Here is a 72089-nt window from a genome sequence, read left to right on the forward strand (position 1 = left end):
AAGACAGCATCATTAATATTTTGGAACAGGATGTAACAAATAATACATCTTATAAGAAAAACAGCAGGAGCATTTCAGGTAAGCAGAATGTAATTATCCATTTTGGAAGATAGCCAGCACATCAAATACAGAGAATGTGTTATGCAAATGACAATAACCTGTACTTTTCATTCATTTAAGACAGACTTGAACAAGTTTTGCATATCATGAGTCATCTGATCTTCTTTTTTATCCTTTTTTTTCCTAAAAGAACAAGGCATATATTTCTGTAGAAATGTATAGCAATATGAAATCACGATTGTTTAGGGTCTTTCATTCTTTTCAACCTACTGAAATATTTTATTTTGTCATTTTATCACCTTCTATTATATCAAAGGAATATCTGGATTAAAAGGAAAGTGTTATAATCACCAGGTGTTGATATGTTTCCTTTTTTAGATCATTAAAAATATTGCCAGAAGTGTTTTGACATATTCCTGTGATTATTTTTCTAAAAAACAATGTTCCTCTGGAAAACTTCTGATTAATATTTATTCATATGAACCCTATTTACAGCATTTTAGATTGCTCAACAATACCAGTTAATGTAATATCAAGTGATTGAAGTTATCCACCTAGAGTGTCTCTACCCCTAAATTACTAAATCATGTCGATTTAAAGGAAATAAGGTTTTCTGTTGCAACACTAATTTCACTTTTTCATTGAAGAGTCTTCTTCTAATCTGAAACTAGCTAAATTATGAAGTTCCACCTTAAAACGCAGTTACGAGCTACCTGTTACTTTTCATTCAAAGGAAGTAGACACTGTTACTGTTCACCTATATAAAAAGGTCTTTCCCATGACTGTGAAAACTCATTAATGAGCTCAGATGATGCTTTTTTTTCCCCCAGCAACTACTAACATAAACTACTGAAGTCTATGATAACGTTAGGGTGGTCTGAGTGATTAGAAGATTCATTTGTCCACTCTCATTTTGTCTTAGCTGCAGAACCGATGTGATACAGGAAGAAAATACTATAGTATCTTGAGCAGGATATCCACTGAACCTGAACCACAGCTTTTATAGTGTTTTCAAAGACAATTGGGAGTATTGAGATAGATTGATAATTATTTGGGCAAAACATATCACCTTTTTTAAGACATAAATTTTCTTCAGCATGTAGCTAAATGTCAGGTCATAAAAGGAGAGCAGATTGAACATGATTCTGGGTGTTTCAAAACTGCTTCAGAATAATAAAGCCCAAGTTTTGGAAACAGACAAATCTCATGGCAAGACCTGTGATATTCTTGTATCTTTTGCTGTGGCTGAATCTGCTATTGGTAACTCCTTCTTCCACTGATAGATTTGCTCTACATTTCCTTCTGCTATCTAGTCATCTAACTCCCTTTTGAAGAGAAAACAAGCAAGCAAACAAACAATCATAAGAAAAATGTCAACTGGATGAACATCTTCTCAGTTATCATTTCACATAGACAATCTGCTGGAAAGCACTGGATCTGATGGACTATGAAGTTGTTCAATTGCCTTATAGCATGCAGGGCCAATAATGTGTGAGCTTTATTTCCTGTCCTTTCTAGGTTTCCTTTGCTTGTAGCCGATTTTATGAACTATAAAATATTTTGCAAGAATATGTAGCTTTCTGATTCTGGAAAGATCAAAGACAGAAATGACGATAGATTTTATTTGTCTCTGTTCAATATACAAAACTTCCTACTTATGCATATTTTAAATACTAGTTTGTAACTTCTGTGGTCATACATTTAAGTCTTATAAAGTGTTTCCTGTCGAAAAGTCATGCTGGCTAGAAATCAGCAGCAAATAGATGTTGCTGTCCTCACTAATTTGAAACAGTGTGAGTTTTAAACCTTTAGCTGCAGGAGATTTATTAAGATTGCAGTTTCCATCACCATCTTTTCTGTCTATCAAGATAGGTCAAACCTGCATAAACAATATTTTTCAGAATTATTTCAGTTGCTACAGATTCCATTTCTTCAATTCCTGGCTTGTAATATACGCATGAGAGCAAGATCTCTAAACTAGAAATAAATGCAGCAGCTGCCCAGGAAAAGGTTTTAAGCTTTAAGCCAACTAACTGGTTTTTTTTTCTTTGTAAAAAGCTGACAGATTCTGAATAATGGATCTGCTTACCGAATTGAGATACCATTGCATTAGTATGATCAATTTCTTTTAAGCTGCTGAACATTCTTTGAGGTGTATTTTAAAAAGATGTGTGCTTTAGCCGTATACATGAAGATTTTCTGCCTAGAAAATACACTTTTTTGTTACTTCAGAAATTTTAATTACTTCCTATCAACTCTATCTTTCTTCCATGTATTTACAGCTTCTCTAACATGTTCTAGGGCAGTAAAATATAATCTGCGATGGAAGACATAAATTAACAAAATTATTACTTTGTTGCTGGAATTTTTCCGTATTCATCGTTTAACAGATTTATCACTATAACCTTATCTCTGTCGCACACACTTTTTTTCCTGTTGAAGAAGAACCTGCAAAGTGCTGATGTCCCATCAATTTACTCAGGCTGTCTATAGATAGCTTGGTCCTAGGCAAACAAAACACTTTGAGATAAAACTGTAAGTGTTACAAAAGAGAAGGTCAGTGAAAGAGTTCAAAGAACTTCATTGGAACCTTTTGTCACAGGTGGAAGAACACTAGACAGATGTTATGAACCTTTGAAAAGTCATCACACAGTTTTAAAGACTTTTCAAGTGAACATGATGTTTACTCTAAAAGAAGGGAAACAATTTAAAGGACAATATATCTGTGCAACATTCATTGCTTCCTGTCGCCATTATCTGGAGAGGCTCTGACTAAAGCTAGGTTTAGCTGGGTAACTGTAATAAGTGTACCAGGCAACTTTCAACTGTAGAGGGATCTTCTTTCAATGATATCTTGATGAAAAAAGAAGGGTGGGGAGTGTCAGTAACTATATATGAGTTTACATTTACCAGGATAGGACTGCACATTTACTCTCCAAATTCAGCTCTCAAAGACAAAGAAATCAGTTTACAGTTATGAAATTCTGTAAACACAGCTCTGTTTTATTAAGTCATTTATTTTGTGTGACTAATAATTCCAGCTTATCTGCTATGGCATTACCAGTCCAAGACTTTTTTCCATCATCTCATAAATGCAGCAGTCAAGGTCTCCCACTAGTTGTCTCTTTACGTATAGCGTTTCCTTGAGTTGTTATTTAACATTTTATACCATAGGATATAATTGTTGAAAATTGTTGATTCTGCATGATATTATGACAAAAAACAGCTAAGTAATCTCTAGTAAAACTAGGAGTTAAATAGTTTTTTAATATGGAGGCAGGTAACTAAGTCTTCATAATTCTTAGCTGGAGCACGATCAAGTGTCATGTAAAGACATAATTTACTCTCCAGGTCTTTGTTCTGTCTTTCATCTTCAGGATGTAAGAAAATAATTAAAACCTTATGTTAGGTAACACCTAAATCACACTTCTGTCCTATTCGTCGTGATATGTTGCCTCTTAAGAGCCGATTTCAGTAGTTCAGAGGCAGCTTTCCCAAGATACATTTCCTTTTAAGACCCACTGAATGCAAAATAGGATTCAAGGGAGGTTTGTTCATAACATTTCCAACACAGTCTTGCATATATTTTTTCTTCAAACCATGTACTGGTTTGCAATAGAAAACATGCATACTATTTCCCAGGTTTTTATTATATTGCAAATACTCATCATTTATGCATCTAAACAAACTTCTGTAGCATGATATAAAACCATTATATTCAGCTAAAATTAGTTGTACTAGCAGAATATTTTCAAATGTACTCAGACCACATAAGGTTTCAGTTCCAATTCAAAGTCTTACAGTGAAATTACATTGTTTGAGAATGGTCACTAACATCTAGAAGTCATGTGTGATTCTTTTTTTACATCTTCCTCTGAACTACTATATATCAAGAATATTTGAATATTATCCTTTAAATCACAAATCTATTTATGATTATTTATATAATTCTACATATATATATTTATGTGCATTAACAGTTATACATATGTTTATTCCATTCCAGTAACAAGAATTTTTTTTTGTATAAGATATATCAATTGTTAAAACTGAGTAATTACATGTCTTACATATCTAGCCTTTACTATGGGCATGGATATCCAAGTACAGCAGGGAAATAATACGAGAAATAATTGGAAGGGTAATGACAGAAGATCATAGACATATACATGCATTAATTTTGGGAAAATAATGAATTTGAGCCTTTTAATAGAATATTTTATACAAAAATACTCTCTTTTTTATTAATACAAGAAATTAGTCTTTCTTAAACTGAAATGAAATAACCACCAGTATTATCCAAAGTTTAAATTATTGCCTGAAGTCTATTTTAATCAATTAAAATGCTTGAGAACTTCGATGATTTTAGGCTTGATGTCTGCAAGGAAAATCTTTTAAAATGTGAATTTCAGAACTTATACATTTTGTTGGTACATTAAGGAAGAAAATTTATTACACACATTCAGTAAGAGGCCTAGTAGGACATGTGAAGAGAATAACAGTATTAATAGGCCTAAGTGAAATTTTTTCACCAAAGTCAGTTTCATTGAAAAGCCATGCATTGGCTCTACAAAGACAAAGTCTTGACTGAGAATTATTTGTGTCAAGCTTTCCATAAAAAGGGCTGTTATTTGTGAACGAAGACTTTCATGGACATCCCAGCTGGTCTGCAACATGAGGAAATTTGAACTTGAGTGTTCCCATGGAGATTGACATGAACAAAAATGCTTTCCCAATTCAAGACTTAGAAGTGGGATTTCTCCCACTGATGTTTCATCTCTACAGGGTTAGCCATCTACTTCTGACATAGGATTTTGGATTTCCATTTTAGGAAATGAAAGTCAGTACACGTATATATATATATATGCTTTAGAATAAGATGAATTCCTCTCTCAACTCCATCAACTGTATAGACTTGAACTCTTCTGATTAAAATGTGAATGTAGATAGCTACTCAAAGGCAACCTGAACCCTGTAAAGACCAGAGGTTTGGCTTAGCCTCATCTACTTTGGAATGAGCTGAAGAGAGTTCTGTGCATCTGTGGCTGCGTAGACTTGCATCCTATGGACCACAGTGCAAGCTTACATACCTGGTTCACATGCAAACATCTAAATTCACATATCTTAACTTCAAAATTGATTCCTTTTTATGGATTTGAGTCATTGCCACCACATATGTGTGTAATTATATTTGAGGTGCCCCAGAGCATTCAAATCTAAAAATCTGCATATAATTGGAAGACAAACACTCAAGGGGAGCCCTGAATCATTTTGTAACAAACAGCTGGAGGTCACCAGTGGGTATTTCAAATAGTACTACACATCCATATGTGGGCAACTGCATTGAATCCTATATGTCTTAATTTGGAGATTAAGCACATCCTTAACTTAGACAAACAGAATCTCACAGTACATTCAATGTTTCCTAGATTTTAGTATGCTCTAGTAAGGAAACTGCAGAGAACTACGTGAAATGCCACCTCACACTTCTTATTTTTCTTTTTACAAGTGAATGATAGGCACAACATTTGTTTGAATAAAAAATGAAAGTAAATTTTGAAATAGCAAAAGTAGTTTAGAAGTAGATTTTTCTTTTTCTGTTCTGTTTTAGCTAGAAGGAGGGTTTAGGCACAGCAAACGCAGAAGGTGATTTTTGTGTGAAGGAGAACACACGCAAGGTCTTTGAGGCTAGCATTGGGGGGCTGATAGCATTTATTTTAGTGCTGCATGTTTCTATAGAAACTTTTCTGCAAGCATTTATTTTACTCCCTTACTATCCGAAAATTTGTCTTTGTTATTTACTCTGAATTATAGGTACAGAATTTGGATGAAGAAACACATTGCAAAAAATATATGAAAAAAACCTGTGATTTCTGTTCTTAACAAACTCTTCACTCCAGTAACAATTTCAGTCTTTCCTAAAGTGGTATTTCTTCCTGAGTTCAGGTTGCTGAAATAATTCCTTTGGATTTTTAGACAATGTTGTATTACAAACAGTGAATTTCTTCACATTTGCTTAGAAGTTTAACCTTTGCAATCATATTGTAGTGAACCAGAGTATTTGATTTTCTGTAGCTAAAAAAAGGGAAACCAATACCAAACCCAAAGTCCTATAAAGTACCTTAGGTTTATTTTTCACTAACTGAATTATTTAAAATCTAATTAACTAAATCTCTATCTATCCTTTAACTGTTTCCTAAAGGACAGCCTCAGGTGGAGAAAAACCTGGTTTTGTCTGACAGCTATATCATTTATTTATTTATTTCAGGTTTCAGGTGCTATTAATCAGAAGCTTTGACATTGTGACAGCTGCATTCTAACTGCCCCAACACACTCCCCACCCTTAAACAAACAAGCAGCAGTTTGGTACAGGATCCAGAGGAGGTAAAAGCCTGCCCACAGCCAGGCTGAGAACTCCTCCAAGAAACTCACAATGAGAGTGTCAGTGAACACTGCTGAGGATCCTCATATGCAATTTTGACAACTCAAACATTTCTATCCCATAAATATGACAGCCTAAGCAAATTTCCTTTGAGCTGTCCCTGCAAAATAGTGTGGCTGCAGGATGACAGTCTCCCACTGTTCTACTACACCTCTCAAAGGTGCTTCTCAAAGCAATGAGATCTTTTACCAATGACAGATCACTAGTGGAGACCTATTTAGATCCTCCCTGGACAGTAACTGGACTGCACAACCAGGTAACTCTCCTCTTTAGCAGTGATTAGTGGTTTAACCTAAATAAGTAACACTTTAAGTACAGTAAATCACTTAGAGTTATATTATTGTGTGATTTAGTATGCCATTTGCTTGGCTTTCTTAACATGAGTAGCCAGACTTGCTGGAGAACTAGGACACAAGCTGTAAATTTCCACTTAAAATTTTCTGTATTGGTTAGCTGAAACATGGCCTCCAGGGTCAACAAAAAACAGAAAATAAAAGGACTCAAAGGACAGAGACCATGAACAACAGCTGCAATGAAGACAAGAAAACAACCTGTCTGTAAGACAACAAAGGTATCCAATGAGGAGCAACAAGATCCCAAAATACAACTGGCCCACTCCATCGTATGACAGAGATGGGTAAGTAATCTGTAAGGGTATAAATACTGAGCGATTTGTTTGTTCATGTTGCCCTCTCTCCGGAGCCAACCATGCTGCTGTATTTGTCTATTAAATTATTTATTTTAGAAAATATAAATGCCTGAGAGTGTGCTTAGCAGAAACTCAAATGAACTTTGAAGTGAACTCAGGCTGAATACTTAGAGAGGAAGGTAAGTGGATAGGGGTTAACATTATGAAACTGGAAATGTTAACTAAGTGACATGAAGAACTGTGTGTTTACATATAGTTCTTTGGCTAAAAGCACATCTAATTCTTTACCTATAAAACATACATAACCTGATTTTCCCCTATATATTTCCTCCATGCAGTACGTAATAGCATGACCTTATCACCAAATTCTGTTAAGTCACACTTTTATTTAAATACAAGTTTTATCTGAAAAACTCATTTGCAACAGAAATGTGTCTTTGTTTGATACTTCTATTTGAAATTTTGGCCATTTTAAGACAATGTAGATTAGGAATATTCACAAAAAAAGATCTCACTAATGCCTGTCAGTTTTTTGATTATCACACTAGGGAGATGTCTGGACTTCTGAGATTTTTTTTATCTTTTGATGTTTTTTTTCTTATTGGATCTACCTCAGTGATCCAAAAAAAAGAAAAAGATGTAAAAAGTGTTAACAGCAGGCCTGATTTTGATCTGCTTTAGAAAAAATATTTAATAATAAGTAATATTTAAATAATGACATTTAAATTAAAATATTGCAAAAAATGTGAATGAAAATAGAGTATTCTTCTCTATCTGAAAGGAAGTCAGAGCATACAGATTTCCTTCTGAGAATTTTGATTACTGCAGCACAAGCTAAACTTAAATTCCTTTGAAATACTAATACTGTTGATCATTGGAGAGTTATGACTGAGGTTAAATGTGTAAATAAACTCCTCATTCATGGTTGCCATGTATAGATGCAACAGTTTTAAAAACAACAGCAGAACAACAACCAGTTCAGTTTGTATTTGAAGTGAAGATCTGTACTTGCTTTGTAGACAGTTTTAATCAGTTGTTAAAAATACACTTTACACTTGCACTTTTCAAGTCTATATAGGCTAGACAGCAAAGCAGATCTTGAAACTCACACTTCACCTGCTGCTTTTGGTTTTGAATGACAGAATTCTTAGCCAGGCTTATCATCTGATTTCCAGCACAGTGATTTGGGTCTGTTGTTTTATTTTCTAACTAGTCAATCTAAGCCATTTTCATCTCTCTGCAGCTCCCTCTGTTTCTGTCAAGTGTTAATGCTTTGCTTCATTTTCTTTCTTGGTTAGGATTTCTACGTATTTTTACTATCCCTACCACAGTGGCCATCACTGGCAATAGGTCTTCTATTCTTGTACAGTGCTTTAGCTGCTTCATGATCTCAATAATGCCAAAATGCTGAATATGATGCAGGGAATTCCACACTCTTCAGGTATTTCATGTTATGCTTTCACAACTTGAAAATAAAAAATGTCCATTTCCTCTCTGAAGGATATATACTTTCACCTTCCAATGTGGAGAAATCTCCGAGTGCGTCATTTAGCAGCACAGAAAGTGTGATACAAGAACAGAATATCATGCTAGCATTTAATATAGTAATTTGCGAGAGCAACAGATACCATATGAGAAAGGGATAAACCTCCATAATGAGACTTAATGAGACATTTGATATTGTTAGACAAATATCTTCTAGATTCAGTGATCCACTCGGTTTTAGAAAGTTTAAAACTGACGACCTCTGTCATTGTATTTAGAGCAATGACATTGCTGCACATGAACTCAGAGCTGCCTCAGCATGTCTTGTAAAGAAAACTTTAATTACTGTCTCAAATTATATTCTACTGTAATGAATATCGGGACTCAACAGTGTTTAGATATAAGGCTGCTGCCTAAAAATTTCTTAGTTGCAAAGTTTATCTTAACACTTAATCTGAATTCTTACTGCTACAATTAAAGGCTTTTATCCTGTTCTTTAGGGAGATATAAAATGTATTATTTATTTCTTCTTTACACTAGGTTTATACTCATCTGAAGGGCATTACAAAATAGCCCTGATTATTTTTGCTGCCTTTTATATGAGTTAGACACTTAACCTTTTTTGCTTTCTTGATTTCTGATCAGTGTCACTTCATTCTTACAGAATCTCTTCACATGCCACTTTCCAACAGAAAAAGGTTTATTATCCATCAAATTATTTGCAAAAAGGTTTATTATCCATCATATATTTCTTCAGCTGATTACATCTGTTGGATGGAAATCTTCTATACCTCTTCAATGAATGTGCTCTTTTTTTCTTTCCTTTTTTCTTATTTTTTTTTTTTAAATAAATTTGTGAGGATCCTTTACATTTGAGACCTGTCTCCAGTGTGCTTAAATATGTAGTTGCTGCTCTTCAGACAGTGAGTTGTCCCACAGGAAACTCTTTGGGTAACTTATGCTTTGTGACTTATAAAAGTAATGAAGATGGGCTAGAAGAACATAGCACTGACTTCCCTCGTTCAGCAAGATTCACAAGCTCATTAATAGCTGTTTCAGACTGGTGGAACAGTCTCAATAACAAAGGTGAAATATGGCATTAAACAGCTTTCTTACAAACCACACATTTTTCCCTTTTCGTATTTGGTGAATGCTATTAGGAGTTTTTCAATGGAACATTATGTTTTTTGTCCAATTTGAATATTGTATGGGAACAATTTCATTTGTGTTGAATAACATTTCTACCAAAGAAATAAATTGAATGAGAATCAAATTAGCTTCAAAAGGATCAAAACATTTCTTTTTCCTAATTAATTCAATATGTTTTGGGATTTTTCTGTCTTTTGTTTTGGATACTTTTTTTATGATACACTCATCTATGACTACAAATAATGTTTTAGTGAAATCACTTGTTTTGAAGCAAGATATAACATTTATTAACAACCTAATAATAAAATGTGCATTGAAGTATCTGACACACTCGAATGTATGTTTGTCTTCTGAAGAGTGACTCTCTTCACCTGTGTGGGTGTTCAGAAAATATATTGCAGATGCGTTTCATTAGTGTTTTCATCCTTTATTGTTCCATGTAAACAGATTTTTCAGCCTGATCCATTTGTGAGATACCGAATTCCCAAAGTAAATAGTCTTGGGTATTCAGGCAAGCCACAGTATTAGAATTTCAGACTTCAGAACCATGAACTATAGAGTCACAAACAATCAACTGCCTGCCGAAATAACGTAAAGGCGCATTTTTATCTTAAATGCCTCTTCACTATTCTGTTCAATAAAAGCAATTTGTGCTGTCCATGGTGACCTTTATGTGGTATTGCATGGTTTGCAGAGGCAGTGTATCTGATCAATAGTTAGTTCTTAGGGATGAGAGTGCCTGAACTCTTGGATTCTTCTCCTGCTGGAATATAAATATAAAAATAAGAGATACAATAACACTGCACTCTGTGCTGTGGGAATACAGTTTGTTGCATTTTAATTTGTGATTTGTTTAGAATCCTGTCCTTATTGCTCTGAATACACAGTTAATCAGAATAACTTCTAAATTAACAAATTTTAGCCTGCGCTCTGGATGTTTTTACAATAATAGTAGTTATAATTGAATACCAAAACCACGTAACCACTTTCAGAGAATTGTTGCCTACGACAAAACCAAAAGAAAGATGCAGGTGTCCATTCACAAGTATTTCTTCGCTCTTATGTGCATTTCTGTCAGATTTCAAGATTTCAAGTTGTAGAAATCTTGCTGTTTGTAGTTAATTGGTTCATTTTAGTCTACTGGCTCTGATAAGATAAGGAGCACTAGAATGTTGGTGATATAAAGCCTGTTTTGAATTCAACTCATAACCTTTTATAAAAGATGTCTCACTTTTCCAAAAATTCTTTAGTAGAACTTTTTCCCACAATGAGCTTACCAATGGCAGGTCCTAAAAATTGAGCCTTAAAATTGACTTTGAGAAAAGTTCTCTTTTTCCAATACAACAAACATAATCCCAGTCTTCACCTAGCTCATTGAAGAATAAATCCATAATCGCTTAACTCTTCTTTACTATGGCATTTGGCTTTATTGACTGGAATGATTTAAAATGTAAAACAGAGAAATATTTTTTTTAACATAATAAGAAACATTTCAAAGTTTAAAACAAAAATAAAAACACTGTTTTGCATAGTATGCATATAATAGTTCCTCCAATTCCACCATCTGGTGAATTCTGGATTTCTTTGCGTGTGAGGATGTGGGTTTATTTATCTACGCATTCAATGTTACCCTACTGAATAATTTACATATTTAGTCTCTAGGCTAAAGAGAAAATGTTCCGGTTTAGTTTAAATGAGGAATTTCTTTGGAAGAGGAAGCACAACCCAGCTCTATAGTGCAGTTTTTGCTGCTTCCTGTTTGCTTCCAATACCACTGAGACTTGAGCCACATTTTCATCTAACTATGCATTAGAAATCTAGTCATTCCATGTCACCTAATCAGTCTCTAGCCATGTACCTATGATGTTCAGCAATAAAAATAACTCCTTTTTGAATGCAGAAAATGCATAGAATCAGGCAATAAATGATTGGCAGTTGATGGATCCAGCTGTGAATTATATTAATTTAAAATTAAATCAATTTTACTCTCTCTTACAAAACTTTGAGAAAGTTTTCTTGTAGTACTGTATAAATTGTTCATTTACATCTGGCTGTAAGAAGGAAAATTTGGGAACATCTTTGTAAAGAAATTCCTTTTTAGAAATAAAAAAAGACAAATTTTCGTTAAGAAAACTCAAACACTACCACCCACCCTCCACCCCCGAACAATAAAAGCTCCAACATAAAGAACCAAAGAATTAAATTAAAAAAATAAGCTTTGTATGTAATTGTACTGTAATACTTATGGGAGCATTGGTAGGTGGATGGAGAGGGAAAGGGATAGGAAAAAAAAAAAAAGAAATACCAAATAAATACCTGGAAAAGAATTATCAAACATGTGCTTGATCAATTGAGGGAGAACAAAGGTCACTGCCATCATGGTTAAACAGCAAAGATTTGATCTTGGAAATTTCAAAAATCCTCCTTATTAGAAGTATGTTTTTCTGTATTGTATTATTCCTTTGAGGAAATTTTTAATGATAACAGAAAAGAATGAATGGGACCAAGAGAAAGGTAAAATGTATGATGTTCATATTGTCTTCAGCCTTTATACTTTCTTAAGGGAAGGACATGTTTCAAAATGTACTTACCTGTAGCAGCAAACTGAGGAGAAGTGCATCCTTTCCATTCACTGATTCTTTCGGCTAAGCAGATCAGAATCAGTCTTTAAAAATATAGCTGTAGATTTTATATACAGAATTTTCCAAGCATTTAAGCAATCCAGCCAACACTGTACAAGCTTTCAAGATAACTGTCATATTTCAGAAGACTTCACTGAAGCAAAGCAAAACGTCTGATCCTGTTTGATGATGTGGTAACAAGACAATTATTCTGATAAGATGGGAACACCAGGCCCCCAGACAAAATTAGTCATCATACTTTCATCTTGATATCAAATACCAGAGAAATTAATTTCTATATTTTTCTTTCCTTTCAAACACAACTAGATGAGAGCAAAAGCTTGAGAGCAAGCAGGAAGTATAAGCTATTGTTTACCAAAGAACTTCACAAGTTAGTCACTTGTATTTTAAATCCAGAAAGCAAGGGGAGATTTGGTCTCGTGTCTGAAATTGCATACATGTCTTCACTGATTAGTATACACATAAAACATTGAGGTGAAATCTTGACTTTTCACATTCAGCAAAGTATTTGACTTTTCACTTCTCAACATTCCCATCTGAAAAAGAAGAATGTTATATTATTATTAAATAATTTTTTTGTTTTGTTTAGTGATTTGAAATCCACTGAAGAAAACTATCATTCTGAATCCTGCAGAGTAACTTACATTATAAAATGCACAGTAAACAGCAGAAGGTTGGTTGGCTGGAGTGTTTACTTGCTGAAACTTAAGATATATCTGTGTTAAATAATTTCTAGTATTTGAGCACAGTAGTGTGCCTTAGGGAACCTCACTGCTTCACTTCTTAATGTTATTGTTCCTATTACAGTAAAGTTGCTGCCAAATTCACACATATTCTCCAATATATCTTATCTTTTCTTTTATGCAAGTCCTAATCTTCAATTAAGCTGTACATGTAATGTATGTAGTTACTTTGTAATACTTCAGTTAATGAAATACATTGGTAGCTATGTTATTTATGCCTTTACTAAGGGACCTTTCACATCCTTTGCCTTTCAGAACTAGAATCCATAACAGATTTGTAATGGTAAAGACCCTTGAAAGGAGGAGAACAGAATCTCAGCCCTCTCAAAAATCAGCAATATTAAATTTCACTGCTATCATTTGAGAAATTTCTTATTTCCAAACATAAGCATTTGATATATACAGATAGTAATGTACTTGCTTTTAAATGAATCACAAAATATAGAATTTCTGATAATAAAATATAGAATTACAGTTGCTTTGTTCTCAGTAATTGATAAGAAACATGTTTATTCCATGTTTGCTTTTCTTTTAAGGGGAGGTTTAATTTTTTTGACCAAGCCATCTGCAAGGGGCAATGCTAAGATGTTCCCAAGGGCTATGAATTTACTGTAGCTGCAGAAGGGAGAGTTTATTTCTCCTCTGCAGACTCTAGGTGACAACTCAAGCAAATTAATATTTTCTCCTTTCTGTCCTTTCTCATTCCCTTACACAACTGCTTTCTGACCTTTAAGATCATCCAGTCCAACTGTCAACATAGCACTGCTAAGTCCGTCACCAAAAATGGCCGAAGTGCCACATCTTCAGGTTCTTTGAACACCTCCAGGGATGTGCACTTTCCTGCACAGCCTGTTCTGATGCTCTACCACTCTTTCAGAAAATAAATTTTTCCTAATATACAATCTAAACTTCTCCTGGTGCAACTTGAGACCACTTCTCATCCTATCACTTGTTACTTGGGAGAAGAGACCAACACCCAGCACCTCCTTTCAGATAGCTGTAGAGAGTGCTAAGGTCTCCCTTCAGCACTAAACAGCCCAAATTCCCTCAGCTGCTCCTCATAAGACTTGTTCTCCATACCATTTACCAGCTTTGTCTCCCTTCTCTGGACACACTCTAGCACCTCAATGTCTTTCTTGTAGCGAGGGGCTCAAAATTGAACAGAGTAAATGGCCTCACCAGCTTTGAGAACAAGTCTTCAATCACTTCCATACTTCTGCTGGCCTCAAGGTGCACCAGGGTAAGTTTAGATTGTGTATTAGGAAAAAATTATTCATTGAAAGAGTGGTTCATTGAAGCATTAGAACAGGCTGTCTAGGGAAGTGTTGGAGCCACCATCCCTGGAGGTGTTCAAAAAAACATGTAGATGTGGCACTTCAGGATGTGGTTTAGTGGGCATGGTGGTGTTGGGCTAATGGTTGGATTGGATGATCTTAGAGATCTTTTCCAACCTTAATGATTCTGTGTTTCCATTCATGTCTACTTTCCAATTTAATGTAAGTAAACTGAAAGCTGGGACTACTCTTACATTATCCTTTTATTTGCATTATGTTATTTCAAGAGGATCCTTTAATGATTTTTATGGATTAAAATACCATTTCTGATTGGATGAATTATTTTTACTTCCATGACTGCTTTTCTATGGGCCTCATTTACACTTTCACATTGCAATTTTGGCCTTGCCTAGGAAGAAGAAATATAATGTTCCCAATCTCCTGTGTACATATTTATCATAGAGAAGCTATGTGAGAGAAAAAGTGCCAGTCATGATAAAAGACAAATTTCAGCATAGTCCCAGTAAGCCAGTGCTGGCTGTTACTCTTCTTAAGAGGCTACCATGTGCCTATAATGTCTCAACAAGGTGAAGATTTTGTCACCACAGAGAGCCTATGTACACTGTAGTGCAGTTTCCTGATCTCTGAGAGTCACTTTATGTTCCTAGGGTGAAGTGAAATGTGCCATTATATTATATTGCAAGCAAAGATATTGCAAAACTGCTAGTTTTTGTGTCTCTTGTGGAAGCAAAAGATATTTCCTCTACTGGGGCAGATGCTGTGGAATAATCACAGATACCAAAGATTCACTCCTCTATAGGTTTGGGTTGTTTTATAGGTTTTTGGTCCAAGAAAGTTGTCATCAACGGAGATGAAACATCAGCAAGGTACAGCTTTACCGACAAGAAGGCAGTGACATTGAATAACATTCTGAATAACTTGTAAGCATTTGTAAGTGTTAAGCCTGGTTAGAGCAGAATAAAATGAAATGTAGTAGTACATTTAAATGTCATTGCAGCATAGCACTTGACATTTCTTACCCTCTTCTTTTTGCCATAACAATGCCTGCAACCATGTGCAAAAAAATATTTATTAGTATCGGCCAGGACATATTCCCCAGCATAACCAGTAGCATGACTGTGGTTTCCATACAGAGGGAACCTCACATACCTGGACTTTATAAAAGGATGCCAGCATTGTTTCCTATACAGAAAATGGAGGTGTATTTATTCTACTTGGATTGCAGATGCAACCATCTGAAGTGGATTCTACCCGTGTATTACACCATAAGGACTTGGCATTTCAAATCATGCAAACAAAGCCAACAGCATCCATCAGCCCAGTTTCTTAAGATAGTCAGACTTATTCCAGTGTGTAAAATGCTTTTTTTGCCTTAGATACTCACTTGACTTTTAATTCTCACATTCCTCTAAAACTGTATCGTTAAATAAAGTATTTCTATAATCATTTCACTGTGGCTATCTTAAAAGATCAAATTTGAAAAGCCAATGAAAAATCTAACATTTATTTTAAACATGTCAACTGAACCCAAAATTTTCTCATGAAACTATTTCAAGAGCTACAGTCAGTTTATGTATTCCTTACTTAAATACTTAATAGCTGTTTAAGATTTTACATGAACTACTTAGAAAATCAAGGTTGACATTTCTGTCCTATTGAAATCATTGATAAAATTCTACTGTAACATTCAGTTTGTGGGCTTTGATTCAAAGTGCATGTGAGCAACAGGCAGTAGATGGCTATGTCTCGATAATGTATGGATGTAGGAAAAAAAAAGAAGAAATAGAAGTGATATGCAATTTTTAAATATTTTTGGGTTTGTTTCAATACATGTATAGTATTCTGCATTGCTTTCTTTTGCTCTTGTTTGATATTATTTCCTTTCTGTCTATTTATAAACCATATCCTATATAACAAAACATTCACTGGATTATAACTATGGTTGCTACAGGTCTGGTTTGGGAAGAAACCATTAGGTGGAGTTGAAAGGTTCAGTGTTCTACTACTAAATTCTTAGGCACATGACCCATCCATTCTGCATGTGTAATTTGGTACATCTCATAATATTTCTGTTATTGACAGAATTTTCAGTCAAACTAAATATTTAAATCAAAGGAAGGTTCAGCAATTTTTCAGTTTTTTGTTTTTTGGTGAATGATGGGTAGGATGTTTTCATCATACAGTGTGACATCATGTGACATTATTATGAAGATGAAAACAGAAAGAATGAGGAAAGAACGTATCATTTCAAGATACAGATTACATAAACTTGGAAGCATAAAGCCACATGTAAATGAACAGTAAAAGTATATTGACTTAAACTTCATAATATTTCAAAATATCAGTTGCTTTTGCCTGGGAAAACAGGCATGAAAATATGAGAAAGGTTACTTCATCATTTTAACTGAATGTCTGTTGGAACTAATCGTGAAAGGATATTAGGAGCTATAAAGATATAGGCAGTAGGAAAGTTAGATGTCATAAAAGTTCAAATACATAACAATAGATTTTGACTTGCTATGATACTAGAATGGTAAAATTCATTTGGGAAAACTGAAATAGCTCACCCTTTTAATTTCAATAAAGTAGTTGCTGAAATAATTTTTAATTTGTTTGCTTTATGGAAAGAATAAGAAAGAAAAATATCTGCCACAAATGCTCTAAAATAGAGACACAGCCTTTCCAAATGGCAGCTGCAAGGCTATGATGTTACTTGAGACACTTAAATTAACCCAGTCAGATTGTAACCAAGATCAGCCGTCTCATTGACTGTATGAGTAACAGCCTGGAAGATCACCTGAAATTTTCTCATGTCAAACTGTCAGCTGTAACTTCAAAAGACTCATTGAATAATCTTTGACGAAAAATAATTCCACATATGTTTGTGAAGTGATTGAACTTTCAGAAAAGCTGAAAAAGATTTTTTTTTAAAACAGTTACCTATTTTTGTTCCTTTCCACTACCAATAGAGAGCAAAATAGCTTGAAATTTAGATGTCAACAACTTGCTATAAAATATGAACTTGTCTACAATGACAAAAGACCATAAGAAGTAGATAGTAAAAGATATATAAAAATATATAAGTGAATGAGAAGAAAGCATAAGGAAACAAGTTTTGAAGAAACAAGAACAAGATCATAAATATGTTCTGCAAATATAATATACACTAATGTCATATATTTTAGTAATATAATGTTGAATGAGAACACAAAATACAAATATTGCTTTGTTACTGCATGGATGAATCTGATTATCACCTACATTTATATTCTTTCAACCCACAGATAATCTATTGCTTTTCTGGACCAAGTAGCGAATTTTTCACACTAGAGTGAAATGCTTTTCTGTCTCTCAAGTTACCCATGAAGAGATGTTTACTTTCCTGAAGACAAACCTGCTGAATTCAGAATATTAGCCTTTGTGAAAGGAGTTACATGTTCCCAAGACATCCTTCTACCAAGGACTGTGTACTTACTTTACAAACAAATCTTTTTTAGGCTTGTCAAAAGATTTTTTTTTTTTTCCCCAGCTGATAATGCATTTGCTACCATAACCTACCAAACAATCCATCCAGATTCCAACCATATACAGAACAGCCAATAATTTGTACTGGAAGACTAGAAAAGAGAATATTTTTTTTTTCAATACTTCTGTATCTTCTTGACAGAAATAAGAATAAGACAAAAAATACTGAATAAAAATTGAAAAACATTGTGGACTTAGCTTCTTCAATTTCTTTTTTTTCTCAAAAAAGACCAAACTATTTTTCCACTTAAATATAGGAATCAGTGATTTTTTTTCTAACTTTAATTGTCTTTATGCTTAGTAAAGAACAGAAATTAGACCTTTAAAGAGCATTATAGCAGAATTTAAGTGTTTGTTGTGGTGAGCTATTTAAAAGTACTCTAACGCTACATATATTTCTTAAAGACTTAGACACATTGTTAATCAGTAAGAGAACCATATCCTGGAAAAGAAGTAGTTACTTGGATATATTTCTTGCAAGTCTGCAAGGTTTGTCTTGCATCATTATACCTTGCCTTGTGATCATCTTAGGATGAGAGAAATAAATGGAAGTTGGAATTTCATTTAACAGTGAATTTTCTAAATGTGCCTCTACTGCAGAAGCAGCTGCAGCTAAATAACCTTAGTGATAACCTGCTGTGCAAACACTCTTCAGGAGGCCTGATTCTCATTTACACTAAGGTCCTTTTCTCTGGCAGTGGTACTGATTAGGAACCTTTAAGACATGGTAGGTGTAATTTTAATGCCACTTTACACAGTCAGTGAAATTCAAGTGGGCTAAGGATAAGTGAAAATTAAGGTCCAAGTATTCTATGACTCTCCTTATTTCTCACAGCATCAGTGACAGAGTAAGCCATTGCTTCTTAAATAAAAATATATCAAACGTATGTAGGTTATAAAGCTTACTGCAGCAATGAAAATTTAAAAAGGAAAATTAAAATAAAGTCTGTAGAAAAGTTAAAGCAATATTCTTTGGAAGTTGACCCAGCTTAATAACATGTGGAATCTTCTGGCACAAGTACTTCAAGACATCCTTCTCTGACCCAGTTATTAGGCCTTTTTAGCATCTAATAGAAAATACCTTCCTACTCTTTCATAAAAAGCAAATAAAAAACGGATTCAGGAGGGCAAAATGTGGAGTGGTACAACACAACCCTTTCTCAGTCTCTTATTTCTTTCTTTTCATCATGCCTTCTTGTTGATGCATCTTCTTATGCTTTATGCATCTTCCACACCATCAGATATTTTATATTTTTATAAGCAAGTGTACTTTCTTCCCATCTGCATTTTAAAATTCATTCTAATAAAATTCTAATTTTTGTTTGTCTTGCTTTTTTTGGGGGGTGTTCTTTTGTCGTTGTTTTGTAGTTTTGGTTGTTGGGTTTGGGGTTTTTTTGTGTTCTTTTTTGGAGGGGAGTGGGAATAATTTGCATTGAAGACTGTTAACTATTTCTTTTAAGTAAGCACAGACACCTGATTAGATGACAATCAAGATCACATCTGTACTATTTCTACAACTATTAAATTATTTGTAAGTACATCTCCTGTTACTTTTTCATGACAAAATATGACTGCTTTTATTCAAGTTTGTTTTTTTTTTTAAAAAAAGGACTACTTTACCCATTTCTGAAACCAGGTTATTGTAGAAGTATCTTTTCAAAGATTTTAAAGAAAAATTTTCCTGTAAGGTCTGAGAAAATGAGAACAGAACAGTTTGAGAGAATCAATGGTATTTGTCATGAAATAACCTAAAATAGAGAAAAGCAGGAAAGAGCAGAACAGTGGAAAGCAGAATAAGCTAGTAAAAAAGATTGCACTCGTTCATGAAAGAAAATATTTTCTTCACTTCTTTTGAAAACAAGGATTGTGGAATGTAATCAATATAACCGCAATGCTGCTGTTTAACTACCTGAAAAGCACTCGCCTCAAGTTCTTTGTTCAGTTCTGGAGTCCTCAGCCCAGGAAGAACACGGACCTGTTGGACCAAGTTCAGAGGAGGACAAGCCACAAAAGCAATCAGAGAGCTGGAACACCTCTCATATGAAGACAGGTAGAGAGAGTCTGGGCTTGATCAGCCTAGAGAAGAGAAGACTCCAGGGATACTTCCAGTGCTAAGAGGGGGCCTACAGGATAACTGGGGAGGGGCTCTTTATCAGGCAGTGCGGTGACAGGATGAGTGGTAACAGTCTTAAACTGAAACAGGGAAGATGTAGATTAGATATTAGGAAGAAATTCTTTACTGTGACAGTGGTGAGGTACTGGCACAGGCTGCCCAGGGAAGTTGTGGATGCCCCATCCCTGGAGGTGTTCAAAACCAGGCTGGATGAAGCTTTGAGAAAACTGCTCTAGTGGGAGGTGCCCCTGCCCATGGCAGATGGCTTGGAACGAGGTGATCTGTAAGGTCTCTTCCAACTCAAACCATTCTATGATTCTGTATGATAGGATATGGCTTTTACAGTACAGTAATTTATTCATATTATAATGATTTTTCTTAGGTCAATTTGTGTGAAAACATATTGTTAACTTGTACAGTGTTGTCTGAGGCACAAAACTACAGCAAGAAGAATTAACAAAACAAGACCCGGTTGAATATATCCAAAGCTATTTGTAAGTCAAATTGAGGAGAAAAGGAAGTCTAAATATGAAAGATCAAATAAATTTGGAGAAAAAACTTCTGAACTATAGGCTGTCATAATGGGAGAAATAAAACTGATTTATCAGGAATATTAAAAAAAACCCAGGGAATTATTATTAAAATAATGTATTATTTATACCTTCCTTTAATGCAACTCATGCAAACATGCTATGATGTTAATAGAAGATCTTTGAAAATGAAATACAACAGACATACAAATTCAAATTCACATTTACAAGAAATACAATGCAGACAATATAATTTAATAATAGAATAACTATATTCTTTATAGATACAACAATATATGTAATGTATGTACATTACATACAATATAAGTGCTTATTATGCAGGTTTTATAATAAACAGATCAGGAATAATTTTGCATAAAAGAAAAGTACTAGTAAGTGTAAGAAAAAATGTAGATTGTGGAAAAAATTACTCAAAATTAAAATGAAGATAATGGGTCACGATATGGACAAGTATTTTTTAAAAAAAATTAAACTTCCATTTGCCGTAGTAGCAGACCAAACTACCTATCTTGAGTAATTCTGTCTTGGTTTATTTAACCATTAATTTACCCTAGAAATTATTTGTATTATCTCACTGTTGACTACCCCAACATCACATGTATTTATTAACAACATGGGAAGGAGCAAACTACCCCTAAGAATACATAATATGCACCAACATGTTTTCAGACCTGTTTAGTTTCTGGAATTTGCTTTCATTTATTGTCAAATCAGTTACCATGATTTTTAAGTAAATATTATGATTTTTGTTCAATAACTCTAACTTCACATAAGAGTATAATGTAAAATATTGATTGCCTTAAATCCTGCTGTAATTTTTCTTTCATTTTGACAGGGAATATTTTCTCCCCTCAGTATGTGAACCTAAAACTAATGTATTCATCTCCACATTTTACCAGTTTATGGTTAAGTCAGTTAAAATTCAAAAGTTTGGAAACCTACTTAAACTGTCCTCAGTATTTGTTTGTCCTGCAGACTTCAGCTAATAAAACTTGACACAGCTCCAGGCTGAAGGTGTTGTGCAAATTGGAGCAGCTCCAGGCATGACAACTCTGAAAAGCTGCTGTTTTGTCACAGTATCTTCTTGATCCCAGAGCATAGCCACTTACTATAGGTCATGAGAGAAATTGGAAACTGCTAACAGCCTATGTATAGTACATGTTTTGAGGTCATTGAGATTCTTACTGTATCAGTATATACCGGGTTATTTTAAATGAAGCCGTATAACTGAAGATCTAAGGAGGGAAGGAATAGCCCAGAAAAAGCAGCTGCTCAGCTAATACAGGCAGACCAAACCACAGCCTGTTAAAGCTCTAAAATAATTGAATCCCACCTGAGGAAAATAGTTCAGTTAATTAACATATGACTCAAAATGTTCAGACTGCTCACACTGCCATCAAACAGACATTCTCATAGAATTTCCTGGTTTATTTATTTGCTTTCTTCTATCTATTTCAATTAAATATCATTTTTGCTTAAGAAATGTCTCGTTTCTACTTTGTGATCTCAAATTCTGTTTAGAAAGAAAACAGGTGCCTGTGCTCAGTCAATATTTAATGCACAAGTTGTGGTAACCACTGGCTAAGAGAACTGAAATTCTGCCTTGGATTATTTAAGGACAAGTACATACGGCTATAAAAGCAATGTTAAAGGAGAAAGGAAGGGCTGAGAGTGGAAAGAAGTCTTACAAATATCACGAATGGCTGCTCGTTTTCTGTCTTCTTGTGCAAATCAGTTCCTGTGGTCAGCGAATTTTCAATCCAACAGGGGCCTACAAGGTGCTTAGGTGGTAATATTGATGAAAAACATCTATGAAAATATACAAACAAGCTACCTAATGCATTCCTCTTCAAAGCAGGGTTATTAAGTATTTCCTATTTATTGTCTCTAATCAAGCAGGAGATCATCGCTAAAATTCCAGTGTTGGAATTATTTGTAGTGACTGTGGAAGGATAGAGTTGCTATCACCAAATGTTTACTAAAGCAAAGATATTCTAAAATCCAACCTTGAAAGGAGATGTGTATTTATCCCAAGTTTTTGTGAACTAATCTTTTCAAGGAAAATCAATTCTGACCATTACAGAGACAAAAAAAAAAAAAACCCAAAAAAAACCCCAAAACTAAAAGGAACATGCCACCTTCCAAAAGAATGTCCTGAAATCTTGAACACAGAATCAAAGAAAAAGAAGAGACCACTGGAAGTCATCTGCTCCAAACTTTTTCTCAGAGCAAGGCTAGCTTCAGTGTGATCAGATACCATAAAGCCTTGCCCAGCTGAATGTTGAAAGTCTTCAAGTGTGGTGAATATAGCTGCTGTAGATAACCAGTTTCAGAGCTTGACCACTGAAAAGAAGAATTTATTCCTTACGCCCAATTGTGTTTCTTGTGCTGCCACTTGTGACCACTGTACTCTATCCGCTTATTTTGCACCTAGATTGAGTCTGGTTCCATGTTTCCTATAACTTTCCTTCTCAGGAGCTAAAGACTGGTTTTGACCTTGTAGAAGTTTAAATACTGCCTATACTCTTAGCCTTTTCTCATCCAAGCCAAACAAATTTTCTCTTCTCAAATCACACATTGCAGCTCCCTAATGATCTTATTGGCCCAGTGCTAAACTCTCCTTGGTTTATTGACATTTCTTTTGTACAGAGGGCTGAAAAATGGACAAAATATTCAGAATGCGAGATCAGGAGTGGGGAGTAGAGGATAGAAAGCGCAATCCTCAACTTGTCAGGTACCTTTTGGCTAACGTAGCACAGCAGTTGTTGTTAGTCTTCAACACTGCAAGAAAGCAGTGGTGAGTCACATTCAACCTATCCACCAAGGCTCCTAAACCTTGTCTGCAATACTATTTCCTGCCTGTAGAGACATGTAGAGTTGTTCAGCCTGCTCTTCTTGTGAACTTCATGGCAATCCTCTTGGCCTGTTGCTTTAATGCCTAAGACTGTTCGTGTCTCACAGTAATGACTGGGACAGCATGCTAATCAGTCTTTCTGTGAAACTAAAGGACTCTGTAAATGAGAAAATCAGTTTTATAGCTTTAACCCTGCAATTTAAAGTCAGCTGTGTTGATTAGAAGAAGCAGGATTTTTCATTTAACATTGAAATGTTAACTACATGACTAAAAGTACCTTTTTTTTTTTTTTTCAATGACCTCATCCAGAGGTTTATGGAAAATTAAATGTTACCTGGCTTAATAGGTTTCAGTCTCCTTCATTGCCTGCTTGAGTGATATTTTGGAGTGTATTAAGAGGGATTTGAGATTGCACAGCAGGAAGCCAGAAAACAAGAACACTAAAGGTTTCCTTGGAGCTCTGTTTTCTAGATTATACAATGAGATCTGTTCAACGTTATTTCCTTGGCTGTGATGATGTGTTTATACAGTGTGTCCCATCCCTGACATGCAAATTATGCAGATCATTGTGCATTTTCATTTAAACAGTAAAAAAAACCAAACAAGTGAGGAAAACTAATAAGATGGAAATGAGAAACAAAGCATGAAAACAAAGTGGCAAAGAAAACTACTGTGCAGTTTGGCACAGATGCCTCATTCTGCTAGCTACTCTCTTCACTGACAGCTAAATCTCTCTGCTTTCAAAGAGTTCCTACTATCTAGACAATGAAGTCAGAAGACAATCTGTTCATAATTCTTTTCTTTGTTTTGCTTCTTATTTTGGTATTTAAATGCTTTGAAAATATATAAAAGTCAATATCTCCTTAAAAAGATTAGCATAATGTTAGTTGTTAATAGCTAGTAAGTGGACACAAAAGGTTGCTTTTGACTGATATTCTTTTTATGTAAGCAAAATGTACATGTACCTGCTCCATTACAGTTGGTATTAACATTTGATGATATAATGTATGATTTATACAGTCTCTTCTTTACTAGAACATCAATGATCTATTAGGAGAAGTAGGCCTTTTTTTTTTCTTGTTGGCTTGTCAGAAATTCATTACAAATATGATGAAGAATGGCTATCAATTCAGAAAGTATATGGTTTTGTGTCTTTGCAAATGTTGTTTTGGATGTTAATAAGTTTTGTCTCTCTAACATCACTGCCACTGTCCCTTCCATAAACAGTTAAAGAAACCTTTTTTTCCTGAGATCTCTATTCTTTTTTCGTGGCTTACTGATTATACATGCATTCCTAAAGCAGAGCCTGTTACCCTGTTCTGGGGATATATTATACAAAGCCAGCATTCTGCCATGCATACAAACATAAATAATTTAGGGAGGATGGCAAAATATTTCCATTTACACAATTAAGTAAAAAAGATTTCCAGCAGAGAAAATTGGGAACTTACTTAAGTTATAGATATCCTACATTTGGATGTAAACAAATTAATATTGAAAAATAAAGATTCATAAGGCATAGTTGACAGCTTGATGTTATTACTTCTGCAAGCTACTATTTAATAGCAAAACTATTTTCTCCTTATTTATTGCCCATCATCTGATAAAATTTGTGAACATTACTTAACACATCATAAAAAAGAAATAAATAGTGTATCACTGAGGGGGGGGGAAGACATTGATACAAGTAATTTTTTGAACATCAAAGTCAATAAAACTTGGATTTTAAATCCAGTGCTTCATAGTGAGTTTGCGTATACACTGAAAAGATTTGAAAAGTCAAAATCTGGAGGATATTTCTGGGAAAGGTGCAGAGGCTGTTCCATGTAAATAATAAGGAACAAGAAAATGGCAAATTTGGCTTCCCACACCCTACATAACTTTTAAAAGCTATTCAAATAGTTGTGGTGACTCCGAATGCCAGGATGCAGTCTGAGCACCATTCTGTCAGAACTCCATTGCAGTCTGAGGTAGAACAGCCTTCCAAGTACTTGAGCTATGTTGAGCTGAAACCCTCAAATGTGCATTTACACATATACATGGATATATGTGTCTGTTGATACATACACATATAGAAAATAGTTATACATATAGTATGAGCACATAGAGTACATATGTGTGCGTGCTTTCAATATGTATATTTATATCTCTCATATATATATTTCACATATTCATACAAGCTTATAGTTTTCATAGGAAGACGCTTTGGATCCCAGAGGACACTGAACATTAGAGATATACATTAGACAAAGGCAAACAACCCTCACAGAATGTCATCTTTCTGTTTAAACATCAGGAAACACTTGTTCAGTATGAGGGTGATCAAGCAATAACAGCACCTGCCTAGAGAGTCTATGGTATCTTCAACCTTGGAGACATTCACAGGCTGTCTGGACTTAGCTCTGGGAGGTTGCTCTAGATGGCCCTAGCTGGATAGGCATTTGGACATGACAACCCTTAGATGTTCCTCTTAGACTCAGTTATTCTGTGATTCTGCAAATGAATGGAAACGAAGTTACAAATCTGCTGCTGACAGATAGATGCTGACAAATCTGTCTGACAGGATAGATGTGGGCTCTGTTGTCAGACTGGGAGGAATTTAAGGGATTTTTCCTTGTTGGAGTCAAATGCCTAGAATCTCCTCCACCTGGCACTGAAAAACAGACTAATCATGAGAAACATTTGGTAGTTATAATAGCTGTTTCATTTGTCCAATTGGTTCTTGTTGGCTATTGGATTTATAAGTTTCCCTGTGAGAAAAGACACACTGATACACAAACAGTACTGTCCTATCAGTCTTATCACTCTTGAAAAGCAGACTTGCTAAAACAGAGAAAAAGTTACTACCATTCCCAACACAGCATGAAGAAGGGAGCAAAAACATTTCCCTACCCTTGAGGTACATTCCTTCTCTTCTTAGAAATGAGATTCATCTCTTCCTTCTTGTGTTGTTCTGTTATCTTAATGAAGTAATCAGAACATTTTAAGAAAATATTTAAGGAAGCTTTCCATAAAGCGCAATAGCGCTCAGTCCCTATATGTAGAAAATCAGGCAGGAAAGGGAAGAGACTGGCATGGCTGAGTTGAGACCTGCTGCTTAAACTATAAAAGAAGAGAGAACTACATAGGCAGTGCAAGCAGGGACAGGGAACCTGGGACGTGTATAGAGACGCTGCCCGGTTGTGTGGGGATGAAGTCAGGAAGGCCAAGGAGCAGCTGGAGCTGAACTTGGCAATGGAAGTAAAGACCAACAAGAAGGGCTTTTACAGGTACATCAATCAAAAGAGGAATATCAAAGAGAACATTCCCCCACTGATGGCTGGAAATGGGGATTATGTATCAACAGATGAGGAGAAGGCTGAGGTACTCAACAACTTTTTGGCCTCAGTCTTCACCGATAACTGCTCTCCTCACCCCTCCTGGGTCATGGGACAGCAAGATGGTGATCAAGGGGGTAAAATCCCTCCCACAGTAGAGGAGGATCACGTTTGCTAACAGCTGAGGAACCTGAACATATATAAGTCCATGAGACCTGATGAGATGTATCCCAGAGTCCTGAGGGAATTGGCAGATGTGGTTGCCAAGCCACTCTCCATGATATTTGAAAAGTTATGGCAGTCAGGAGAAGTCCCTGGTGACTGGAAGAAGGGTAATGTTGTGCCCATTTTTAAAAAAGGGTAGAAAAGACAACCCTGAAAACTACCGACCTGTCAGCCTCACTTCTGTGCCTGGGAAGATCATGGAACAGATCCTCCTAGAAGCTATGCTAGAGCACATGGAGGACAAGGAGGTGATTAATGGCAGCCAGCACGGCTTCACCAGGGACAAATCCTGTATGACCAAATTAGTGGCTTTCTATGATGGGTAATCACAGCAGCGCACACGAGTAAACTGATGGATGTGATCTATCTAGACTTCTGTAAAGCCTCTGACATGGTCATCCACAACATCCTTCTCTGTGAATTGGAGAGATATTGGATTTGGGAGATATGGATAAGAAACTGGTTGGATGGTTATATTCAAATAGTAGTGGTCAGTGGCTCAAAGTCTAGACGGAGATCTGTGACGAGTGGTGTCTCTCAGGGGTCCGTACTGGGACCGGTGCTGTTCAATAGCTTTATCAATGATGCTGACAGCGAGATTGAGTGTGCCCTCAGCAAGTTTGCGGATGACACCAAGCTGAGTGGTGAAGTTGTCACACCAGAAGGACAGGACGTCATCCAGAGGGACATGGACAGACCAGAGAAGTGGGACTGTGAGAACCTCGTGAGGTTCAACAAGGCCAAGTGTAAGGTCCTAAACCTGGGTCAGGGCAATCCCTATTTTCAGTACACGATGGGGGTTGATGTGATTGAGAGCAGCACTGCAGAGAAGGACTTGGGGGTGCTGGTTGATGAGGAGTTTGACATGGGCCAGCAATGTGCACTCACAGCCCAGAAGGCCAACTGTATCCTGGGCTGCATCAAAAGAAGCGTGGCCAGCAGGGCAAGGGAAGTGACTCTGCCCCTCTATTCCTCTCTTGTGAGATGCCTTCTGGAATACTGTGTCCAGTTCTGGAATCCTCAATGTAAGAAGGATATGGAGCTGTTGGAACGAGTCCAGAGGAGGGCTACAAAGGTGATCAGAGGGCTGGAGCACCTTTGCTACAAAGACAGGCTGAGAGAGTTGGGCTTGTTCAGCCTGGAGAAGAGAAGGCTCAGAGCACACCTTAAAGCAACCTTCCAGTACCTGAAGGGGGCCTACAGGAAAGCTGGAGAGGGGCTATTCACAAAGGTTTGTCGGGATAGGATGAGGGGGAACATGGATAAACTGGAGACAGGCAGATTTGGAGTAGACATTAGGAAGATTTTCTTCACCATGAGAGTGGTGAGACACTGGAATAGGTTGCCAAGGGAAGGTATGGATGTCTCATCCCTGGAGGTGTTCAAGGCCAGGTTGGATGGGGTTTTGGGCAGCCTGATCTAGTGGGTTGTCCCTGTCTATGGCAGGGGGGATGGAACTAGATGATCTTTAACCAACCTTGACCTTCCAACCCTAACTATTCTATGATTCTATCATTCCATGATTTTATGATTCCATGATTCTATGATTCCATGACACATTCTGTGGAAAAGATTTGACTTAATTGGAATGGTGAAAGATACATTCTGTTTTAATGAAAAGAAGATTCTAGTGGTTCACAGAAAAGTAACAAAAGAGTCATCAAATTTATTAGGGAAAAAGATATTACTTTCACAGACCAGAAAATATTTGCAAGGAATCTTGGAGTGGTTTTGGTCTGTTCTGGGTTTTGGTGGGTTTTATTTTTCACTTAGGAATAAAATGTTAGTAATGGTGAGAGGCATAAGCAGTATTATATTAGTTCATATGCAGAATGAACATATTAGTTCTTTTGCAGAAAACTCCATTCAAGACAGTATAGAGCAAAATAGCTTACACAAAGAAAATTGCTTTGCAAGCAGAAATAAAGGCAATATACTTAAGCCTTCAGTGCTGAACCTGCAAGCAAGATTTGCAAAAGCTGAGAAATAGGACACATTATTTGTTTTCTGCTACTGACACCTTCTTGGAGTTGGCAGGTTTGTCTATAATGGTTTATAAAAATCGCTTTAAACTTGTTGTATATAGAGAAAATAAAATGCACAAATCTGAATTTCATCAATATTACTTACCAATTTGTTACCAGTATTTCATGTTAGCATAAGCATTATTTATGCTTCAAATCCAAACAATTTATCCAGTGCATAACATTGCAAAGTATTCATTCAGTATATGATACAGGTTGTGGGGAGTTTTACACAACCACAGTCATGGAATGATGGAATCATTAAAGTTGGAAAAGAACACTATTATTGCCATGTTCAGTTGTCAGCTGAACAACACCATGCCCCCTAAACCATGTCCTGAAGTGCCAAATCTATAAATTTTTTTTTAACACCTCCAGGGATGGTGGCTCCCACACTTCCCTGGACAGCCTGTTCCAATGCTTGACCACTCTTGCAGTAAAGAACTTTTTTCAGATATACAATCTAAACCTTACTTGGTGCAAGTTGAGGACATTTTCGCTTGCTCTGTCACTTGTAACTTGGGAGAATAGACAAACACTCACCTCGCTACAACCTCCTTTCAGGTAGTTGTAGAGAGTGATGAGGTCTCCCCTCAGCCTCTTCTTCTCCAGGCTAAACAATCCCAGTTCCCCCAGCCACTCCTCATAAGACTTGTTCTCCATACTCTTCATCAGCTTTGTTGCCCTCCCCTGGACAAACTCCACTGCTGGCTCATGTTCAGCTGGTTGTCAACTGGCACACATAGCCACACTTTCCCCAGCCTGTACCATTGCATAAGGTTATTGCGACTGAAGTGCAGGACTCGGTATTCGGCCTTGTTGAATCTCATACAATTGGGTTCAGTCCATAGATCCAGCCCCTCCAGGTCCCTCTGCAGAGCCTTCCTGCCCTTGAGCAGATTGACATTCTCACCTAATTTTGTGTCTTCTGCAAACTTACTGAAGGAGAACTTGATCGCCTCATCTATATAATTAATACAGACATTAAATAAGACCGGCCCCAACACTGACCGCTGGGAACACTGCTTGTGACTGGTGGCCTAATGGATTTACCTCCGTTCATCATAACTCTCTGTTATCAGAGAGTTTTTACTCAGCAAAGAGCATGCCTGTCTAAGCCATGAGCCACCAGCTTCTCTAGGAGAAGGCTGTGAGGCAGTGTCAAAGATTTTACTGAAATCCATGTAGATAACATTGATGGCCTTTCCCTTGTCCGCTAGATAGGTCATCTGGTTGGTCAAATCAGGTTGGTCAAATAGGACCTGCAGTTCACAAAACCAAGTTGGCTAGGCCTGATCACCTGGCTGACCTGCACTTGCCTGGTGAGTGCACTCAAGATGAACTGCTCCGTAACCTTCACTGGTACTGAGGTCAGACTGACAGACATGTAATTCCCTGGATCCTCTTTCTGGCTCTTCTGGCTCTTCTTGTATATGGCTGTCACCTTGGCAAGCCTTCAGTCATCTGGGACCTACCCTGTAAACCAGGACTTCTAATGAAATGATAACATAAAAGATGTCTGTGAAAATTTGGCTTCCCAAAATATTTTCGAATTTTATATACATCTGAAACTTCAGAGGGAGTGACAGGTTCTGAGCATAAAATCTAGCAGTGCATGGTCAGTATGGGCCTTGATTGCTTAAGCCAGTGTTTCACCTAAATCTACCCATCTCAGAGCTGGTCATTTTATCTTGGTAACATTGTAGTCTCTCTTTAGAGTGAATACAAACTGAAAAATATCTAGAAATCAGATCTTCCTCTTGTTCCTTGAGAGATGTTTGACTTTCTGTGCCATCTATAAATGTGACTTATTCTGGATACTTATACTTTTTAATCTAATTTTTCCAATGAAGGGAACATGGAAACTACTAACACAAAGAAACTGCATTGAATGGAACATTCACAAGCTTGATTCTATCTGCCATACAGCTAAAATATAATTTGGTCAACTTTACATCAGTTTTCCCCACCTTTCAGAGGAGGTTCTTTTCTGAACCACAGCAGTTCCTACTCTACCATCACAGCCTGTCACCATTCTTTTCGTTCTTCTGTCTCATTGTGTCAACTGTAATAAATTATAAATCAGAATGTTTCCATGTAGATACAGGAATGAAGTATCGAGTAGACACACATGGATCTCTTACTTGGTTTGATTTTCTGTATTAATGTTTCCTTTGAGTCAATGTTCATATTACAATTTCTATCACATTTGAAAAACAAAGTTTACATACATCATTATATCGTCTAAATGGTAAATGATGGCAGAAATAATTTTATCAGCCATTTGAAGCTATGCTGAACACAATTTTGCTGTGTCCATTAAAAAGAGTAATCCAGTTCTAGAGATGGAAAAGGATAAATAACCTGGAAAGTCTTTTCTCTCACCATGAATCTATCAAAACTTTGAAGTTGACACGAGTAAATCAAACTGCAATACCTGATAATTACTACCTGCTATCAAGAAATGCAGTTTCCTGGAAATGAAAGTGAAAGTCTGATGTCATAACAACCATAATAATTATATGATTAAACTCAGGCAAAATTAAATTCTGGAAGCCTTTTTAATTATTTTTCATTCTTTGTTAATGGAGGATTAAACATTGGCCTTGGCATTTGTCCTGTAAATTACAAAGTTTCCTCCATGAACACAGCCCAGATTTTTCTTTATTGCATTTGCTCAACATTTATGAGCGGAGAAAATGGCACTGGTAACTTCAGAGAACTTTAGAGTGCTATCACAAAGGGATGTGACATCATTGCTCAAGGTGGGTGACATTGTTTAAATTAAATCTTAGCATGCAGGAAAGAAACCAAAACCTGAATTTCCAAATGACAACTTAGTCACAAAGGGACAGCTAATTCTTGCTTTCAACCTGTGCTTAACAGAGCCAATAAAAACTAAAATACAACAAATGCACTTTTCATGCTGTCTTTAGTAACTTTATTTAAGCAAGATTCAGATAAAGAGACATTCAGAAATACTATAGATAGCATGTTAAAATCGTACAATAAAACTAATGGAAGTGGAGATAGATTATTACTACTTTCACACATAAGGTAACCTAATTTTTTTCTAAATACTTATTTGTGCTTTTGTTATGTTTTTATAGGCTGTGTTAATTTGTTGAATTTATTAGGTTGATAAAATTCAAAGTATATTTGCATTGAAGTATAAGGAATACATTAAAACCATCTGAAATATATTGAAAAGTATAGTACATAGCCAGATGTGACAGCTGTGATGGATCGCTGTTGATTACTTCTGCATTCTGATGTCAGATTGTCTTTCAGGTGTAGTAGGGAGGAAGAGAGGTGCAGAAACTGAAACATAACATAATGTTTCAGACTCTCTTTTAGCATTACTGTTTCCCAAAATTAATAGGATTCCAGATGCAAATTAACTCTTTGTTCAAATAAGAAAGCATGCAGCTGATTGAAAATGTAAACACTTTGAGTAATAGCTGTTTGAGGTTTCACTTTACTAGGTAGCAAACAACTGATTCCTCTTGACCCGTTCGTTCATTTGATATTCCTTCCATTCACATTACGGTGAGCTGCTATATTGCACTCTAATGTAGAGTTGCTCGCAAATTGGTAACATATTTTGGCCCTTTCAAGTTTTAGATGTTTCCACTGGCTTAAAGATATATTTTAAGTACACTCAACTGTTGCAATGTGTATTCTAAACATATTTGAATGCATTGTCCTTTATTGAGCACTATTTTAAGCAAAAAAAAAAAAAAAAAAAAGCAAACACAATTATTATGAAAGCAAATTACATGAAGTTTATTGAATATATTCAGGATATAATCTATCTACTTGGGGAAATTTTCTGAGTCATCATGTTCTTAGTGTAATATTTTATTGCTTTTAAAATTTTTTAGACAGATAAAAGGCAATACTACCAACTGCAATTTCACTCTACAATTACTTTCATTTCCAGAGTGCGTTTATATCTACACAAGCTATATTTCCATATGCTTTATAAGAAGTATTAATGACTCTCCAAACACGTCTTTAAAAAAAATATCCTAATAGACATGTATTAATATTACTATAACAATTGCCGTTTATTATCAAGATCTTAAGATTGAGTAAATCAAGAGAATCATAGAATCACAGAATCACTAGGTTGGAAGGGACCCACTGGGTCATCAAATACAACCATTCCTGTTCTGTTAGAAAGGATGGAATCATGAAAATTTATAGCAACTATGGAACAATATAGAGAAATAGTATATGAAAGTGAATATTTAAAATAATTAAACTTTCAGAAATTCCATTTAAATTGACTTATACATGCTAGGGAATAGCAAGAGATACAGTGTCATCTTTCAGAGGAAGACTCTTTCAATGTAGCTTTTTTTAGCCTTTGCCTCTGCTAACAAGCCATCATTTAATAAATCACTGTCTCTTTGAACCTTATTAACGCACATGAATGAACAACTATTTCTTTCCATGGGGCCATGCTCCAAAGGTAACCTATTCTTGAATGTTTTTTCTATTGTTGCAAAGGTTACAGAAATATATTACAGCAGTTGTTTTCTAGCCTCGCAATTAAAGACTTTTTATTCTTTTTTTTTTTTTGAAACTGAATTAGCAGTTTTTATAAGACATAAAGCACACTTCACACTAAGCATCCGTTTCACTGTTGGTTGCCAGATAATATATTTTCTACTCAAGAATGGAAGAATTGATGATCAGTTGTCTCTCTTTAACAGTTCACATTTGTTTTCAGAACTTTATTATAGGCACGAATGTTACCTTAAGTACAGGTCATGAGTCCATTACGTGAAGTCTTGACAGATTTGAAAGTATAAGGAATGCGGTCTAATAAAAACACAAAGAACTTGAACAGGACTGCTGGTTAATCATTTTTGAGCTTTGGATGAGGATGATCAAGACTGAGGAGTGGGAGTCTAACCATGTTAATGCAATCAAAGATACACTGACAGGAAGAAACAATTACTGGAAAACAGTTAAATGAAAACAAACAAAAAATTATGCCAGAGTCAGAGAACAGCTAAATAAGACAGGTAAAATGGAAAACTGTTTAAAGAAATGTATATTCAATTTTTTTTCCCTTTTTCTTTAACCGATGAAAAGAGGAAGTTATTAATTTAAAGATGACAAAACCCAAAACGAACGTAGTTTTTCTCTGTGTAATACATGAATTATAGACTTCAGTATGTCATCATGTGTTCCAAGCTTCAAATTTAGAAAAAAATTGAAGGATGTTTTTCTATTCTTTACAATAAATTATAGCCTGATCTAATTTAAAAAAAAGATAAAGATCAAATTTTAAATGTGTTTAAGAAACAAGGAAAGAAAGAGGAAGAAGATGAGCTTTATTTCAATAGCAGTATTTTTTCTTCAGTGTTACTCAGATTGTTTTTCCAGCCTTCAAGTTAATCTCACGATTCTTATTCAACATTGTCTTGATGATAGTGTGAAAGAAAAACCCAATAAACTGGTTCTTCCTATTTGACTTTACTTTTTATTGAAAGAGAAAAATCTTGTCAGTGAAATTAAGAAGCAAGACATTAAAATGCATTTTTAACACAGAACATAAATCACCAAAGGAACTCAGGGCTATAGTACTCCATAATGGTACTACTCATTGGGAGAGGCGCAGAGGATATGCAAAGAAGTTGAGACAAATTTTCCCAAATTTGGAGTGACATTGTGTGTTAAGTAACATGACTCTTTTGCTGCGGTTGAAACTACATATGTGCCTGTCTTTGAAATCAAGAGTTTGAAATTTTGTACGCACATATCTTCTCACTAGGATGCTTATTTCTTAAGACAGCAGATGTAATAATAGGAGTTAGACAGTCTATCTCCTTCTGCCAGGTGTGATCCTGCCTCAGAGAAAGGTGAATAAAATTTTAAAGATGAGATATATTTTAAAAATACCATTCTCATGCCCTAGTTTGTAAAGTATTTGCAAACAGACAAGTTCAAGGAGGACATTCTGATAGATAAATTGGTTCATGATTCTTATCTAAGGAAGCAGTTCTCAGACTGGGTAATACAGCTAGGGAACACACCAAGGTAGCAAGCTTTGCAGAGTACCTGTCCCTAAGAAACAAAAATAAAGAAGTATCAGTCTCAGACACCTAAAGTGCAGTTATTTTTTATGTGCGCTTCAAATTCCACAAGATGCTTGAGAATAATTTAATAGGAGGAACCTGGTATATATCTGATATATATTTCTGATATATATGTAATAATGACCCAGGCTACAGAAGTTTTCGAAGCCGGTAGATAGTTATGCATGAAGGAAGGAATTTCTGAAGTACATCTATTTCTGGGACAGAGTGCAAGAATTTTCTAACACATATCAACTGTTATAAACAAGAGGTGAGTACTAACACTTAGAAAATGCATGTTATGTCACTGAAACCATAAGTGCTGCTTGACTAGTTATTCTTCTCTACTTGGCATGGCACAGGCTGAAACGATTGTCCACAAAAAAATGAAACTGAGACAATAGAATGATCGTTCTTGCATAATAAACATGTTTTTTTAAGTTTCCTGTACCCAGTCTTCATCATCCCATTCCCTCAGCAGCACATTTTCTACTAGCTGCTGTGCTGCACATTCCACAGTGAGAAAGATGTGCCTAGGAGAGCACATCTCAAATGAAATACACATCTGATACGAAAGGGCTGCTATCTGCATACCAAGGACTTGTTCCCTACAAAGCTTGCATTATTCTTACACCTCTTGTATGTATATGTCTCATCGGTTATAATTACCCATAAAAGGCAAAATAATGTAAATTTAGTAGACTGGTCCAAGGTTAATGTCAACATTTTCTAACTGCAACTTCATTTCTGCAGACAGTACTGACTTTCAGGATCATGTCTCTGCAGATAAGCAAAAACACTTGATTCTTTCTGTGTTTGTTGTCTCAGAAATACACTGTGAGCCCACCCTGGAATTTGATTCTTGGCACTTCTGTTCCAAGCACTACCTAATTCTCACTGTAATGCTGTTCATGAGTGTAAGAGCCATACTTTCCCAGAGCTGACGTTCAGTGAAAGAATAAATATTATATCATCCCTCCCCACTCAATCTGTCCAAATAACCTTTCTTTAGTTAATCTACTTTATAAACTAAACCAAAAAAATACTATGTAATCCCAAATGCCACCTTTTAGCAATTTCTAAAAGATATTTGGTATTCCAGCTAATTTTTGGTTTGTGTGGCAAACCTACTCATATGGGTCAGACTCTCAGCATACGAAGCTAAGTCTATTAAATGAAGCTAGACCTATTTACACTAATGCCTTAGCCCAGTGAAACTCTGGAGAATTATTTTTCCAGGTTTGTATTACTAAGGAGCTTTTATTCTGTTGAAAGGTGACAGGATTTATTTCTGGATATTATTAAAAACAACTGTACTCAGAGAAGGCTAACAATAATCACTGTTTTAGCCTACTACTTACTGGGCAAGCCATTAAGAACACAGGCAGCTTGACATTTGCATGAAACATTTTAATTTTCTACCAGATCCTTCAGTGGTGGATCGAGGACCCTATACAGGTCTGTACTAGGCTGCATGGTGTTAATTACTAAAGGAGATTCTTTTTTTCACACTCAGTAAAGGACATATATGCAGTAAATCAGAAAGCTAACTTTTTATACGAGATTGCATTGGAATCCTGAATGTTGGCAAGAGATATTTTTCTGTCCTTGTGATCATATATTCTGAAGAGATATAGTCCATTTCAACATACTCCTTTCAATTTGTATCTTGCATGCTTTATTTGGTCTTAGCTATCCTAAAAAGTTAGTTTGAAAGGAATCAGAAGAAACCAGGAGCACAGTAATAGAAATGAGTAAAATGATGGAAAAACAAGCTTATGAGAGAAAAAAAAAAATAGCACTCCAAAAAGAACAAGAGCTCTAAAAAAATTGACTATGGGTATATGATTACCTTAGGTAAATAATAACCCTTGGTATGTGATTACCTTCTATAAGCATTTGAAGGGTAGAAACACAAAAGGCAAGGAATAATTTCTTATCCTGTTGTGATGAAAAATACTAAATTTTATTGAAAAAGTAATCAAAGTTCTTGGAATTTATATTTGAAATACCATAAGGATTCTATTTAATTAAAGATATGCTGAGTTTAGTGCATTCATTCATAATGCTGATGATCGTGTATGGACTTTTATAAGACAGGATATCAACACTTATTCTGGTAAAATGTACTCTACCTTGCTAAATGGCATGTTCTTTTTATATATTTCCTTTCACCTCTAATTCATCTTTATATAGAGAAAAAGAACATTGCAAAGAAAACCTCTTTAGCAAAAGGAAGTAAAAAAATGAGTGTTGTGTGAAATGTGTTTCATTAATAATTCAGAGATTAATTTTTGCAGCCACACTGGTAAAGAACTTCCATGTTTTGAAATGATAATGCAGGTTCTGTAGTGTTCAGGTTTTGTACAGCTTGGAGTGTAAACATGTATTTGATTAACCTCAGTAAATTCAAATGTATAACATTAAAAACTTATTTTACAGAGATGCCATTTAGACTGTCAGTAGTCATCTATGAAAAGATATATCTTGACAATAGGCAAAATTCTTACATAAAGTGCAGCTATCCAAGATTTCAATCCATTAAAAGATGCCTATAAAATATTTCTGCATTCATATTACAGTCTACTTAGAAGTGATATGACAGTTGTCCAAGCAACACAAAAGTTCTGCTGAAACTAGAAACTATGGTGGAAAACACAGTAGAAACACCTAGAATAAAAGATGAATACACCATTCCCAAAAAAAGAATATGCAGAGAAGAATTGCCAGACTTACAGTACATGACTAGAATATAGGAATCAGCAAATTAGAAATGCAAATATTTTAGGTTCAAAGCCACCAAGACATACTGGTATGTTAGAAAACCAATTGTCTTCGCAGTTGTTCAGACTAACATTGGTGCCATAACAGTCTCAGCTATGATGAAGGTCCACTTGTGAAATTTGTACATTAGGAGTCCTTACAAAAATAATTTACAGTCTGAAATATACATTTTTTTTTCATAATTTTACTCTGTCAAGTCGCATTGGCTTTTCAGAAGGTAGAAGATCCTACAGTCAGCAAAATAGGATTGGATCCCCACAATTGAGATGTATTCCCTGTTGTATCTTTTTTTTTTTTTTTGTCTTCTAAGAAGACAGGGAAGGAAAAAAAAACCAAAACATTTATGTTCTACTTCTTTTTACCATCTTGAGTTATCATCATTAGCAAGTTTTCACTGCCAGGGGAAAATACGTGTAGTCATCTCCCAAATGTGTCTAATAGAATTAAAGTATGATATAAGTACTCTCTGTGTTGTAAATACTACAATGAAAGTGTTATTTTGCATCAGGCATTGCTGGGGAAGCTGACTCAGGATCATGGTTTGTTGATGACAAGAAAATCAATATAATCAGTAAATAAATAAATCTACAAAACCATTAGATAAATTGCTCTGTTTCTCAATCTCAAACACCCTGTTCCAGGGCTCCATCACCCTCTGAGTGAAGAGCTTTTCCTAATATCCAGCCTATACACACACCCACAGCACACCTTCATATAATTCCCTCAGGTCCTATCATTGGTCAAGACAGAAAAGAGATCAGCACTGGCACCTCCTCCTCCCCTTGTGAGGAAGCAGTAAACTGCAATGAGGTGTGCCCCCCATCTCCTCCCCTGCAGGCTGAACAGACCAAGTGACTTTAGTCGCTCCTTATATGGCTTCCTGTCTAAACTCTTCATCAACTTTGTGGCCCTCCTCTGGACACTCTCCAGTAGCTTTAGATCCTTTTTATACTATGGTGCACTAAGCTGCACACAGTACTCAAGGTGAGGCCACATCAGTGTGAAGCAGAGGGCTATAATTACCTCCCTCACCCAGATAGCAATGCTGTGCTTGACGCACACCAGGACATGGTTGGTCCTCCTGGCCGCCTGGGCACACTGTTGGCTTATGTTTGATTTGCCACCAACCAGAACCCCTGGATCCCTTTCTGCAGGACTGCTCTCCAGCCTCTCACTCCCCACTCTCTATTTATATCCGGGGTTCCCATGTCCTGGGTGCAAAATCTGGCACCTGCCCTTATTAAACTTCATGCAGTTGCCGATTGCCCTGTGTTCCTGTTTTTAAGAACACATACAATTCCTACAGTTCCTTTTCAGTGAGCAGAATAACATATACATTTCCATGCCACTTGTACATCTTTCTTCCAAAGCTGTGAAGGAAAAAACCCAGATAAACAAGAGAGAAAATTAATCACTAGCACTCACACTAAAAATTAATTTCAGTCTTTGCAAAGACAGTTACGAATAAAAATCCACTATTATTCTCTCTCCCTGGCTTAGCTTCTGATGTTCCTTAATCTGTTCTGAAGAAATTAAATTACTAAAACTATTTCAAAGATTTGATGATGTATTGAAAGATTTTAGTCCTAACATTAAGCTCTAAGGAGCCATCATTCTATTTCAATTAAGAGAAGTACTTTATCCAATACTAACAATAGAAAAGAGTCAGTGTAGAGTCTGCTCACCTGGCCTACTCAGAGCTAAAGCAAAAATATAATTAAAGATAAAATCTTGCTTCTATTCTGTAGGGTTTTCCTTTTTTCTGAGACCATACTCTCACTGAATTAAAAGACATATGCTGTAGGTGAATTTGTGCTGTTTAACTCAGTAAAAATTTTCCCTTTAGACAAATTAAGAATGAATCCATCTGGCAGCAGAATAGGTATTTAGACTACTTATTTCTCTCCTTTATTATCATTACATAACTTATAACAGAGGGCTTCTTAAAGATAAGAGGAGCCAAACGCAATGATTTTTTTTTTCTTTAATGATCAAAAATATCTTTGTATTTAATCAAAGCTGTATTAAAGGATGGCATCCTTTGTAAAATCTCAGTCATCAGTGAGTGTTAAGGATCCACACCATGTGGAAGGAACAGAGTCATTTAATGATAAGAATGTGAACTTTGATTATATAGAGACCAATTAAATATACAGTCCTGTGACTTTTGTAAGGGGGTTAGAGAAGTCATTGCTGGTTAGTGTCACACAGAATCCTTACTCTACTTGCCTGTACAGGATGAAGTTCTGAGCTGCTAAAAATTTATACAGAGGATTGACCATTTATGGATCTAACCAATAACCTCTAGCATTTCAGTCAGCACTACAATTCTGTTCCTTAGTATTGTATTGAAACTTGAGAGCACAACTACACATGACAGACATAAATTACTCCTTCAACAGTCCTTCTTTGCCATGAAGTGTTACGAAAACAGGGTACTGGGCAGAAATGGAAATTTGGCCAGTAAATTTCTCTGAAGCTCAAACTGCTCTACCAGGCTCCTCCAGCTTTTCTTATTTCACCTTTAATTACTGCTACAACTCCAGTCTTGCCTGTTACACAAAGACCTCAACGTACTTTACCACCAGGTTTTGAAAACCACTATATTCTGCAGGTTGCAATTAAGAACCTTCAAGAAACCTTAATAAACTTAGCAATACTTGAAAATACTTAAGCAACTACATTGCATTGTATGTGCTTAAACAGGAAAGATATCATCAAGTCTGTTTTGCAGACAGAGGGTAGAGTTCAAAATTACCTCATGAGATTAAAGGCTCAGTGGGGTCTCTGTTTTGTTTCCACTAGGACGTCACATGTAAGCATACTTCTGGAGCCTTCTTATATTAGTTTACTATATCCATGTTGCCAGGAAGAAAACATAATTATGTACAGAAGTAATCAAATTAATCTAATCCCTTTCATATCATCAGAATACAGAAGAAAGTCACCATTTCAAGTAAGTAAATAATCTAAACAAGCAAATTGGTTTTGCTCTATTGTAGCCAAAGCTCAGCTCTGTAAAAAACATCTTGTATCCTATAATGAATTATTTCATTGTTTTATTAAATTAAGTATTGATAGGAGATAACAGCTACCAGAAAATTTTACAGCACTGTATAGACACAATAAAACTGTAAAACAATGATAGAAAATAATTTCCTTTTACCTGTGGGCCTCAACCATGAATGGGATAGATACTTTCCAAAACCAACAGCTTGACATGTAATAGGACTACACAGAAGTGAGTGTAAAGAAGATGCCTGCTGAATAAAAATGAAGTAATGCTTAATAAAAATGCAAATGTTAAAAAAGAAGTCAAAAAATATTTAACTGATTTTTGTGAAAGTTGACAATGAGAAATGGTCTAAGCCATCTGTTCAAGAAGCTCTCTTCTAAGCTTTCAAGAATTTCTATATTGTTTAGCTGATTTTTAGAAGGTCATATTAGATTCCTAATATTTTAGAGGGGTTGTTTTTCTTTGATACAAATAAATCATCAAAATAAACAGAAATGACAAATTAATCTTCACGATAAAGTGCTGCTAAGGACACATGCTTAAGTTAACATGAGACAGAACCACAGCAAGAACAGTTCTAAAAACTGAAATATTTTGTGAATATTTATACAAAAGCACTGAGTAGAAGATTAGTCTTAGGAGTAATCAAACACAGATTTACGTTTTAAAGAAGGAATACGGTCCTTTTAAATATGTCAGCCATTTTTTTTTAAAGTTATTCTTTTGCAATGTGGTTAATGTGGGAAGTTATAAACAGTTCCTCTGTTTTATACTACCATGAAAGTCTACTGTTAAACACAGTACGTGGGACAATCCAACAGGGATTTTAAAAGTTAAAATTTATTTGTATGTTGAAACAAATATTTTTCTAGAGCTGTATTTCTAACTCTGTCTTCATCAGAGTGTCTTCTTTGAAACAAAGGATGTTTTGAATTACTTTTTTGTGGGAATGAAGCTAAATGTGGGAATGGGGCTGAATATGAGGAGAAATGGGACTTGGTGCTCCCTCCTCCCTCCCCATCTTCCCCCCAGGCTGAGTACAAGGCTTTAAAAGCGAAGTCAGTGGAGATGCAGTGTGCACAGGAACAGCACACTGTTCATTCAGAAAGGAATGCACCAAGGACATGTTGCTCTGTGAAGTGAGGGATGGGATATCTGGGGACAAGCATTGCCACATCCTAGTATCAGCAAGAAGCATGATTCCTCAACAAGGAGCGCAGTTATTTTCCATGAAGATGAATTGCACTGCTGTTTTGACAATCCAGCCCTCCAGCTGATCTGTACTCATTACATTATTGTAATATCATTATAATACTAAAGCACACATCCACACCTAATGCTACCTGCCTCTTTCCCACCTCTAAGGCAAACCACTCCCATAACCGTTCCTATTGGGCACATGCAGTTAAGTTTTGGCAAGCAAAATGAGAATTTTTTCTCCACTCATCAGCAGGGTTTGACATAATGACTTCAGTCACTCAAGCTCCGCATAAACCTCTGCCCCAAAGGTGCAAGCTACTATAGAAATGTAGACAAAGGGGAAAGTTGTGAGGGGAAAATGTCATTGAAACCTTTGGGATCAGCCAGTGGGTTGGACCCCATCACTCCTCCCTCTACTAGAACATAATCTGGGGTAAGATTGTGTAATGTGTGCTAAACATATATTTTAACATTAAAGTAATTACCAGTATTTTTCTATACTTCAACCTTAACTACATATTTCTTACCTGCATGGTACTTCTATCTGTGCTCAGGTGCTTGACTTTCAATATATTTTTGCAAACAGTATCTTATCCCCAGCCGCCACCGAACCCTTATTTAGTCACGAGTTGTTATAATCAATTAGTCTTAATAAAATCAACTTGTTTGTGCATATACCAGTCTCAGGAATCTTACTAACTGTTAAGAAGGATTTAAAGGGAGTTTCTGATTCAACTTCAGCAAACTAGACAAGTTTGATTGTCTTTGTGAGACTGCTGATAAGAATCTAAGTGAAATGGTGCATAGAGAGGCTGGACAAATATTAATTGCCCTCATGTGATTGCTCAGTGTACTGTACTCTGGCAAGCTGGATGATGTTTTCATCCTTCCAATATTGTCAGTTAAAGGGTTAAGCAGACAAGCTCTCCTTTCTGAAGCCTTTCATGTCTTCAAATTTACTTTTGTGACACTGGTATTTTTAAGAGGTCACCTAAGAAAACTACAAGCAGAATAGTAAGAAAGTGTGGTGTAATTATCTTCAATGCATTAAACCTATTTAATTCTTGAGGAAGTTATTAATAATATTCTGTATATCTTTTGCTTTTGGAAAGCTTGAGATATACAGCCTTTTCGATGTTAACACATTTCTCTTTCTTCATCCACCTTCCTCCTATGAGAACCTTTCCTTATCTCCATCTGCTGTATTAAGAAGATAGGATCTCCCACCCTAGTAAACACTGTTGAACATGCCTACATTGAGGTACTGACGTGATCACACTCTGCTTTCCCATCTCCGAACTCCTCTTATACTGGAGGGCATGTGGTTGTTGTAATTACTGTGGTACCGAAGCAAGGCAGCAGTGCTGAAGTTGAGCTAACACAAATACTAGCCTGGTCTTGGAGATGAGCTATCCCTGCTTAGATGCCTTTGAGCTAACTGCAAGGAGGGGCAGACTGATATCTCATTGTCTGACAAAATATTGTGTAAATATTCTATAAACGCTGTCTTACCCAACAGGAATTCTGCCACAGTTATCATCAGAGAAGACTACTTTGAAATATAACAAAGTCTGCTTGTGAATAGGGGAGTACTCCATTCAAGGTTAGCAGAACAAATTTTAAACTTGAAGTATTTTTACTAGTGTTACTGAACCTTAATTCGTATATAATCTACCTCTTCAGGTTTGCGGCAAGGCTCTGTAGTTCATTTCCAGTCTTTCTGAAGTATAAATCCTTAAAAATTTGATTTAACAAAGTCGATACTATTTAGATCTCAGAACACAGACTCCTGATGAAAGGAATTGTGTGCATCTTCCAAAACAAAAAGGGTAACATTTGAAAAAAAATAGTATTAATAAATAAAATTCTCTCAAATAATTTGAGAATCACTAACATAATGATTTATCATGCATTATACCCCTTCACCCGCATGGTGAAAAGGACATAACCAGAGAAGAGAAGGACATATTAAGTCTCAATTAATTCCTATCCCCTTCTCAACAAATTTTCTAAAGCTTTATTTTTTCTTCTTTTCCTTTCTTAGTTAAAAATTGAGACTGCCTGTCTAATACTGCACGAAAGCTCACTATTATCCATATAACGTAAACACTGACATATGAAATCTTTTCTAAGCTGTTTTCTGCGGGTTGCCCATAACTTACCTGAAGGCATCAACCTTGTGGAAACATAATAAGTAGATCCTATGGAGAAGCTGTTGACAAAGAAATTATGAGGAAAAGGAATGTATTCCTTCTGTGCGAAAGCCATGAAAGAAGTCCTGCTTCTGCTTCAAAGAGAATTGTGCCAATGGTTTTAGGAATAGGTTTGGAAAAGACCTGCAAAGTGTCAAATGAAGGACATCAAGTCACTTGGAATCCTTACAAAAAACATGCAGAGATTCATGAACTATTATTCCATCCAATAAGGTTAAATGAAAGTCACAAACCCCTGAAGTGTGGCCACATCATATCATGACCATGTATTGAGGTTGGATTTCATCTTTCCCAGTCCTCTTGTAAGTACAGCTGCATAAAGTGTGAATAAGCAGTCTTTAAGTGTGGCTCATTAATTTCACCCCAAAGAAATATATTTTATAAAGTCAAACACAGTATCAGAAATTATTTCGTACAAAATTTGCTTTTATTGCTAAGCTAACCAGTTCTGAGAAGTAATTTCAATCAGTTAGAGCCAGAAAATCATGAGTTCATCTCAGTTCTGATAATGACTCCTTGTGTGAGCACCAGTATGTCATTCAAAATCTGGTTTTCCAAAGGGGCCTCTTAGTTTGGGCACTTTTCATCTTAGGTACTTACTTTTTGAGATTTAGCATAAAAATTCTGGTTTCATTGAAGCCCCTTGAAGTTTTATGTTTACAAGTGCCAAAATTTCACTCGTGCAATTTTTGTTGCAGAGTGTTGAATTCCCAGTCCCTATTAACTTCATCTGTTCAGCAGTTGAAAATTTCTACAATCAACCTCTTTCTCCAGGTCAGCATTTTATTAACATCATCACCACAGGATATGCAGCCAAGAATAAAAACAACTTTTGTTTTTAGTTACAGTGCTGAAGACTAATGTTAAACCCAGTAGCTCAGAAAATGCCACAAAGTTGTGAGATGAAAGTACGCTCAAGTCAGGGGAGAGGTTGATTCTTTCTTATGAAGATTCCATCCTTCCAACCAAACATCATTAATGTCTTGCAGACGCTTCATGCAATTAACAGCAGTAGGTGAGCTACCATCATAAATCACAATAAAACTATGGAATAGTCTGTTTAGCTTCTACCCACAACTAAGGCCCAAGTTAAATCCAGATTTTCCTAGTGCGACCATTTATGTGTTTAACTGTCAGGCACTAACTATGATTTTATGCTATGCAAGTTTTAATGCAATGGTACAGGAGAAGGGATATGTAATGGAATTGCTTTTCCCTAAACTTATATACAGGGCTTCAGTGTCTGATCTTTGTGTTTATGACTTCACAGCCCACCTAGACAATTCATGGAGACCCCATTATAAATAACAGTGCAGACTGCTTGTCCCAGGTGACTTGCTAAATAATTTTGACCTCTACAAACCAAAACCATTCTGTTCAACCTTTTATCTGGTCTTTTTCAAAGCAAACATTGAATGTTAAATTTTGAACCTGAAGCATACTTGTTCTGGAATATGTTTGACAAAATGTTACCTTTTATAACTTAAGAATGGGTCTTAAATATGCAGTGAACTAATGTACTGACTTTTCAGTTTCCCACTGTGGTATACGGAACTTTATTGGGTTTGCAACGCAAAATTTTGGAAGCAGGAGGGCTACAGGGATGGTTTCTGTGAGAAGATGCCAGAAACTTTCGCCATATCAGACACAGCCAATGACAGATGGCTCCAAGATAGACCCACTGCTGGCGAAAGCCAAGCCAATCAGCAACAGTGGGAGTACTTTATGATAACGTATTCAAAAAGGGGGGAAAAAGTGCATCACAAGAGCTTCTGGGAGAGAGGAGTGAGAATATATGAGAAAAAGAAGTCCGCAGATACCAAGCGGAGTGAAGGAGAGGAAGGAGATGCTCCATGCATTGGAGCAGACTTCCCTGCAGGCCTGTACATGAAGAAGGCTGTAACCTCATGGAGAACCCACACTGGAGCAGAGTACTGGCAGGACCTGAGACTCTGTAAAGATGACGTTATGCCGGACAAAGTTTGCTGACAGCACTTGTGACCACATGGGAAAGACTCACACTAAAGCAATTCATGAAGAACTGCAGCCCATGGGAAAAACCCATGTTGGAGAAGTTCTTGGAGGACTGTCTCCCATGGATGGAAACGCATACTGGCATGGGGAAAGAGAGTGGAGAGGAAGGAGTGGCAGTAACAATGCATGAGGAGCTGACTGAAATCCTCATTTCCCTTCCCCCTACACTGCTTGGGAGAAGGAGGTAGAGCATTTGGGATTTGAGCCTGGGGAGAAGGAAGAAGTGGAAGGAAAGCGTTTTAAGATTTGGTTTTATTTCTTATTAACCTACTCTGATGTAATTGCTAATAAATTAAATTTTCCCTAAGTCAAATCTGTTCTGCCCATAATGGTGATTGGTGAGTGATGTCCTGTTCTTATCTCAATCCATGACCCTTTTGTCATACTTTTTCTCCTGTGTTCAGATGAAGGAGGGGGAACAGTAGGCAGTTTGGTGTACACTTGGCATCCAGCCAAGGTCAATTCACCACAGGAACACAGGTGAAAATAAATCTAGTGCTTCCAGCCAATAATTATTATGCCTCTCTGCCAGCTTCCAATCATTCTAACATAATTCAGAGGGTTTTTTTGAAGCCTTGGAACAAGTGCAAGGTAGTTTAAGAGGTATTGTTTGTGCTGTGTGGTCTTGCAAAAGACTTTCCTCCACTATGTCTGATTTCATTGCTGATATCAGACCCTTATCAGGTAAGCAAATGTTAGATTTAAAACCAAATCATGCGCCTACATTCAACAGCTGAGGTTCTTGGACCATCCACTCTAAGCACTTTGAATATCTATTTACCCCCTTAAAGTTTTCAGACTGTCTATCAATACAGTTGCTTCTGCACAGTCTCAAAAGTGTTATAGCTTTCACGGGACTGAATATTTAATTCATGTTTAAGCCTGTTCAAAATGCAGATACCTAGAGATCCGCCATAGTTAATGTCCTCACTGTGAATGCACAAAGTGTCAACTAGAAGCTGGGAGAAAATCCATTGATCCAAATGTATGTAGTTCTTGAATGTTGTTGCCGGAGCCTCATTGTGTAGACAAATCCACTGCTTTACTTTTAAAATACTATGTAGTTTTTCTGCTACTATAGTGGTGTACAACTAGTCTCTAAAATGGTCATCAAACAGAAGAGGAAATGAACTATTAGGTGGAACTGATATGTCAATTTACACATACAAAGAGACAAAGCCCATTTGAGTTCTGATATACTAGTGCAGGTGTAGTCTGCTAAGAAAAGGGATCAACTGACTATGGAATAGCATGAGTAGATGTTCCTGGCAGAACTAAGTAGAAGATAGAACAATGAAACACAGAGCTTTACATCTGTCACACCCCGAGGGAGACAGAGTAGGACCCAGAACTGTATTTAAACATTTAGTTTATTACCTATAATGTTACAATTCTAAGTCAAGAATATTAAGCTTAAGTCTAACCAATATTAGCATCCTATAAGGATTTGTGACGGACTATACGACCTGTACAGAGTTCAGTGATAAAGTCTTTAGATGTTTCCCCCAAGAAGTTGCTGCGAATGAAGTTTCTGCAAACGCTCCGGTGTTCGTAGATTGTTGACGTTGGTGGGAGATCTCAGATCAGCTGAGAGGGAGCTCCCATTAGGCTTGCTCCTCTCATTCTCTTATAGTCTATTCTGGAGTGATAACATCTGGGGTACCAGTCGGCCCATCTCCTTCACTTTGGTCAGTGATGTCCTATGGTCAGGGACACAGGGGATTGCTTCCTGTCAGTGCAATCCCCACCAATGCGTAGGAATCCAGAAAATCCAGGGTCGTAGATCACGATGTTTCCATCAGGAAAACTCATAGTCTAAATCACCAAAGTGCAACATATGTAGATTTCTATTCACAAATCTTATTAATACTTTTGTTTTGAGGATGACCTCTGAGCCTTTGTTCTGAAATCTGATAAGGGAGGGGATGACCAGGTGCCAGTTTAGTCATCCTGAGAGGCAAACGAGTGGCAGAGACACAGTGGCTCATTCTCCCCTACCCACCCTTGCTGCACAGGGGGGATTTGATATGGACGCTGATGTGGAGTGGTCACCAGACCTCCATCTGGGCCCTCTTCAACTCAGCAAGGCAGCAGCTCTCTGTAGCAGCTTCAAGGAGAGGAGGGGCAGGTCAACAGCATGAAAGGAAGATCACAACCTTGTAAGCAGATTTAATAAGCAGTCATGAAACTGAGTTTATCTTGTAGCTAGAGGAAGCAGAATGACGGACAGTTAACAGAAATCTTTGAAAATAGAGTTTTAAAACGTCCCAATATACTGAAGAATTTGTAGGAATAGTCTTCAAAAAACTCTCATAACAATATAGAAAATTATAACATAATTTATACCTTTACTTAACTTGTTCTCTCCATAGCCCTAAATTGTTATAAACATTATTTTACAAGTAGCTGATCTATGAACTTAGAAGTTACCAGTCCTGCATATCATTATGTAATAACCCAAAGCTGTAATAGAATACTAAGCAACACGTAAAAATCAGTCTCCTCACCTCCCTTCATGTTCCGCAGCTCTAACACCATAGACCACACTGAGCTGAATGCTGCAGGTGAGCCACCGGACAGGAACGAGCAAAGAGAACAGAAGCTGCTTGTACACCTGCATGTATGACTGGGCAACTGCTTGCATGAAATGTTGAGTAACAGAAACTTGGTTGTTATACCTGTAATAGTTGAAAAAACACTTTAAGGGGATTGAGGCACGGACTCCTGCACTGGTGTTAACAGCAGACCCTTTATTGCAGACGGGCTGCTTTTATACAGCTCTGCTGAATGTCAAACCCCGCGGTGTTATCCGGTGCGTTCCAACCACCTGTCCCCGCGCTCACCCCTCACAGTCCCCGCTCAGCGGTAACGGATCACTCGCTGTTCCCGCGCAGCCCCAATTCCTCCCTCGGGCAGCAGAAGGCTGCGGTCGTCTCTTCGGTTCTTCCGTTTACGGCGCTTTCCCGGCAACGCTCGTGCGCCGTCCGCTCCGTCAGGGTCCGCGCGGGGCAGCGTTGGGCTCGGCCCGTTCTGTGTGTGCTGCCCGTGCAGCAGCGCGGCGGGGCCCAGAGCGGGAGCGGCAGCATCCGCGGGGCGCGGGGGGACGGGCAGCACCGCGCTACGCGCAGCGGCAGCGCAGGGAACGCGCACCACAACACTTTGTGTTATTTTTCCTAACAGAACACGTAGGACAAGTTTTCTCAGTGACAGACTACATCCGGAAAAAACGCATTTACATTGTAAGTCATGAACATCATACAGAAGAAAATAATTCTCCGTGGCTGCAGACCGCTTCACTAACAATGACTGAGCGTTGGCAGCTTGTGCTTTGGTACAAACAATTTAACAGAGAAAAAGGAACCAACAGGATAAATTCATGGATGGTGACAGACAGAGCTATGTGAGGCCAAAACGTTCCATCAGCTTCCAGAAAAAGGGACAAACAAGCAAGATTCTTATTCCAAACTAAGTTGTATTAGTCCTTCTTTAGAGAACACAGAATGACAAGTGATGTTTGTAAGGAAAAGGGTTTGAAAGCAGTATAATGAGCTAGAAAAGGGCTGTACGGCCTTTGGATTACTGACTATTCATAGATTCACAGATAACTGACATGTCTGATAAGAAGAAGATTGCTTTCTGTACTGAATTCACAATTGATTTAACCAGGTTTACTGCAATAACCCAACTAAGGGAATTTTTCCATTACAATCAATAAAAATGTATGGTTACAATTTTCAGAAGTAGTCACTATAAAGCTCAGTAAGAAATTGAAAGCAAGATTACATTTAAGACTATAGGCATTACTCCTATGCGACTATTTTCTGTTGAGCTTGACGATTGCCTATGAATTCCTGAAACATTTTAGATATGATGATGATGAATAACCACAAATCATCTGGGCTCTGACTGATTCCTTACCCCAAAGATATAGTTATATACTATTAAACTTAAGTAATTTATTATTAAAATGGCTCTCAAAGTTCTAGAATACTAATAGCTATACACCCTTTCAACATTTTTGGAGATCGCTTTTTTCCACTAGAAATTCACCACCAGCTGAGAGTTCATCCTGTTATATGTTGCTTAAGAAAAAGTCCCTGAACTACCTTCATATTGCATTGTTAATCCTGAATTTCCCTTTTTCTAACAATCCTAGTAACTACAGAGAAAGCACTCCATAGTGTCTCTGCCTTTTTATTGCTGAGCAAATAAAGAGAAACCTGATTTAACAAGGTAAACGTGAAAGTGTGCTGAAAGGTTTCCCCAGTTTTTCCATATTCTGAGTGTCCTTGAACACCTTTGGGTGATCAAGATGCCAGTACATTCTGCTAAGAAGTGATCTTGAATAACAATCACTCAAAATAAACATAACAGTTTAGGCATTTCATTCAATAAAATTGTCACAATTGCCTCAAGATTCAACCAATAAGGATGGACTACAACTAAATAAAGAGGTGCATACTTATACTGTGTCTTTATATTGCACATAAATATGAGGGTAATTATTTGATTATTCCAGTTCTATTTATTGTTCTTCAGATGTCCTGATACATTAATTAGAACACACCAGCAATCATCAAGCCTTGAATGACTTTATTTAAATTCACTAGCTTCAGTCTTATCTGCTTCTTTTATTCTTAATTTTGCATTCTACATTTTCTTCATACTTCAGTACGTACATGTAATGCAAATTTGGATTTCTTATTTCTCCTTTAGCAAATTGTGCTTTGGATCAAAATTAGGCAATCAAGCAAAGAAAACAAGTGAGTCCCACATAATATTGGTTTGATTTATGTTTGTCATAAAATATCAATTGTAATTTTAAAGCAATTTCTTAAAAATGTCATTATAATCACCTTTTAGGAGAGATTACTTCACAAAGATAGAATAATACATGAAAAGAAAATAAAGCTGCTGACTATTTTCTTGAAAAATGAATAGAAAAGAGTGAGGCTCCCTCTATAATTCCTCTAGTTATGATTAGTTTATTTCATTTCAATAACAGCAGAGTAAAAATGTGTATAAATAGAAAGACAATAATGGGAACTTAAAAAAAGCCAGATGAACTAATAGGACAAGATCATTCCTTCTTCTCCCTACATTCTTTACACATAAATGAAACATTCTGAAAGACTTGTCCAACTCGCACATGGTAGAAATGGATTTGCTTCCCAAAATTCCTATGTTGTTTTAGCCTTGTCCTAGGAAAATGAATGGTAAAGGCTTCTGCTGAATGCTTTTTGTTAAGTGCTGAAGATTCAGTAAATAGGCTAAAAATTTACTTCTTTTTCTTTAAGATACACAAACTCCATGAAAAACACATACAGTGAGCCCTACTTGCATGACTTTACCAAAAATAAAGCTTAAAATGAGATTTCAATAATCTACTTTATGGCTGCATTTCTCAGGGATTGTATTCTCTGTACTGATCCAGTTTTAAGTAAAAGATTCAAAGATTCACTTCTGAGCTACAGTGCTAAATAATTAAACATTTATTCTTTATCACCTTATAACTTTTTTCTATATGTATAGTATTCGTGTTCTTTTTAACTACTTTGTGATATTTGTTAGAACATTAAGATCATTATCTGTACAAGAAAAAGATGTTAGAAGAAGAAACAAAATAATTCTGATATCTACTAGACATTGTATTTCTTCACTGTTTAGCTTAGTCTCCTATGCGTCAAAAATTCGATACTAAAAAGTAACCAGATTACTACTGAGATTATTTTTTTACACTTAACTAGGTGTTAAATCCATAAATTAAGTAATTCTCAATAGGTCTCAGAATCCAACATATTTTAACACTTCAAAATTTTTCATTTGATTCATTACTATTCTATCTTATTCAGCTGCATCTCAAACTCAAATTTGCTGTAAGAATCAACCAGGACAGAGTCCTGGAAATAAATGATCCACTAATGATGAATTGAGTGTACAAGGAATACTGCCAAAACATTCCTGCTTAGGAATTTTTTTTTTTTTAGAAGTGTAATAACTAATTTATGAATGTTTGTTGCCTTTGGCTCTGGTGGTAGTAGCAATAATAAGAACAATGTGAAAGAAAAGTAAGTAAAAAAAGCCATAGCAGAATAAAGAAAAGCTGTAATGAAGAAGAAGGGCCCAAAGCATATTTATTCATCTTGTATATCAACCTAGTGAAACAATAAATGTATTTCAAGCTAGATTTTCTGAAAAAGCTATATTTATCAGAACAGAGACGAGTACTTGACTGAAGTTTCCCCATTTATTTTTTTTTCAGTTCAATTAAACCAACCTGTTTTCCCTTTCTTTGAGTGTCACAATCTCAGGCTTCGACTAAACTATTTCTTTATTTGCTCTGTGCCTTAGGTCACAGTCAGTCCTAAATATTCTGCAATTGACATTTACTCATTCTTTTCATTTAAAAAAAAAAAAAGAATTTGTTTATATTTGTATCAGAAATGGGGTGACCAGCAGGTCCAGGGAGGTTATTCTCCCTCTCTACTCGGCCCTGGTGAGACCGCAGCTCGAATACTGTGTTCAGTTCTGGGCCCCTCACCACAAGAAGGACGTTGAGGCTCTGGAGCGTGTCCAGAGAAGAGCAACGAAGCTGGTGAGGGGGCTGGAGAACAAGTCTTATGAGGAGCAATATATTTTGTCAAAGCAATATATGCCCATTATCTAATTAATGATATATTTACCAGATTAGACCCTGTTTGATGTTTCCATACCTATACTGTGATTGCCAGAATGAAAGCAAGAAAACTGTCTTTGTGTTACTCCATTGAACGTGAACATGAAAATGTGTGATGCCAACAAAACTGTGGTAACTTATTGGCTGGAACAATCATGAGCTCATGATGCTAGAAAATAAAAATTCTTATGAGCAAGAAAGCAATTAACATACACTGAATACTATTTTTCTTGCCATTGTTTTTAAAACTCAATGAAATACTGACTTTGCATTAACAGTAGTATTCATATTACTGCTACATTTCTGTGAAAAGACTGACTTCCACAGATGCTTGAGGAGGCAAGAAAAATGATGGAAGTAAAACAAAATTTTCCAATTTTGCCTGCAGTATTATGAAATTAAATAGGTTTTCTTGTTGAAAATATTCAGAATGAATCAAAGGAGTAGTGTCTGAACCTGTTTTGGAATAAATTGAAAGAATTATTCTTTCTCTTAAAAAATACAAGAAATATGCAGATGTATGCTAAGCCGCTTTATGATATTTTGGATTGTTTGGGTTTTACCCACTTCCTTGTATGCCTCTGGTGAGACCAGAATTATGACTCTAAAAAAAATTGAAGATTCAGTGCCAAAAGTTTGGTTCTTCCTGAGGCCCATTGGAGCCCCTAATTGTCTGCTACACAGGCAAATATCAGAAAGTATGGACTAAAATTCTGTCTCTTCAATCTCCTGAGCCCAAAAGCAGTCCATTTTTTTTTTCAAAGTGGAGAAGAAGGATAAGTCATAGTAATGTCTACAATTAAAATAACCAGCAGAGCTGACCTAACATGATCACAGAACAGTATTTTGGAAAGAACAAGACTTTCTATATTATGTGTATTTTACATATATGTTGCTTACATCCAAATTTATTTAGCTCATAAAAAGGCAATAACGGCTAGCAATGCTTGGGCCAATAATCATTTCCAGTCCTGGTTTATGTGATAGCTGAACTGAGATGTGAAGTGAGAAATGTGGTGTTCATACTCTTCTTTCTCCAGGTTGGTTATGCTGCCTCACTGTTTCAGGCTAGGACCTAAGACAATTTCCCTTCCAGCCTCCTTTATTCCTACAAACCAGGAATGTAGTCTGTCTGCATTTTTTATTGAACCTTACTCCCTTCAGCTGATTGGTGGAAACAATGCATGAATTTACTTGGTTATGGGTTAAATGACTCCACAAAAGAAAGCAGAAGATCATAGACTCCAGTTGTGTGTGTGAAGGCAGAAGTTTTTATGCCAGTTCAAGATCTTCTGCCATGTGAAGGATGAAAGGAATTCCAGGCATTTTGCAGTGCAAGTTTACAATGACTTCTACTCACGCTATATCTCTGAAGGTCTATACATGCTTTGTGGTTACAGATTTGAATGTTGCCCAGAGAAATTCTAACAATCTTCTATTCCCTCACCGCTGCAAAAGGTATCATGTCCACTATTGTAATATTTGTTTTCATATATGTGTTCAGCCCACTTGTACATAAGGTTTAGCTATTGCATTAAAAAAAAAAATCAGATACTAAAACAGGATGTTACAGTTCTTCAATTTTTACAATCTGTAGAAAGACATATATTTCAAACAAGGCACATGTAAGTATACCAATAGAACTATTTTTTAAAAAGAAGCAAGGTCAGTAGCAACATATTTCCTGTACGCAGTGATGATTAATAATTATATGGATGTTTGCATTAATTTCTAAATATATATTAAGGCAATTTTTAAGATTTTACAGAAGAAAAGTATTGGAGAATAGTTGAGCTGGAAGGGACCTCTGCAAATTGCCCTGCCCAGCCCCTCCTGCTCAAAGTAGGATCAATTCCAAAAGCTTTCTTGGGGCTATGTCCTTTTGGTTGTTGAATATTTTCAAGGATGGAGACTTCATAATCTCACCAAGCAACCTCTTTCAGGGTTGAAAATTGATGAAATTGTTTTTTCGTATGTTTAAATGGAATGTCCTGTATTTCAGGTTATGACTATTGCCTCTCTTCTTATCACTGGATGTCACTGAGAAGATCTTGACTCTGTTGTCTTTTATGTCCCTCCCTCCCCCCACATATTTACTGCATTGGTAAGATTTACCGGTAGGGTAAGAAACATGGAGGTTCTCTTCTCCCAGTTGAACAATCTCAGCTCTTTCAGCCTGCCCTTGAACAACAGATGTTCCCATTCCTTAGTAATCCCTGTGGCCCTTTTGTGGACTGCCCTAAAATAGTCTTCTTTTGGCCATTTGTGGCTCAAGAACATTTGAAGTCAGACATACTGTCAATTGTTTCTTACCAGGAGATAGGGCAATTGTGAGGCAGTCTTGGAAGTACAGTCCATATAAACCTTGAGAAAACAGTATACCACTCGATTGCACTTATTTACAGTAAAACACAGCATATTCTGGTCTAATTCCATTTAAGGGAGATTTGGAACTCAGATTTCCATTTTGTGGTTTATGTTATCATATCTGATTACTGCCTGGCTGAATTCCCTAGCATTCGTCACTGACAGCTACCTACCATTAACTCTCTCTGCCTTCTCCTCTCCCCCTCCTTTCCTCTCTTTGAATGACTAATGGTATCTGCATATTAATGTTTATTGGGGTGGATATTTCAGCTGAAATAACCTATTCCTTTACCACCTACTGTTGTCTTTGCATTTATTTTATAAGCAAGGTATGCCTCAGCTGTTTGTTAATCCTTTATGAGAGCTGGAGGGTTTGTACGACAATTCTTATTAAGTCTGTTTCTTAGTTTTCTGGGTTTTTTTGTTTATGTTTTGTTTATTTCTTTGTGTTTTGTTTATTCTTCGTGTTTTCTTTGGTTTTAGTTCTTTGTTTATCCGTTTGGATAGGTACACATTTACTCCTGATATAAGCAAGGCACGATTCCTGTGGTAGTGATTGCATGTCCCAACTGTTGGTGATATACCTTGACGACAACATTTGTTAAGGTAGAAACATAAGTATGAACAGTATGAGTGAATAAGGGAACTTAAGCTACCAGAAAAAGGTCATATATGCTTGTGACTCGTGTGTCTTGTGGGAGGTGGAATACATAGGCAACTGTATGGAAGCATCTGTATATGTGTCTGTGTGAGGTTAGAGCTTTAGGAGTTACTAACGGAAGGCTGATAAATATTTTTAGTAGTTTATTAACATTTTGGGAGCATCCGGTATAGTTGCTTGTCTTCAGTGTTACTGACACTCATCCAAAATGTGTAGCTCATTAATTGTCAGTTTGTTATGCATTGATAATTCATTAATAAACCATTTTGATTTTGATTTTATTTTTGCTAACAATTCAACAGCTTCTCACTGTGACAACTCCTGCTGCTGTCAGTCATTAGAGTTTCGTCTCCAACAGCTGATATTGATTTAGATAGTTCAAGATTTGGGAAATCCTGTGGCTCTGTCACTCAATACCAGTAGAAGCCATCTAGTTTCAAGCAATTTTTGAAAAATATATTTGTATGGGCTGATAACTCCTGAAGTCTAGTGTAGGTACCTCAAAACCGTTGATAAAATCATAGGTGATAAAGTCCCCAGTTCAGTCAGCAACTCAACATACAGTAAGGCTGCAGAGAAAGATCTACTTGCTTCTTTCATTTGAGACAGATGCAAAATAATATATGGTGGATTACTAGTTTCTAGTTTTCCTATCTAAACTGAAACAATGAAATACCTCAAATGGTGTACACAGGATGACTGTTCCATTCTCCCAAAATAAAATGTTTTTCACAAACTATAGAATTAGGCAATGACATACATTACCATTTAATGTCAAAGCCATAATCTGTGCTATATGTAGCAAGTAAATATTCATATATGCATATATGGATAAGAAAAGTTATAATTAGAAAGTACTGAAGGGCAAGATTTTCAAGGGAAATTAAACTCTCATGAGCAGGACATGTCTTAACTCCTGGAGATTTAGTAACATTTTCACTAGAGAAGATGATCCTCTGCCCTTTATAATGTCTTTTGCACTTTCCTGTGAAGCATCTAGTAATTTCAACTGTGGAAGACTGGTCAGCATAGTACAAAAGTAAGAGTTTTGACTGACAGTGGCAAGTCCTATTAAAAGAAAAATAAAGGAGAGACTTACCGAGAAAGTAAACACCAACAAGACAGGATCCTAAGTAAGCCTCTCTGATTTAAAGAAAAATATGAAATGGTAACTTATCAAGTGATAAGGACACCAATATCATTTCACAATTTGTCTTCATTTGCATTTCATAAAAATATGAATCTGATTATAGCATCTTTAATGTGTTATCTAATCTTATTAAGGGTCATGTGAAGCCACCTTCAAGAAAAGAAACATCAGCTAAGGTCATAAATATTGTTTTATATTTACGCATTCTAGTTGTTTATTTCTTTCATGTTAATAGGTAGCACCTTGATTTTACCTTCTGGTTGGAATGCTTAATACAATAAATAATAATCCACTTTTTCTCAATGGATGTAAATATGGAGAACCATTTAGCTTGACTGTGGGAGATTTCAATTCTTTTTTCTTATGTTTCCCTTTCACAATTCCAAGAAGGACTGAGTCCTCCAAAATTGGAAAAAATTCTTCCCATTTTAAAAACAGATAACTTATTTAAGATCCTACCAGGCAAACATGTTTATCATGGGATATACTGATTATTCCAGTCAGCCACTCTTCCTGGAAGCCCAGGAATCTGATATGGAATCAGGCATCTATTAATCAAGTCCTAGATTTCCAGTGATGGTAACAAGGAAATAGCTCATGCATAGTAGCAAAGAGAAGAATAGATTACATGCGTGTCTTAACCTGGAGCTGAATCTCACCCTTCGTGATAACTTTCTGAGCCTTGTCTTCTCCAGGCTGAACAAGGCCAGCTCTCTCAGCCTGTCCTTGTATGGAAGGTGCTCCAGCCCTCTGATCATCTTTGTAGCCCTCCTCTGGACTTGTTCCAACAGCTCCATATCCTTCTTATGTTGAGGATTCCAGAAATGGACACAGTATTCCAGATGAGGTCTCACAAGAGAGGAATAGAGGGGCAGAATCACCTCCCTCGCCCTGCTGGCCACGCTTCTTTTGATGCAGCCCAGGATACAGTTGGCCTTCTGGGTTGCGAGCGCACTTTGCCGGCTCATGTCAAGCTTCTCATCAACCAGCACCCCCAAATCCTTCTCCGCAAGGCTGCTCTCAATCACGTCATCCCCCATCGTGTATTGAAAATGGGGATTGCCCTGACCCAGGTGTAGGACCTTACACTTGGCCTTGTTGAACCTCATGAGGTTCTCAGAGGCCCACTTCTCCAGTCTGTCCATGTTCCTCTGGATGACATCCCACCCTTCTGGTGTGGCAACTACACCACTCAGTTGGTGTCATCTGCAAATTTCCTGAGGGTGCACTCAATCTCGCTGTCAATATCATTGATACAGCTATTGAACAGCACCAGTCCCAGTACGGACCCCTGGGGAACACTCGTCACGGATCTCCGTCTAGACTTTGAGCCACTGACCACTACTCTTTGAATATGACCATCCAACCAGTTTCTTATTCACTGCACTGTCCACCCATTGAATTCATATCTCTCCAATTTAGAGAGAAGGATGTTGTGGGTGACCATGTCAAAGGCTTTACAGAACTCCAGATAGATCACATCCATTGATTTACCCATGTCCACTGCTGTGGTTACCCCATCACAGAAAGCCCCTAAATTGGTCAGACAGGATTTGCCCCCGGTGAAACCATACTGGCTGCCATTAACCGCCTCCATGTCCTCCATGTGCTTTAGCATAGCTTCTAGGAGGATCTGTTCCATGATCTTCCCAGGCACAGAGGTGAGGCTGACAGGTCAGTAGTTCTCAGGGTTGTCTTTTCTACCCTTTTAAAAAATGGGCACAGCATTACCCTTCTTCCAGTCACCAGGGACTTCTCCTGACTGCCATGACTTTTCAAATATCATGGAGAGTGGCTTAGCAACCACATCTGCCAATTCCCTCAGGACTCTGGGATACATCTCATCAGGCCCCATGCACTTCATAGAATGCACTTCATAGAATGCACGAACGAATCATAGAATCACTAGGTTGGAAAGGACCCACTGGATCATCGAGTCCAACCATTCCTAACAATCCCCAAACCATGCCTCTCAGCACCTCATCCACCTGTCCCTTAAACACCTCCAGGGAAGGTGACTCAACCACCTCTCTGGGCAGCCTCTGCCATTGTCCAATGGCCCTTTCTGTGACAATTTTTTTCATGATGTCCAGCCTGAACCTCCCCTGGCAGAGCTTGGGGCCATTCCCCCTTGTCCTGCCCTCTGTCACTTGGGAGAAAAGGCCAGCTCCCTCCTCTCCACAATCTCCTTTCAGGTAGTTGTAGAGAGCAATAAGGACTCCCCCAGTGAATGGTCACTGCAGCCCAGGCTGCCTCTGATCCTAATGTCACTAATGAGTTCGCTTCTATTGGTGACCATAAGGTCCAGTATTGCATCTTCTCGGGTGGGGATCTGTGTCAGCTGGACTAAGAAATTATCCTCAATGCACTCCTGGAATCTCCTGGATTGCCTACATCTTGCCGTGCTACTTTTCCAGCATATGTCTGGTTGGTTGAAGTCCCTGAGTAGGATGAGAGCTTGCGAGCGTGAAGCCTCCTGTTGCTGGAGGAAGAAGGCTTCATCAGTCGGCTCTCCTTGATTGAGTGGCCTGTAGTATACACCAACCACAAGGTTCCCATTGGTTCTTCCATCTTTAGTTTTTACCCACAAGCTTTCAACCTGTTCATGGCTACTCTTCAATGACAGCTCTTCACATTCTATCCTTTTCCTGAGATACAGGGCAATGCCTCCACCCCTCCTTTCTCATTTGTCTCTCCTTCCCAGTGGACCCTTTCTTACCTATAAGGTGTTTTAGAGAAGTATCCTCCCTAACACCTGACCCCTGACACCCGTCCTTCCACCTCTTGTTAAGGGCTAGCTCAATGTAACCCCCCCGGCACCCTTCATATATAGTTTAAAGCCCTATCTACAAGCCCCGCAAGCTCCTGGGCAAAGACCCTCCTCCCCCTCAGAGAAAGGTGGCTCCTATCTGAAGCCTAAAATCCCAGTGCCACGTAGGCCATCCCATTATCTAAAACCCCAAAGTTATTGTTGCAGCACCAGCCATGGAGCCATGTGGTAACAGACTGGACCTGTCCGAGCTGTTCTTTGTCACCATCAACTCTCTTAGTAAGCCTCTTAGTAACTTTACGTTGTTAAGTACCTCAGCCCTCTCCTTATCTGTTGATACGTGATCCCCATTTCAAGCCATCAGTGGAGGTACGTTCTCTTCGACCTTCCTCTTTTGATTGACGTACCTGTAAAAGCCCTTCTTGTTAGTCTTTATTTCCATTGCCAATTTCAGCTCCAGTTGTACCTTGACTTTCCTAACTTCATCCCATTACTAAGTAACTCTTAGTTACTGTTAGTCTTACTTACTTAGTTAGTAACTTAGTTGAGTAACTCTTAGTTACTTTTAGTCTCTTAATAACTTTAAATAAAGTCCCTTAGTAACTTAATTGCTTTGTACAGGTGTATGGTTTCATCTTTATTATATTGATTTTTCAAGTTCACACAAAACCATTTCTAAAATTTATCATTACCTTGCTATGAAATGAAATAAGGCTATAATATTAGAAAACAAGAGCAGCAGCACTAAAAAATTCTACATTCATTTGAATATAACTTCTGCAATATGTATACAATCATATATAATTGTGTGTTATTATAAAGGCTGTGTTCAAGAAAATATGCAGTATGAAGCGTATTCCTGATAAACTATGTGTCCCTATTGCTGCAAATGAATTTTGCTTTCAGCATGATGTCTTTGGCAGGACCTAAATTAATTCTTAATTACATTATTCTGTACCAAAGTATTAGAAGATTTAATTTCCTGTAAGAAAAATATAGCAGAAGAAAAAGAAAAAAAGAGGGGAAAATTATGTAAAATTTGATGCAGTAAAGGTATCGATTCAAGACATTTTACCCAGATCAATTGGAATGTAAGATAACTGAAAACTGTACTTCATTGGCTTATTATGAAAGAGAATTAGTAGATACTCAGATAAGATCTTATTTTCATAATGGCATTCAGTCTCTGTGTCATCAGTAGAACTTAGAAAAAGAAATATGCTTAAGAGCCTACCCGTGACCCCAGCTGTGCTTCTACAGTGCAGCGTAGTATTACAGACATCGAAACTGATGTGGACATAACAGTGCAAAGTTATACAACAATGATAGCTCAAGTCCCATAATATATATGACTACATTATTTCCATTTGTAGAACTTACTTACTTGAGAGACACAGGTATCCTAGGACAACTCAATATGATTTAGACATATTGTGAATGTTATTTTGAACAGAGTCTGTCTAAGATATTTACGTGATTTTTCAGTGTCTCCATTTCTCTGTATTTATAGATTACTCAAAAGAGTTTGGGATACCTAAATCACTGAAATGTAAAACATTTTAGGAAGTATAGATAAGACTGTTATATAATTACCTAGTAATTCCAAGGAAAAGGGATTAAAAAATTGTAGAGTATGTGGATTACGAGGGAAATAAAGATAGGAATGCATAAGGAAATTGGTTTGATATTATTAGAATAGATATTTTAATAAATAATTTGAGAGCATCCAAATTTTTTTTTGTCAGAGAGAAATGGTCACAGGCAGTTACAAGATCAAGGCAATATTCAATTCCATTTGGATGCTTCCTTCTCTTTAGTTTTGCTGTCTTTATTTTTTACAGCAGTTTGGGCATTTGTAGTAATTACTGTGTATTATATTTAAGCATCTTCTACATGGAAGTCACAACTTTCTTAGTGAAATGACTCCATACTCACTGGAAGAGGCTGTTTTAGTGAGCTAGGAAAGAGAAAGGAAAGAGCATCATTGGCATAAAATTTCAGGATAGCTTTTCTAAAGAAAGTGAAAAGACCCTCTCAGATAAAGACCCTCTCAGATCTTGCAATTGAGCCATGTCTTTGGGGCCTTATTAATATTCCTGTTAGCCCAAGCAGATAGGAAAACCATATAGGAGTGCAGGGAGTAGAATGCATGAAGAATTGACACCTGTGAGTGAATAAACATGGATTCAGACTGGGATGTGATTGAGACGGATCAACCAACAAGAGACTTGGCAATCCAAGATGGTTCAGAAATGCAGGATTAGTCAGACACGGAGAGATTAGGTATTGACATCAATCAAGAACACAAACCATTATAAGTATTGGATTTGGGCATTCTGATATTGCATAAATGTGTTAAGAGTGGAAGACATCACTCAGGTCACTGATGTCAGTCCCCCCAATCAGTACAAATGTTTAGTTCAGGTAAGTCTATAAATCTTTTAGATTTCTGAAGATCAGACAGCTCTCTTAAGACTCTCACTGTTCTATAACTAGTTTTTCTGTCTCCCAACCATTAGTGTCCAGCAAACAATTGCTTTCACTCTGAGTGGTTAGATAGGGGTTGCCAGTGACTACCCTACTGATAAAAGGCAGGGGTGTAGCCAGAGAGACTTCCTATAATAGGAGCTATTTTCCTGCAAGCTGATCTTTTAAGAGAGGTGATAGAACCTCTGACAGTTGAGGTATTTGAAAGTGCACTGAAAAAAATGCTAAGGGGAGTACTGAAAAGAGCAATACCAGACTAATAGATAAAAGGAGTGGGTGACCTATTAAATCTTTTTAAGCTTCACTGCCATTTGAAAGTATTTTCTTTTTAAAACAAATCCTGTACTTCCAAGTTCCAATTGAAAGAAACATTGCATTGGAAAAGATCTCTCAAATTACTGAATCTAGTTTCCTACTCTTGTGGACAAAGAACTGAAATAAATCCTATCAAGTGTTCTCTGTTGCAGCAAAATTGTTAACATATCAGGGAATAAGATTGTTGTCAAAATTCTAGCCTGCCTGAAGGTAGTCATATTTCTAATAAAACGTTTTTTAGAATAAGATTGTTAAAAGAATTTAATAATTTTATCTCTTGGAAAAGTTCATAAGAAAACTTCATAAGAAAACTTCATATAGACTTTTGCAGAATAAGTGTTCATTAATGCTTACTTCTACCATGCTATAGAGAGGAAGAACAAATTTATCTGGAAAAAAATAGGTCATAGGTACTGCTGAGCTCTTATCGTTCAAAGTTTATCCAGGCTATAGTAACTGTTATGTAGTAAGTAGAGTTAAATTGTTCTATTTCATGGAAGAACATAAGTTTTCTTTCACACACAGAATATACTAATCAGCACTTTGAAATACTAACAATATCATTTAATTCTGTGCAGTTGTTGAGAGGGACCTTTCTAGTGAGATAGTAGTACATAACTCTCAGTGAGCATGCCAGTATTATATCACTGCAAATGTTGGAATCTCACACTCAAGCCTATCTGGTAAACCACCTTTATCAGTGCAGCTCTCTGCCTACATAATTTTTCTCATTTCAGTCAGGTTTATTTTACTCCTGAAGGAGATACAGAAAGACAATCTGACCTAGAAACTGTAGGAACACATCTAGGCCATCATACTGAAAGTCTAATTGGTAATTTCTAATTGGATAGTTTCTTTTATTTTAGCAACTTAACTGTAGGTAATGAACTATTTTAAAGTTCTGAGAGTGGTAGGTCTTCTATTAACAGATGGGAAGGAAAGAACACATTTTATGGACCATCTTATGAGGTGACACTAACAGAGGAGTTTATCTTTCTCTCTCCTAAAAAAGCAACGTAGACCAGATTAATGTTTTACTGAATACTTGAAAGAAAATCATAAATCCCAGTTGACTTTCAAGGATTACCGCCTCCGAGCTTGATAACTGCCCATTCCAAAGTGCCAGAATTTAAGAAAAAACGTCAGGATGACATGGATGAGCAAGGAGTTTCTGACCAAACTCATACATAAAAAAAAAGATAAACATATCTGAGACAGAAGCAGGGGAACGTGGCCAAGGAGGAGTATAGAGATGCTGTCCAGCTGTGCAAGGATGGGATTAGAGAAGCCAAAGCCCATCTGGAGCTGAACCTCATGAAATTCAGCAAAAGTAAATGTGAAGTCAGGCACTTGGGGAAGAATAATCCCATGGCCCGAAACAGACCGTGACCAACTGCCTGGAAATCAGCTTGACAAGAGAGTGATCCAGGGGTCCTGGTGGAAAACAAGCTGACCATGAGCCAGCAATGTGTCCTTGTGGCAAGGAAGGTCAGCGGCATCCTGGGCTGCTTTAGGAAACCTGTTGTCAGCAAGATGAGAGAGATGATCCTTTCTCTTCATCCAGGAGTGTTGAGACTCCTTCTTGAGTGCTGTTTGTTCCCCAGTATAGAAAAGACATGGACAGGACTGTACGCTTCCCTGTTCTTGTGCATCTCTTTAAGATTTGATATTAGCAACTGACAGAATTCGCGTGCTAGCAGAGGGACCTTTGATGTAACTGTGTACCCTTGGGCTTATTCTTTTTATGTTCTTATCTGATGGTTCTTTTTTCCTCCCCTTTTCACAGCAATGGCATTATAATTGTGGTAGCCTACACTTTTCTGCCCAGTAACTTTTAACTCTGACAGATTTTAGTGACTTTTTCCTCATTAGGGCAGAAACTTCTATTTCTCATCATTCCAGCTCCTACTTTTATTCTTCAGACTTAACACCTAATCTTCCTTTCCAAAACATGGACTTTTCCAGAGGTGATGCATGTGACAGGAACACATGCCACAGCCACAGAAGTATCACAAGAAAAAGTATTAACATCTTGTCAGTCAACAGAGAATTAACCTTACATCACTGATATCTACAAAAGGCAGTGAAATGTAGACCTGCATGAAAATTTGAGTGTTCTAATCTGTAACGTGCTAAGAAATGTAGTTCAGATTCATCCCCAGAAAGCTAATTGGTTTGAAAATTTTGGGGGCATCAGATTTCAGCCTCTGAACTGGAATCTGATTTGTTAAGAACTTGAGATAAAGGTTGCAGCGGGAATCCCTTTGGAGAACGGAATGAGGAATAGGTTTATCTGTCCTAAGGAGCTGTGGTCTCTGCTAAGTAGCTTTGGGCACCATCTACTGGCATTCCCTGTGTTAACTCCCTACAAGCACCCCTACTCTTGAGAGAGGTTTAGCCCTGGTCACTAGATCTGACTGAGCAATTCATATAATCTCTAGCTGATAAAGCACCAAAGGGGAAGATTAGCTTCTATCTAGAAGCACCAGGAGCAGCCAAAACAGTAGACATAGTACTGGGATCACAAAAAATATTCATGGAAATCGTCTGTGTATACTGTGATTCTGCATCAACTTGCTCAGCACTGTAGCAAAAAAAGTTCAACATGCTGTTCCGGAGAATTCAAAGGAATTTACATCATCCCCTCAAGAACTTTGCCTGATGCCCTCTTCCATGTCATCACCACTAACATATGAGCCTGGTAAAAGATAAATATGTACAGGACAACTTCCATGAGAATATATGAACGCTTTTAAGTAGCAGAATTTTAAAGTAAAAGTCGCTTTAAAACTACTTTAAACTTTTAAAGTACTGCTGGATACCAGTATTTTAAGGAACATGAGAATCCTACTAAAAAATATCTTATTGGCTTTCACAGAAACTGGAGCATAAAAGTATAATTGCACATGGATAAGGAGTGAGTATGTTAGAAGGTCTTGGTTTTAAATGATATGTTATGGAAGAAAAAGTACTTGGCAATTGAAAGGTATAAATAATTTTAAACATTTGCACTTATTAAAGTAATAAATCTAGATCTATATAAGTAATGGGTTACTTTTTTCTTGGTCTGGAGGTTTTGAAGGTTTTTTTGGTTTGGTTTGGTTTGAAGTTCCAGCTATAAAAAGAAATAAAAATTTGTTTATGGAAACAGGAAACTTTTAGGACTATTGAAATCTCAGTGTTCAGAGTGCACTAGAATTGTGTTATTTAGAACAGAACTTCCTGTAACTGCTATATATTAAGAAAATAGTGCAATGTTCAATTGTGTATTAACGATCACATTTATTGTCAAGAGGATTTGTCTCAGATTACTCTGAGTTTAAACTATAAGCAATAGCAAGAAGGGAAAATGAAGCCCTTCTGACTGCAACTGTGTTTGAAGTCTGCCTTGTGACAAACTACATTGCTAAAGTATTTGTCCCAATGGTCTGGTATTCATTTTGAACAGACCACTCCTTTTATCAAGAAAGAAATATGAAGGGTATGAGATATTTTGTGGGTTTTGTAGTACCAAGTCAAGGACATGTGACTTATACCTCTATTTTGCTAGCAGTAGTGTCACAAAAACTTGAATCACATATGAGGAATCAGACATGTATGAAAAACAGATGGCTAAGTTTCCACAAACTTAAGGCTGTTAGAAGAAAGAGTCACACTGAGCAAGCTGGTCCAATTCTTCATAGAAAAATTCTTCCCTTTATTTGTCAAGGTGGTCCACAGTCATATGTCTCTGGTGGATATACAAACAACAGTGATTAAAAATTTATTTTATGTTTGTTTCATTTTGTGTGTATGTTTTCTTTATTTCTGTGGTGAAGATCTACACTTCATTGCCAGTGTAATATGATAGAATCATAGAATCATGGAATCATAGAATCATAGAATAGTTTGGGTTGGAAGGGACCTTAGAGATCATCTAGCTCCAACCGCCCTGCCATGGGCAGGGACACGTCACACTAGATCAGGCTGCCCAAGGCGCCATCCAGCCTGGCCTTGAACACTTCCAGGGATGGGACTTCCACAGCTTCCCTGGGTGACCTGTGCCAGTCCCTCACCATCCACGTTGTGAAGAATTTCCTCCTAATGTCTAGTCTAAATCTGCCCCTCTCCAGTTTACACCCATTGCCCCTCCCCTGCTTTTCTGTAGGCCCTTCAGGTACTGGAAGTTCGCTATAAGGTCTCCTCTGAGCCTTCTCCAGGCTGAACAAGGCCAGCTCTCTCAGCCTGTCCTTGTATGGAAGGTGCTCCAGCCCTCTGATCATCTTTGTAGCCCTCCTCTGGAGCCGTTCCAATAGTTACATATCCTTCTTATGTTGAGGATTCCAGAAATGGACACAGTATTCCAGATGAGGTCTCACAAGAGAGGAATAGAGGGGCAGAATCACTTCCCTTGCCCTGCTGGCCAGGCTTCTTTTGATGCAGCCCAGGATATGGTTGATGAAGATTAAATTAAACAGCACTGGTCCCAGTACGGACCCCTGAGGGACACCACTTGTCACGGATCTCCACCTGGACATCGAGCCATCAACCACTACTCTCTGAATACACCATCCAATCAGTTTCTTATCCACTGTACTGTCCAACCACCAAATCCACATCTCTCCAATTTAGAGAGAAGGATGTTGTGGTTGACTGTGTCAGACGCTTTAGGTCGTTGTAATGTAATCTATAAACACTATGGCAATTGTTTCAAATTCCAATAATTTCCTCAAATGAACAATTTTATTAGATGGATAAATACACATACCATAAACTCTGATCCTCCTGTTCTTGATTGTATTGATTTAATGCAGAGTCATTACTAAAAGTGGCTGTAATCCAATCTATATCACCAATCTGAGGATTTAATCAAGGCAAATGCAAATATTTTGGACCGTACTTTACAGGGATTTCAATATTCCAGTCTCTTTGTTTGCATCTGTCCTTTAAGAAAAGATCACTAATAAGATTTTCTAATCAAATTTGTAACTCAAAGAATGCAAATTGCACATCACGTTACCAGAGCAGTGAACGTCAAGAGGAACTGCTAAAAGGAGAAAAATAAAACATTTAAAAAGAAAGAAATCAAAACTTCACCTAGTATGCTAAAATTTTTGATTAATTAGTGTGACCTGTTTTGTGTTTCATGTGTCAAGGAAGAAGAATGTGTACACTAGAACAATTTACTTGCTCTTTTTCACCAAACAAAGTATCCTAAATAAAAAAAAAATAAATCATACATAAGGGTGTTCAGGCAAGGATTTTGAAAGTTAACAGATGATAAGTCAGTGGGTTAGTGCTCATTGTTTCAAAACTGCATGAAACTTTGGACACTGAAATTTACCCCTAATGATTTTTCTAATAATTGTACGAGCTTAAAACTCATCCAATACAAAGCTGTTAACAATAGAATCCAACCTATCAGTCAAAAAATACTTTACTGAATACATAATGGAAATTGGTTTTGAATACAACCTACAGAAAGGTCAAGTTCAAAGGTTAATGAGTTAGAAGGACACCCCTACATATATTAAGGTACAATAACCCATGTAAATTTGGGGTTAACACAATGACTGTTCCACTAGTAGGATATACAAAAGATGAGAAACACTAAATTCTGACTAGAGATGTTAAACATAGAAAAATTTTGAGTCTTCACTAGATGAGGGAATTCATCAAGTACATCTGTAGCAACAGAATGGTTAAAAAGAAATGTGTGGGGTTTTTTTCAGTTCAGAGCAATTATGTAAAGAAAAAACCAGATAATTTGAGAAGTTATTCAAAAGCATATTTATATAATAAAAAATACATTTTTTTTTGGTTCTTTTCCTTCTAATTCTCTGATTCTGATTTAGTGCAGATTACAACAGACCGTAATGGATTGTGTGCTGCTTGTTCATCTTCTAAATTGAAGATCAAGTGCCTTATGTTAAAGAAATAGAAGAATGACCCTCCAATGGATGCCAGCAGTTAGGCAATTTTCATCATCTTTCAAGGAATCAGAATACTACCCCGCTGGGAGTTTACAGATCTCCCAGTTCTAGAATGGGTGTGAACAGCTGTTCTGTAATCTCAACCTGCCTTTAACCCTCACTGAAGTTTTACTTCTCTTGCCTTCATTTTATTTTGGATATTTTTGCTCTAGATATCAAATGTTAACCAAGGAATAGATCATTGCGGGATCTACAAAGAACAAAGAGGTATTTTATAGCTTATTCTATAACAAAGTAAACCTATGGAGAATTCCTCGATTATATTTTAGAAAGCTGAACAAGAAGAAATCTTTTAAAAAAAGCTATACTTATAGTATGTTACAGAGACATGTACAAGTACCAAATATAATCCCGAACACAGATGAAAGTCACTGAATCATATTTAACAGCTGTAAAACTTATTGCTATTTTCTAAACCTGGGAATTATTTTAATAACAAAAAGAAGATACTGCATCACAAAATATATATTCTCTATTTACTCTGACAAGTGAAACCTATATTTAATAGTTTGTAATAGCTTATAATGAACTAGTAAATAATGTGAAACAATATATTGTAATAATAATAAAATAGGAAGCTTTTGTAACTTTTTTCCCAATGGTACTTCTCCAACTGGGTTATGCCCTCTGCCCTGGGGCAATTTGCTTCATAACATGAAGAAGTCTATGAACAATATTTTATAATGCATTTTTTAATATATTTTTCCAAAGATATTTACTAACACTTTGAATATAATAGACAACAGAACATTCCTACTGTGTTCATTGACCAAAATAATTCTTTCTCTTGTCTCAGATGGTGAAGGCATCCACACTGATATTGTGAGCTGATCAAAAATAAACTTCTTGTTTTCCCCTGGACTCAAATTTTTACTGATCTTGTGGCAGAAATTTAAAAGTATTTTAATGAAGCCATTTCTGGAGTTATGAAAAGCTATGTTTTTGCTGCTGAAAGGTAAAGTTACAGCTCAGATGAAGTTGTACACAATCTATGGAACAATAGGAAAATAAATTATGGTTTTATATTCTCCTCACAGCCTGTAATTCATTTAATAAGATTTTCTATAAAAGCCTTTATTGTGTACACAATGATAAAAACTTCTAAAATCCTTACAATGTTGTTTTTTCTTTGCATAGAATAATAGGGACATAAAGAGATGTAGCTTTATTCCATGTAATGTTGTTAGATACATTCTTATTCAGCTCATCTGTGCTATTCTGTCAATGAGCATTATGTCTTCAGTGCCCTGCCTTGGAAAAATCATAATTAATGAGATTTAATTTGAAACAAATTTTTGTTAGCAGTAATTTTAGAATTTGTATTATAAAAGGGCAGGAGAAATGTTGAGAGAATTTACTCTCCATGAGTGTGCAAAATAGGCTGGACTATTACAGGGGAAAAAAATAAAACACTGTCAAGAAAATTTGTTTGCATGTTAAATCTGTAGAAAAGCTATAGTTAATTTATGTGGCTTTAAGGCACATAGGCTTTGATTAAACTGTGTTGTGCTCATCAAGAAAACTGACATCGTCTGCCACTTACGGCACCTGTGAAAGACAAAGTAAGGTTTTCTTCTAAATGCTTAATGCTTTATCATTTTTCTCTGCTATTTAATAAAGATTGGAAAAAATGCAGCAATGGTAGAATGATATTTTTCTATCTTTTAATCCTATACATTATACAAAACCTTTTTTTCACTTTTTTTTTAAAACCTCCAGTTTTTTCGTAATTCTAAATTAATGCAATGTAGTAAAGTCAGCATATGCAGAAGCTTATAGAGGAGGTATGTTTGTTGATTTTTTTTTCTGTCAAAGTGTTTTTTCTTGGTTTTGGGTTTTTCAAAAATCATGAGTATAAAATTCTCTGGTCAGATATACACTTTCTTTGTTGGGGCAGCGATCATGATTGTGTACACACGAATAATAGAGTCCCACATTCATCTGTTAAACAGCATTTGAAAATCAATTACAAAAGTGAAGTGTAACTTTCCAGTACTGATTTGGTCTTTAGTACTAGTTGTTGGTACTATTTGCAGCCACTAACCACTCCTCCCCACAAAAAGGGTGGTTCTGTTCTTCAATTTACAGGTCACAAAACTGCTGTAAAATGGTTTATCTGAGGTCCCTGAGCAGCCCCACACTTTTCCCTGAGCTACTTCCAGTAAATAACATCTTAAAATTGTAACCTCTGGGTGGCCATCATCCCTAAGCACAAAATTCATAGAAGTATTATAGTTCAATAAACAGTCAGTGTATATTTTAAAGGCAGCAATCACCTAAGTCAAGTTCGCATCTCTGATCAAAGTAGATGTGAAACTGTTCATAAATAAAATATCAGGATAAATTAATCATACTAAAAAGAAAGTCCTGCCTCAGGACAAAATCTTATCCCAAAGTAAAATATAAAAAGTTATTCTCTGAGTGTCATTTACCTGTACCAAAATTCATAGATTACAGCAAGTAATTTCTACAACTGAATGTGACCCAAAGAAAAAAATCAAATGTGTGTTTTCAATCAGTCTCCTGATAGTCTGGTATTCAGACCACCAAATCCAACATTCTATTTGGTACACTCCTTTCTGACAGAATGCTGATCAATCATCTGTGGCTGAACGCATTCACAATGATGTAACTGCATTTGGAGTCCTAATCTCAATAATAACATGATATAAGCAGGGATTTTCATTGGGAATCAGTCTCAAGAAGCTTCCCTATGAAGCGCTAAAATGCTGCTTACATTTGTACCAGGTTAAGCCCTCCGTTACATTTCCTCAGAGTAGGATTGAAGAAAAAATTGTGGTTACTACAAGCAATATTGCACTATCAAACTTCTGACTACTCCTCAAATTATTTAAAAAAAAAACAAACTAAAAACCAAAACAACTCTAATACTTTAATGCTGTCACATAATCAGCTGTGAATTCATGCAAACATTCCCTTAGAAAGCTATCAAATGCAAGCCGCTCTGATCAGTTCATTACTTGAAGGGAAAAGCAGAAACCTTTGAAAATTTGACCCATTTTATAACTGAGTTCACAGTAAAAGTCAGAGAGGAAATGAGTTGTTACACGATTTCAGCTTTACATGAAAAGATAGAGAAAATGCTGATTGCATCAGTAGTTGTATTTATCACTTAATCAAACGAGAAATACGAAACCACACTTAATAATTCAGATGATATTGAATATATTATCTCTCCTTGATATAATCACAGAGAAATTCGCTTCAAGTTAACTCTTGCAAGTCAATTAATGCCTTTTAAAAATCTGAACAAACAT

Source organism: Cuculus canorus, chromosome 5 (assembly GCF_017976375.1).
Source record: "Cuculus canorus isolate bCucCan1 chromosome 5, bCucCan1.pri, whole genome shotgun sequence".
Lineage (NCBI taxonomy): Eukaryota > Metazoa > Chordata > Aves > Cuculiformes > Cuculidae > Cuculus > Cuculus canorus.